Source organism: Danio rerio, chromosome 15 (genome assembly GCF_052040795.2).
Source record: "Danio rerio strain M-AB ecotype USA chromosome 15, GRCz13ab, whole genome shotgun sequence".
NCBI lineage: Eukaryota > Metazoa > Chordata > Actinopteri > Cypriniformes > Danionidae > Danio > Danio rerio.
The window spans coordinates 1,654,601-1,720,000 of NC_141035.1; the positions used below are offsets into that span (position 1 = coordinate 1,654,601).

The 65,400-nt window shown below is 40.5% G+C and overlaps 5 protein-coding genes across 13 annotated transcripts in view; 1 reads left to right on the forward strand and 4 right to left on the reverse strand.

Moving 5' to 3' along the window:
- The first annotated feature begins 1,581 nt into the window (after window positions 1-1,581).
- otol1b (otolin 1b) lies at window positions 1,582-19,882 on the forward strand. 2 transcript variants are annotated; one of them, XM_087283259.1, is made up of 5 exons: window positions 1,582-1,759; window positions 11,985-12,394; window positions 14,976-15,065; window positions 15,156-15,227; window positions 15,323-19,882. In XM_087283259.1, exons 2-5 carry the CDS (start codon window positions 11,992-11,994, stop codon window positions 16,204-16,206), a joined length of 1,449 nt encoding a protein of 482 aa, XP_087139385.1. In that variant the 5' UTR covers window positions 1,582-1,759; window positions 11,985-11,991; the 3' UTR covers window positions 16,207-19,882. The 2 variants fall into 2 exon arrangements, with proteins under 2 accessions (XP_087139385.1, NP_001296385.2); NM_001309456.2 differs by lacking the exon at window positions 1,582-1,759 and having other exon boundaries at window positions 11,951-12,394; window positions 15,323-17,148.
- A 1,147-nt stretch (window positions 19,883-21,029) lies between these two features.
- On the reverse strand, window positions 21,030-26,381 carry LOC147840491 (uncharacterized). Its single transcript, XM_087283426.1, has 3 exons — window positions 26,367-26,381; window positions 22,432-25,940; window positions 21,030-21,544 (listed from the first exon to the last, which is right to left on the reverse strand). Exons 1-2 carry the CDS (start codon window positions 26,379-26,381, stop codon window positions 25,356-25,358), a joined length of 600 nt encoding a protein of 199 aa, XP_087139552.1. The 3' UTR covers window positions 21,030-21,544; window positions 22,432-25,355.
- rabgef1l (RAB guanine nucleotide exchange factor (GEF) 1, like) lies at window positions 21,030-40,529 on the reverse strand. 7 transcript variants are annotated; one of them, XR_015508435.1, is made up of 12 exons: window positions 40,374-40,529; window positions 37,789-37,968; window positions 37,575-37,711; window positions 34,767-34,942; window positions 33,615-33,696; window positions 32,440-32,572; window positions 32,257-32,348; window positions 28,729-28,985; window positions 25,578-27,041; window positions 23,709-25,526; window positions 22,223-23,528; window positions 21,030-21,335 (listed from the first exon to the last, which is right to left on the reverse strand). XR_015508435.1 is itself a non-coding variant. In NM_200941.1 (9 exon segments), coding segments are annotated over 8 exon segments (1,413 nt in total). In that variant the 5' UTR covers window position 37,968; window positions 40,374-40,490; the 3' UTR covers window positions 26,166-26,684.
- Window positions 40,530-40,696: 167 nt separating this feature from the next.
- On the reverse strand, window positions 40,697-54,263 carry stx1a (syntaxin 1A (brain)). Of its 2 annotated transcripts, none has more exons than XM_087283668.1 (10): window positions 54,216-54,263; window positions 52,565-52,651; window positions 51,376-51,475; window positions 51,031-51,105; window positions 49,477-49,550; window positions 48,986-49,094; window positions 46,872-46,945; window positions 46,506-46,643; window positions 44,529-44,639; window positions 40,697-41,801 (listed from the first exon to the last, which is right to left on the reverse strand). In XM_087283668.1, the coding sequence occupies exons 1-10, from the start codon at window positions 54,243-54,245 to the stop codon at window positions 41,724-41,726; spliced, it is 876 nt and encodes a 291-aa protein (XP_087139794.1). In that variant the 5' UTR covers window positions 54,246-54,263; the 3' UTR covers window positions 40,697-41,723. The 2 variants fall into 2 exon arrangements, with proteins under 2 accessions (XP_087139794.1, XP_087139795.1); XM_087283669.1 differs by having other exon boundaries at window positions 49,477-49,732; window positions 49,854-51,105.
- Window positions 54,264-57,124: 2,861 nt separating this feature from the next.
- Window positions 57,125-65,400, reverse strand: part of bud23 (BUD23 rRNA methyltransferase and ribosome maturation factor) — a 15,325-nt gene continuing 7,049 nt past the window's right edge. Inside the window, exons 5-12 of the mRNA NM_001082879.1 lie at window positions 65,282-65,378; window positions 63,423-63,519; window positions 63,285-63,335; window positions 60,736-60,821; window positions 60,593-60,638; window positions 58,757-58,818; window positions 58,351-58,440; window positions 57,125-57,433 (exon numbers count right to left, since the gene is read on the reverse strand). Of these exons, the coding sequence (NP_001076348.1) occupies window positions 57,379-57,433; window positions 58,351-58,440; window positions 58,757-58,818; window positions 60,593-60,638; window positions 60,736-60,821; window positions 63,285-63,335; window positions 63,423-63,519; window positions 65,282-65,378 (584 nt within the window). The 3' untranslated portion in view covers window positions 57,125-57,378. The remainder of the gene's footprint in view (window positions 57,434-58,350; window positions 58,441-58,756; window positions 58,819-60,592; window positions 60,639-60,735; window positions 60,822-63,284; window positions 63,336-63,422; window positions 63,520-65,281; window positions 65,379-65,400) is intronic.

The following is a 65,400-nucleotide window of genomic DNA, read 5'->3' on the forward strand; positions in this document are numbered from 1 at the left end:
TCTGACAGACTGAATCTGTTGGTCTTGATCTGGTAGACTAAATCTGGTGGTCTGGATCTGGCTGTCTGGATCTGGCGGTCTGGATCTGGCGGTCTGGATCTGGCGGTCTGGATCTGGCTGGATCTGGTGGTCTGGATCTGGCGGTCAGGATCTGGCGGTCTGGATCTGGCGTTCTGCATCTAGCGGTCTGGATCTGACGGTCTGGATCTGTCGATCTGGATCTGACAGACTGAATCTGTTGGTCTTGATCTGGTGGTCTGGATCTGGCTGTCTGGATCTGGCTGTCTGGATCTGGCGGTCTGGATCTAGTGGTCTGTATCTGGTGGTCTAGATCAGGCGGTCTGGATCTGCCGGTCAGGATATGGGGGTCTGGATCTTGTGGTCTGGATCTAGTGGTCTGGATCTAAAGGTCTATATCTGGTGGTCTGGATTGGATGGTCTGGATCTGGTGGTCTAGATCGGGTGATCTGGATCTGGTGGTCTGGATCTGGCAGTCTGGATCTGGTGGTGTGGATCTGGTGGTCTGGATCTAATAGTCTAAATTTGGCGTTGTGGATCTGGTGATCTGGATCTGGTGGTCTGGATCTGGTGATCTGGATCTGGTGGTCTGGATCTGGTGGTCTAAATCTGGTGGCCTGGATCTGGTGATCTGGATCTGGTGATCTGGATCTGGTGGTCTGGATCTGGTGATCTGGTGGTCTGGATCTGGCGGTCTGGATAAAGTGAAAAGAGCATCCGCTGCATAAAGCATATGCTAGTTCATTCCACTGTGGTATCCCCTAAAAAATAAGGGACTAAGCCAAAGGAAAATTAATGCATGAAATTTAAAATGTAGGCACAAAACATGTTGTGAACGAGATGTACACACTTACCGGCCACTTTATTAGGTACACCTGTCCAACTGCTTGTTAACGCCACAGCTTACCTAAGTATTGCTGCTGACCATGTCCATCCCTTTATGAGCACAGTGTCTCCATCTTCTGATGGCTTCTTCCAGCAGGATAACGCACCATGTCATTAAGCGCCAATCACCTTAGACGACTTTCTTAAACATGACAATGAGTTCACTGTACTCAAATGGCCTCCACAGTCACCAGAGCTCAATCCAATAGAATGACTCGCATCATGCAATAGGGGCTCCAACCCAGTACTAGTAAGGTGTACCTAATAAAGTGGCCGGTGAGTGTATGTGATTTATTAAAATAAGAGCTTTTGTTAAATAACAAGTGTCCAGACCTACTGTGGCAGTGTTTAAGACATTGAGAAGCAATAAATATTTCTTTAGAAGTCTACAATTGGGTTTAACAGCTGCAGAAATAAGCCTATTCAAGGAGAGTTGGTGCTCTTTTGTGCTGGAGGTGTGAATAAATAATTTCCTATCAGTTAAGCAGGAACTATCTCAAACAAAAGCCTACAAAACTGTTCCACTATTATGGCAGAGGGAATGAAAGAAAGGGGAAAAAAAGGGGGATAAAGTGGGAATGGGAAGGACGAGCAGGTGAATAGAGTGCACAGTGTTCTGTGGGCTTGGGTCAGGTTTCTGGGTCAGTTCTGGTAACACCGCTGCCCAGCACTTTGTTCAAGTTCAGTCTGGGTGACTGCGAATGTGAAGCACTGGGCCAGAACCGTAGTACACACCCCTGCTTTACTCTGAACACGCACACACACACACACACACCTGTCCAGCATCTCCAGAGTTTCGAGCTCAGACAGAATAAAGCAGCCGCTGCCTCAGGACACAAGACAAGCCTGCTGTCTGGTAAACACTTTTACTGATGCTTTCCATTTAATCTCTAGATGTAGTGATTGAAATACTTAAAGTTTGTGATTCAGTTTCTCACAGCTGTGTGTTATGTTACATTAAATCCAATTCTAAATCTCGGATAACTGGATGCATTGGCACGTCTGTTGAATCGAATGTGTAATTTACAACTGCTATAGTACATCTAGGTGTGTTTGTGTTGGAGATTCATTTGTTGGAGATACTTTAGAGTAAATTTCACGATTGTTTAGCTGTGCTGTGCATCATTTATTTACATTAAATGCATTTTTACATCTCTGATAACTGGGTGCATTGGTATGTCTGTTGAATATGATGTGTAATTTACACTACAACAAAAGTCTTGTCACTTATCCAAGTTTTAGGAACAAACAATTCTAACTTGACTTCTAGTTGATCATTTGGTGTCAGAAGTGTCTCTATGAAAGGTGAAGGCCTCTAGATTTTGCTTATTTGAGCTCAATAAAATCTGATCATGCCTTGATTATTAATGATTTGATGAGGACAGTGCGGTCTGACTCTGCTCAGACTAAAGTCTCATCACTGAACAGGAATAATGTCCAGTATAGAATATAAAGTCCTGCTGCAGTGGAGACAGAATGAATATTGTGTCTGACTCCATCATGAGCTTGGAGGACTGCATCCATACATCTCTGACATGACTCACATCACTGATTAATAAAGTCATCTGGAATGAAGAAGAAAGCCTTCTTGCAGGACTCACAGAGTTCATCGAGATCTTTTGGATTCATCTTCAATGCCTCCTCCTTCATCTTATGCTCAATAATGTTCATGTCTGGTGACTGGGCTGGCCAATCCTGGAGCACTCTCTGCTTTCAGGAGCTTTGATTTGGAGGCTGAAGTATGAGAAGGAGCACTATCCTGCTGGAGAATTGTCCCTCTCCTGTGGTTTGTAATGTAATGGGCAGCACAGATGTCTTGATACCTCAGGCTGTTGATGTTGATCATCCACTCTGCAGATCTCTCGCATGATGAACCCCAAACCATGATTTCTCCTTCACCAAACTTGACTGATTTCTGTGAGAATCTTGAGTCCATGTGAGCAGTATTGGTGATGATTGGGATGCAGATCAGCAGATGATTCAGCAGAGAAATCCACCTTCCGACACTTTTCCAAATGATAGAAGTCTAGTAATTACTGTCGCTCCTACAACTGGGATCCACCACAAGACTTTTGTCAGGTAGTGTGCAATTGCTGTGGTACATCTAAGAGTATTTTTGTTGGAGATTCTTTAGGGTTAGGTAAATCTGCGTGTTTAATGTGCTTTTATTTTGTCATGTTCCTAACTGGGGCATTTTAAAAACTCCAAAAGGGGATTTCTACGTTGAATAATGACAGTAAATAAAAACAATTATTACGTGTAATTCATTGGGAGTACATGCAAAAGGCTACTCGTGAATTTATCACTGGATTACTTCAAATGATCTAAGGAAGTTTTGACTATTTTGACCGTTTCTTTAACAGATATTGCAACTACATGCCAACTAATTCCTATTCAATTATCAGTACACTGTAAAAGAAATCTGAAATTTTACTGCTTATTTCCGACAGCTGGGCTGCAGAAAAAAAAAAAAAAAACGACCATTAAATTATAGAAATTGTAAAAAATAAAACATTAACTGTAAAATAATGAACATTAAAATACAGAAATTTCCTTAAATTTAAATTTTGGTAAATTTCTGTAATCCAACCTCTGTTAATTTATGGTAAATTTCTGTAATTTAACGGACGTTATTTTACGATTTTTTTTACGGCACCCCAAAATTACGTTTTTTTTTTTTGTTTGTTTTTGTTTTACAGTGTAGACTTGCAGGGTTAGAGTAAGTCTAAGTTGACATTTACTTTCAAAGTGTCTGTAATCAGGAGAAAGTCTATTGGTGGAGCAGTGTCAATAGATATTAAACAGACAGTCTTGTAGATGGAGTGTAACTCATCAGTGTTTCCTCTAGGATTTTTTCCAGCTGTGGCGGCAGGCCTATTTTACACAGATCTGTCAACTACCTGTGGCGTTATTTCAATGACAAATGTTGTGAGCGCAGTATTAAGAGTCGAGATCGCATTTATGTAATAGCCTACAAGCATGCGAACCTCTTTGCTTGCGCGCCGATTTCCTCTGCTCGTGCACGACCCCTCAAATATACGCTGCTCAAGCGCAGATCTTCTTGTGCGCTCTCTAATAAATGCTGCTAAGGTGCGATTTAGTGCGTTTATGTAGTGAGTATGTCTCCAGAATTTATTAGATTTGCTAGGAATATATATGAATTCCTCTAACAGACCTACAGAGCGGCATTAATGCGTCCTAAAGTAAAGAGAAATGGCTATATGTCGTGTATGCTTGCCTCACGCATCACGGATCTGTCAGTCAGCCAGTCAGCACATCCCCTTAAAGGTTAAAACAACGCACAGCACTACTACAGATAGAGAAAAGTTTGCGCTGTTATAATTCACTTCTCTTTTAATACGTTTGGAGCGATTATCAACCGCTATTAAAATCAACAACACGACTGAATGTTTTAAATGAAAAGTGGCAATGTAGCCATGGTGAGATCAATTTTGGCGTGCCGCCCCGCCATGCATACCATGCATAGTCAACAAAATATGTAAAAGGGACCTTCAAAATAACCCCATTTGTCTACTTTTTTACATAACCGTGATTTTACATAACCCTGTGAATCCAAAACTCTTCCAGTCTGTCTTGGGAATTTGAAGAGAGAGGTAAAAAAACCGTCCAAAAGCCTCTCTATTCCTGACAAGGTCATAGTGATCTCCATTAAAGGCTTACCAGCAGAGCACACAGCCTTAACCGTTACTAGAGACACCTCCAGCTCAGGTGACTCTTCAAATCTCCTTAAACGGGAGCAAACATGCTTTACAGCTAGCATGCATTCATGACACGATGCATTGATAAAGTGAATGTGCGACTCTTTATTTGAAATCGTAAACCTGCGGATCAAAGGATCATTCTAACTCAAAACCATCTATTTCTGTCCGCTCTGTTGCTCCTGATTGTGGAGCAGGGGCTCTGGGGTTGTATTGCGATACCGGCTCTGTGTCCTATGGTTTACCCTGTCTCGCTCCCATAAGGCTTTTCAGGAATTGGGGGGGGGGTCAGTGGCCCAGGCCTGTGTTCAGCAGAGCCTCTCTTTGCATGGGCAGGGGGTAAAGTGAGCACTATAGCTGGGTTTGTGTTGAATAGTGGAGTGACACCAGCAGGTCAAGGTGGAGTATAACCCTCCCTTACTCTCACGTTTCAGATGAATATCACCGCTGTACCTTGCCGAGGTCCATACCTTATTCTATAGGTCCAGTCTGAAATATAGGAGAGACTTTCAGAGTCTTTCAGCCAATGATAAACGTCCGCTGAAAGGTTTATGTGACTATTTTCAGTTCCATAAGGTTCCTTTAACAGCATCAATGCTGTAATGTAATTACAATACAATCAGTGTAATAGACTCAAGCATTTATTTAGTTATTCAAGCGTATATAGCAAAATTTCTCTGGTTTTGCTTGGCCCACATGCCACAGGGAATTACGGTACATGACTGGACCAAATCTGTCTTTCAGACAAGGGCCAAACACAGACCATATCTGGGCCAAGTCTCAGCCAAGTTAACAACTCATAACTGGGCCTGAAGTGGGCTAGATAGGTTGGTGTGTCATGATTGCAATGACATTGATAAACGCATGAAGCAATGCGATTTAGGCACACTATGGGCACGCTTTTCAGTGACCTGATTGGTAGAATATTTTTCTTTACTCAAAAATTATTGTAATTATTAATTATATTGTAATTATTGTATTTTAAATGTGGGTCGAGACTGGCCAAACTCACACAGCCCACATATCAATTTTTAAAATCTGGCCCAAATCTTGTGTGCCGCCTTAAAGACGGTGCCACCTCTGCCAAACCTGGCCCATGTTTGGCCCACATGCTGTATGCCAGTGCCGGATGAACACCTGCTGTGCCAGATTCATGCCAAATCTGGGCCAGAAGTCTTTGCTACTAGGGAGACTTGTCGTTATATTTGCACTATCTGTATTTTGTACTGTCTGGAGTCAGCACCTAAGCGTTTTACTCATTATAGCACACACGTGCTGCTGATGACGTGACAATAAAAGTGATTTGATTTGATTATTTAAACGCCTGGAAACTCTGTTAAAATACTGGAGTAAAATAAATTTCCACTTTTTAAAAACACGGTGTGAACAAATGTAATGTAATGCTGGGCTTCTTGTTTGGTCTGAGACCCACTTTATATCGTATATCAATCAGGTAGTGAAGATCATTGAATTTTAGGGTGCTTTCACACCTGCCTTGTTTAGGTCGATTGAATCACACTAGAGTTTGTTTCCCCTTTTGGTAGGGTTCGTTTGGGCAGGTGAGAATGCAGCAATCGTACTCGAGTGCGCACCAAAAGCGGACCAAACAAGTGTACCGAGACCTGCTTGAAGAGGTGGTCTCGGTACGCTTTTTAAACGAACCCTGGAGCGGTTTGTTTGTGGTGAGAATATGATCCGTACTAAAACAGGTCCAACCGCAAAAAGTACTGCGCGTTTTGGACTAATTCAGCTGCCGTAGGCCGTTGCACTGTGCATTATGGGATATGGAGGACAAATATTTGTTTACAGCGCTTTACCAACAGAGAGAGAGAGAGAGAGAGGGGAAAACATTAGCTGATGGATCGTTGGTAATATTTCCGCAAGATGAGCATGTCGCAGTTTAGCTAAAGTAATTCACGTCTCCTCCTGAAGTGACGAGCGATGCATTAAACACTGTTTTCCAGCCGCGGCCGCGCTTCATTCTCCAAATGTATAGTTTATCTAAAGCAGGGATACAATCAGCCAGCGCTGATTATTGCCCTTGGTCCGGACCAAATGAAGCGAACTACAGATGTGAAAGCACCCTAAAAGAGATCAGATCTTAGTTAAGTTTATTGATAAACTAATTTCGAGAGAATCACGTGATTATGATTGAACACGGCTGGTTCTGCATTAGCATGTATGATCCACCAATCAGGCCATTCCTAACCCAATATAAAGAGCCAGGGTTTCTCACTTCAGTCATCTTCGATTTGAAGAATCCCCCCTTCCACCCCTATCTCTTCACCTTTCCCTCAATAGGGCGGCATAGTGGGCCAGTGGTTAGCACTGTTGCCTCACAGCAAGAACATCACCGGTTCTAGTCCTTTAACAGGCCGGTGGTCGTTTCTGTATGTAGTTTGCATGTTCTTCCCGTGCTCGCATGGGTTTTCCCCAGGTTCTCCGGTTTCCTCCCACATTCCAAAAACATGCACTACAAGTGAATTGATCAATCTTAATTCAGCACTACAGTCAATCTCTCGTCCTGCAGCATATCTCTTCATAGCATTCAATTTTTAGTCATCAGTTTTTATCAAGGGGGAGTTGTCGAGATCTACCTGAGCTCAAGGCTCCCCTCTCGCCCTGCAAACGGAAGGCAGCCCAGGGCTCATGGACTTTTTGAGTTCAGGGCTCTCTCCCGGGACAGCATGCCAAACTTGCTTATAATCAATCATCAGCTAAGTGTCAACTCTTGAAAACAATGGCACAACAGTTCACTAGAAGCGCTTGGCCTGGCTGGCTGAAAATGAAAAGGCTGTGTGCATATATATATATATACCAGACGCTCTTTAAGGCTGTTTTTCAGCATCATTAATTCCAGAGGTCATAGGATGTGATGACAGAGATGTTAAAGAAGAAGATGAACACACATTTGAGCTATGTTTCTTTAAAATATAAATAAGACTGGCACATTCTGTACTATAAAGGCCTGTTCAGATCAGGCAACTGTGAATATAAATATAACAGTACATTTATATTTGCGTCTACATAAACAATTGATACGTGATGATGCCAACCATTGAAGACTTCAAGGAAAACGTAAACACTAACAACCCCAAATCAGAAAAAGTTGGAGCCACAACTTAATAAAAAAGAAAGTAGTGATTTCTAAATTTACTTTGACTTGATTTTTTATGACAAACCTAAAAAACTAAACACGTGTTCCTGTTTTGGTTCGTGCAACACATTTCAAAAACAGTTGTATCAGTAAAGCATTTGCCACTTTGTAATGTCGCCGTTCCTTTTCACAACACTTTAAAGACGTTTAGGGACTGAAGACAGCAAGTGATGAAGTGTTTCAGGTGTAGTTTTGTCCTATTCTTCCTGCAAACAAGTCTTAAGGTGGGCAACAGTATGTGGTCTTCAGTGTCATGTTTTGTGCTTTAGAATGCGCCACACATTCTCTATTGGAGACAGGTCGGGACTGCAGGCAGGCCAGTCAAGTGCCTGTAATCTCTTCCTCCACAGCCAGGACTTTGTAATGTGTGCAGAATGTGCTTATTCTTGTTGGAATATGCCTGGAAAGGAGGGCAGCAAATTGTGCTCCAAATTATCTCTGTACTTTTCAGCATTAATGGTGCACCACAGAAGAGCAAGTTACCCTGGCTTTTGGACTTGCTGGTAACAGTCTTAAGGATCCTTTTCTTCTTTGTTCCAGAGCACACTGCGTCCATTTCTTCCTAAAAATACCTGAAATACTGATTCATCTGACCACAGTACACGTCTCCAGTGTGTGATGGTCCCTCCCTGATGACTCGGAGCCCAGAGAAGTCCACAGCGCTTCTGGACACTGTTAACATAGGGCTTCCTTTTGGCACAGTACAGTTTTAACTGGCATTTGTGAATGTAACTTTGTATTGTGGTACTTGACAAAGGTTTGCCACAGTAGTCCTGAACCCATGTGATGATTTAGCTTCTAATGATGCCTTCTAAACCTTAACCAGCCTGGTTTAGGATAGACATAGTTGGTTTTGGCGGGTCAAGCTGGTTTTAGAGGGGGTTTTGCTATTTCCAAGCTGATTTCAGACATTTCCAGCCTGGTCTAAGCTGGTCAGGCTGGAAAACGACCTGATAAAACCAGCTTGACCAGCCTGGTTTAAGATGGACATAGCTGGTTTTGGCTGGTCAAGTTGGTTTTAGAGGGGTTTTGGCCATTTCCAGGCTGGTTTAAGACATTTCCAGCCAGACATTTACAAGTAAATGACCAGCTAAAACTATCTAAAACCAGATTTACCAGCCTGGTTTAAGATGAACATAGCTGGTTTTGGCTGGTCAAGTTGGTTTTAGAGGGTTTTTTGCCATTTCCAGGCTGGTTTAAGACATTTCCAGCCTGGTCTTAGCTGGTCAGGTTGGAAAAAGACCTGCTAAAACCAGCTTGACCAGCCTGGTTTAAGATAGACATAGTTGGTTTTAGCGGGTCAAACTGGTTTTAGAGGGGGTTTTGCCATTTCCAAGCTGATTTCAGACATTTCCAGCCTGATCTAATCTGGTCAAGCTGGAAAATGACCTGCTAAAACCAGCTTGACCAGCCTGGTTTAAGATGGACATAGCTGGTTTTGGCTGGTCAAGTTGGTTTTAGAGGGGTTTAGGCCATTTCCAGGCTGGTTTAAAACATTTCCAGCCTAGTCTTAGCTGGTCAGGTTGGAAAAAGACCTGCTAAAACCAGCTTGACCAGCCTGGTTTAAGATGGACATAACTGGTTTTTGCTGGTCAAGCTGGTTTTAGAGGGGTTTTGGCCATTTCCAGGCTGGTTTCAAATATTTCCAACCAGACATTTCCAGGTAAATGACCAGCTAAAACTATCTAAAACCAGCTTGACCAGCCTGGTTTAATTAGGAGATATCTGTTTTTTCTGGTTAAGCTGGTTTAAGATGGTCATCTCCCAGCCTGATCAGCTAAAACCAGGACGGCAAAGTCTGAAACCAGCCTGAAAATGGCCAAAACTGGTCTAAAACTAGGCTGGTCAACCAGCTAAAACTAGCTAACCAGCTTAGTTTATGCTGCTTTTTTCAGCAGGGAAAGGTAAACAGTAAATTAATATTTTCTCTTCTTACAGAATTCTAGTAATGACTTGTTTGTAGTGTGATCAACGTTTGAGCTAGCTGTATATGACTTTGGAAGCAGCTCGTAACACTTTAATAATATTTGCAAATTGAATGAAGTAAACAAAATGACTCTATGAATAAAATTCAAAGGTCTGAGTCAGTAAAATGATTCCCTTTAATATCTCTGAAGATGAATGACGGGGGGTTAAAAAGACAAAGGGGGAGTAATTAATAAGAGAATTATACATTTTGAGTGAACTAACCCTTTAAATTCAAAAGGTTGTGTGCGAATGTCTAACGTAAGACACACACACACACACACACTAAGCTGGTCATGGTCGCTGGCTGCCAGTAGCCTTCATTTTACCTCAAAAGCAGCTTCTTTAGATTAGCCATTTCCCTCCAGAAAACAGGCTGAAGTGAGCTCCTGAGATTATCGCTGCTCTTTTGGACAAAAGCTTTTTTGGAGTGACACCAAACAGATTGGAATGAGACTCTGATTTCCTGACTGAGTCCGTTATATTCAGCTGGCAGGTTCTGGACTCACCGAATGCTACAGAAATCCAGAATCGCATATCATATCTTCACAAACTACTCCAGACTGAGAATGAAGTTTCGATAATCAGTCTATAAGGTGTTGTTGTGTGTATGAAGGCTGCGTGTTTGGCACCCGTCCATCCATTAGTGCATCCAGAGAGTTGCTGAAGAAATTCTCCCTGGATCATGTGTCACGTCGCCTCCTGGTCCAGCTGCCAGACTGCTATTTTTTTTTTTCTGTCCCCGTTTGCTACTGGTTGGATGGCTCGATTCATGAGGGTCCAGTATTCTATGTCACAAAAGCGCCACACATTAGACACGTAAAGAAATGTGACCACTGTGCCGAGGTTCTAGATAGTCTGCTATAGAGTCTGCCTGAGAACGCACTTTCGCTCTCTTCTCATGTGCTTCTCACTATGACTCTCTTCTCTTACAGGTGGAGCAGCTTCAGGCTATCACACTTCATATTTATTTCATTATTCCCTAACTTGCCTAATTAACCAAGTTAAGCCTTTTGATTGTCACTTTAAGCAGAATAATAGTGTCTTGAAGAATATCTAGTCTAATATTATGTGCTGTCATCATGACAAAGAGAAAATAATTCAGTTATTAGAAATTAGTTATTAGGCTGGCTTGAGAAACAAGCCAGACTACTGAAATCCTATTTAAACTTATTATTTTTTTTATATATTATTCTTCTTCTTCTGAGACTAAAATTCAAAATCTATCTCCTCCTAGAGCTTTCGAGCTATGACCCCCAAACTCACACCAGACCTCCAAACTATTCTGACTCGGTGTGCCATATCTTTTCCGACTGATCCGACTTACAATTTTCCGAAAAACGTCCCGGGACCGTCTGAAAAATCCCATAGACTTGACATTGGATCAAACTTTGTGACCTCATAACTCTGCATCAGACTGTCACACAGACTTCTAACTGGGCGCATTTAACTCAGACTACCTAACTGCCAATAACTGATGAGGTTTTAACTTTCTGGCCACGCCCTAGCAACCACTTTTGGACCCTAGAAACTGTCCCATAGACTTCCATTCAAAGAACTGTCATTGACTTAACATGGGATCAAACTTTGTGAGCTCATAACTCTGCATCAGACTGTCCACCAGACTAATGGCTGAGCTCATTTAACTTAGACTACTAAACTGCCAATAACTGATGAGCTTTTAACTTTCTAGCCACACCCTAACTACCAGATACTGCACCCTAGCAACAACTGTCCCATAGACTTTTATTGCAAAAGACTGTCATTGACTTAACAATAGATCTAACTTTGTGACCTCAAAACTATCTATCTTTTTTCAAACTGCTTTTATCTATCTATCTATCTATCTATCTATCTATCTATCTATCTATCTATCTATCTATCTATCTATCTATCTATCTATCTATCTATCTATCTATCTATCTATCTATCTATCTTCGTTTCATACTTTTTAAAACTGTTCAAATTAAACAAACTATTTCCAACAGAGTTTCTCAAGCCAGCCTAAAGTTTGTCTCGACGAACTTTAATAATCTAGTTAAAACTATTATGATTAGAAATGAGTAAAAGAAATCTCTATGTTAAACAGAAAATGTAGAGGGGGTGAATAATTCTGACTACAAGTGTACTCCTGTGGCTTCCACCACCTTTACACATTAATGTAAATAAATTGCATTAGTCCAATCAGACTTGACGTATGAGGTTTTATGAATGCTCTCATCTCTCCTCTTTCTCGACAGACAGAAAATGGGGATGTTCTGTCCACGCTCCGTCTTGGTAACTGTTTTGGCACTGACCTTTATAATCCTGTGCGACACATTCAAACCCACTCAGAGGCCAAAGTATCAGTACACCAAGAAACCCCCTAGAGAGGTGGTCCAAACCACCACATATGCAGGAAAGCCTACGGTCACAGCACGGATTGTGGACTACACGAAAACACGAGAGCAGCGCACCCCTGTGTACGTGACAGAGAGCACTACAGTGACTGCTGACAGCTACATAGACTACCCTACAGACACCAGCGCATCTCCCACCGCAGCCAAAGACAACTACACGCTAGACTACAACGAATGCTACTTCAACTTCTGCGAGTGCTGCCCACCGGAGAAAGGCCCACAAGGATTCAAAGGAGACATGGGACTGCCAGGTTAGCCAAGTCAAGTCATCCCTATTTATATAAGTTAATAGAGGGTTTTTTCATGTCTCTCTGGAATACAATGATTTTATTAACACAGGCTCATTCAGGGAGGTCAGAGCCAGCTCTAAATGTGTGGGACTTGGGCTTTAAGTGTTGATTTTTCATTTATTTAATGTCTTGTACATGACAAAGAGTCCAACCCATTGTGTTTTAGAAATGTCCTCACTTGCCACATTAAATGCAACCTCACAGTAACCTGATGTGTTTTATTAGCATCTACTACCCCTACACCAACCCTAAACTCAACTTCACAGTAACCTGATGTGTTTTATTAGCATCTACTACCCCTATACCAACCCTAAACCCGACCTCACAGTAACCTGATGTGTTTTATTAGCATCTACTACCCCTATACCAACCCTAAACTCAACCTCACAGTAACCTGATGTGTTTTATTAGCATCTACGACCCCTACACCAACCCTAAACTCAACCTCACAGTAACCTGATGTGTTTTATTAGCATCTACTACTCCTACACCAACCCTAAACTCAACCTCACAGTAACCTGATGTGTTTTATTAGCATCTACGACCCCTACACCAACCCTAAACTCAACCTCACAGTAACCTGATGTGTTTTATTAGCATCTACGACCCCTACACCAACCCTAAACTCAACCTCACAGTAACCTGATGTGTTTTATTAGCATCTACTACTCCTACACCAACCCTAAACTCAACCTCACAGTAACCTGATGTGTTTTATTAGCATCTACGACCCCTACACCAACCCTAAACTCAACCTCACAGTAACCTGATGTGTTTTATTAGCATCTACTACTCCTACACCAACCCTAAACTCAACCTCACAGTAACCTGATGTGTTTTATTAGCATCTACTACCCCTACACCAACCCTAAACTCAACCTTACAGTAACCTGATGTCTTTTATTAGCTTCTACTACCCCTACACCAACCCTAAACCTGACCTCACAGTAACCTGAAGTGTTTTATTAGCATCTACTACCCCTACACCAACCCTAAGCTCAACCTTAGGATGCTTTCACGTCTAGACTTTTGTTTCGGAACCTGTCTCGTTTGCCCAGGTAGCGCGGTTCGTTTGGCATATGTGAATCCAGCAATTGCGCTTGGATTCGCGCCAAAACAATCGCCTGAATGAGGTGGACTCAACTGATAAAGCGATATGATCAGAGCCTGGCTATATCACAGTGGTTTATGGATATGTAATAGGCATACGGCTATATGAAGATAGATTTATGAGTAGGGCAGGAGGTCATTCCAGACATCCCAAGTCTCCCGGAAGTTCCAGGAGTCTCCCGCAAATGCACAGAGACTCCTCGATGCCCGTAAACGGTAATCTCCCAGAAATCGCGCGTCTCCCTTCTAGTCCTCAAATATGTCGCACACCCTTCTCATCCCTCCCCACCGCATCCCTCCTCGCTCTTCAGACACGTCAGGCACACTCTGTCAAACCACACTACACCTACACCAACCCTAAACCCGACCTCACAGTAACCTGATGTGCTTTATTAGCACCTACTACACCAACCCTAAGCTCAACCTTAGGGTGCTTTCACGCCTAGACTTTTGTTTCAGAACCTGTCTCGTTTGCCCAGGTAGCGCGGTTCGTTTGGCATATGTGAATCCAGCAATTGAGCTCAGATCCGCGCCAAAACAAACAGGCTAAGATCGTCTGAATGGGGTGGTCTTGGCTCAATTGAAACGAACTCTGGAGTGGATCAATTGTTGTGAGAAAGTGATATGATCCGAGCCCGGCTATATGTGTTTTATTAGCACCTACTCCACCAACACCAACCCTAAACCCAACCTCACAGTAACCTGATGTGTTTTATTAGCATCTACTACCCCTACACCAACCCTAAACTCAACCTCACAGTAACCTGATGTGTTTTATTAGCATCTACTACCCCTACACCAACCCTAAGCGCAACCTTAGGGTGCTTTCATGCCTAGATTTTTGTTTAGGAACCTGTCTCGTTTGCCCAGGTAGCGCGATTTGTTTGGCATATGTGAATCCAGCAACTGAGCTCGGCTCTGTGCCAAAACAATCAGGCCGAGATCGCCTGAATGAGGTGTACTCAACTTGATTGAAACGAACTCTGGAGCGGATCGATTGTAGTGAGACAGCGATATGATTCGAGCCGGGCTATATCACAGTGGTTTATGGATATGTAATAGGCATACGGATATATGAAGAGTGAATTATGAGTAGGGCAGGAGGTCATTCCAGACATCCCAAGTTTCCCGGAAGTTCCGGGAGTCTCCCGCAAATGCACAGAGACTCCTGGATGCCAGTAAACGAGTGATAATCTCCCAGAAGTCTCGTGTCTCCCTTCCAGTCCTCAAATACGTCACACACCATTCTCATCCCTTCACACCGCATCCCTCCTCGCTCTTCAGGCACGTCACACACAACCTGTCAAACCACACTACACCTACACCAACCCTAAACTCAGCCTCACAGTAACCTGATGTGTTTTTATTAGCATCTACTACACCTACACCAACCCTAGACCCGACCTCACAGTTGTTTAACGCTATGTTGCAGGACCCCCAGGGGAAAAGGGAGCACCTGGACCAAGTGGTCTACCAGGCCCAATAGGGCCAAAGGGCAACTCAGGATCTAAAGGGGATAAAGGTAAGAGCTTAGGAAGTACATTATATAAATGGCATTATATCATTATATCTATAAAAATGCATGCTTGAGATGTCAAATGTAATGTATCAGGAGAGAAAGGTGATCAAGGAAACACAGGATTCGCTGGAACGCCAGGAAACCAGGGAAAGGCTGGAATGAAAGGTGAACGTAGAGGTCTATTAGATCCCTCTGGAAACACAAGTAAATGTTAAACCGAGTATAACAAATAAATGAAATCTTTATTTTTTACTAAACAGGTGAGATGGGTAATAAAGGTGAGAAGGGTGCTGCTGGCCTGCCAGGATTCAAAGGAGAAAAGGGAGAGAAGGGAGATCCCAACTTTAATGTGTCAAAAGGCGACCAGGGAGAGCCAGGCAAAGATGGACTTCCAGGACCCCAAGGCTCAGCTGGTGAAAAGGGTGAAAAGGGGGAGAGAGGAGAGTGCGGTTTGCTTGGCGACAGGGGCCAGAAAGGTGAGCCTGGGGACCCTGGGTTGCCAGGTGTGCGTGGAGATCCTGGTCCTTCTGGGCAACATGGCATGCATGGAAATCCAGGCATCACTGGAGAACGAGGGGAACCAGGAACTCCAGGACCAAAGGGTGAGCCGGGAATACAAGGGCCACCTGGAACCAAAGGCTTGAGAGGTCTCAGGGGAATCAAGGGTGACCGCGGCCCCCAGGGGAAGCGTGGAGATCGAGGCCTACGGGGAATGAAGGGTGCCATGGGTACAAGCGATTCGAGAATCAGATCCGCTTTCAGTGTTGGACTATATCCCAGCAAGTCTTTTCCTCCTTCAGGATTTCCAGTCCGCTTTGACAAGGTCTTCTACAATGGGGAAAATCATTACGACGTAGTCTCATGCAAATTCAACTGCAGCTACTCTGGAGTTTATGTGTTCTCCTACCAAATCACAGTGAGGAACAAACCACTACGTGCCTCTTTAGTGGTGAACGGGGTGCGCAAGGTACGCTCGAGGGACACTCTTCAACCTCAGGACATTGATCAGGCATCCAATCTAGTGATCCTGAAGCTGGATGTCGGAGACCAGGTATGGGTGGAGACGCTGAGAGACTGGAACGGTGTTTACTCCAGCAGTGAGGATGACAGCACCTTCTCTGGGTTCCTGCTTTACCCTGACTAACACTCTTTCCAAGGCTGAGGCTCTGTCCACACGAACACAGGTACTTTTTTTCTACACGGTTTCGGCTGTTTGTCCACATGACAGCACGGGTCAGGTGACTGAAACTTTCTGAAAACTCTGGTCAGGGTGAAGATTTTTCAAAACTCCGGGTACAGTGTGGACATGCGGATACTACAGCCAGAGTGTTTGCCTCATGACCTAAGCGTGAGCACTGTTTTCTCATTTCTGATTGGCCAACACACTTGGGTTCACACCAAACGCAAAATTCTGCACATTTGTGGCAAAACCATTGCATATTTTGCGACGTTCGCTCGCAGGATGGTTATCCACCTCTGTTCTCATGTTTGCATTGATTTGTATGCTATTTACTCGTGTTAATTCCCCATTTGGTGTGGACCCAGCATAAGTGTCATTATCGCCCCCTGTTGGTTCGGCATGCCCTCACCATGCATCACAGTGCACTTTTGCAGTTTTATGTGGACGGAGATTTTTTTAATAAAACGAAAGTAGGGAAAACCCCGCTTAAAACAATACCCGTGTACGTGTGGACATGAACTCAATCTACAACTGAACTTTACATGAAATTACGACCATTTTATGACCAATTTTGTGTAGTGTTACGACAGAGAGGCAGACGTGTACTGTTTTAATGAGCATCGGCCAACACTACTGATACTATTGTAACTACACCGGATTGTAATTTTACTGGACTTCATTAAGTCTAATTTACAAACGTGACCCTTAACCACAAAACCAGTCATATGTGTCAATTTTTGGAAAATACTTTATCTGAAAGCTGACAATTAAGCTTTCCATAGATGTATGGTTTGTTAGGGTAGAGCATTATTTGGTCAAGATACAACTACACTGCAAAAACAGGATGACTCAACATAAAATTGTAAGGCAACTTGCTTCCATAGACTGTAAAATATATGGACGTAGTCATATCCATAGGTTTCTGAAGAACCCAAAAAAGCTACGAGTAGGCGTGGCCAAACATCACAATTTTGTTCACCTGTCATCACACCAACTTGCAAACACTTCAGATATAGTCTGAGTTAGTAAATGAAAGTCTACTGATGAAATCCAGGCATTGTACTGTATGACAACGCTCCAGATGACTGTTCTAGAGCTAACACCTAATCAATCTGTCAGATTCTGGAGTGCATTACAGCTCTAAAGAACATTATAAATGATGAATTATCCTAAATAAAACAAATGCATTTATAGATATGGCATATAAGTATATAAGAAATGCACTCACGTGGGACATGGAGGCCACTTGAATGGTTTGCGAGCACAATTAAGTGCACACAGCATGCCATATCATCTGATAATTGAAGGAAATAATTGCAAAAGGCAACTGACTGTGTAAAGCCACATAAAACAACAAAAAAATGCCAAGTTCAGCGGCTAATCAGCCGGAATCAGCTGAGGTAAAGTGACGCGACCAGCGAGACCTAGCGGTCACTCAAGTGGCCACGCCCTTAATTATGCAGACTTAATATAACTTAAGTTATAAAAAACTTCACCCTCCTCACAGTTGTCATGAAGGCTAATATTAGCTGTATGCACCAAAGCCATCTTTTCTACCAGGCTGTAAACATGTTTTTATAAGCTGCAAAATTGCACAATTTAGCACTGCAGTCAGTGAACACCTGGATTTAATGGAGCCAGCCCCTAAAGGCGGGAAGATGAATTGCAGTTTCAGTTACTTCCGTATTGGCTTCACGAGGGAGAGCGCGGGGTTGCCCCTTGCTTGCTGCAGAGCTTTTTTGAGTTGACTCAACTTACATTATCAAGTGCAGTACTTGGGTTGAAAGTTGAGTCAACTCAAAAAAAGCTCTGCAGCAAGTTGCCTTACAATTTTGAGTTGAGTCAACTTTTTTTTTTTTTTTTAAGTGTATCTGTATATAAAAATCTGGAATCCGAGGCACAATAAAATCGAAATATTGAGAAAATCATCTTTAAATTTGAGCAAATTCAATTCTTAGCAATGCACATTACGAATGAAACGTAAAGTTTTGATATATTTACAGCAGAACACTTTCAAAATATTGTCATGGCACAAGATATTCACTTAATATTTAAAAGATTTTAAAAAACAATCATTTAGAATGTGTTTTTGGCTATCTTCAAAAATAAACCCATGCATCATAAGGTTTTATAGTCGCAATTTTTTTATTATTATTTAAGGACAGTCATTAAGTTACAATTCCTAAATGCTTCCATTAAAAGCTTAGTCTTCATGCAGTTAATCCGAGTTGTAGTATGCAGACTTTTTGTATACAGTCTTTATTTTACAGTCCCATCATATAATGTGTCTTTAACTACTGCATGCATCATAAATATATATGAATTATGAGTTACAATATATTTATTGTGTTTATGTTGTATTGCAAAACGCAGATGGCGAATGCTATTGCACACTGCAATCATTCAATTTAAGGTTCGGTTAGTCGTAGGTTTTATGGTGTGATTAAGAGTTTATAAGGGGTAGGTGTTGGCTCAACAGTGCAATTACAGATGTAAATACTGGAACTGATAACAGCTGTTATTAACTGTAATGTAGATGTTAATGAATACATTGTAAGTGCATCAACACAATAAGTGCATTGTATCAAATTATTAATTTACTCTGCCTGACAAAAGTCTTGTGGTGGATCCCAGTTGCAAGAGCAACAATAATTACTTGACTTCTATCATTTGGAAAAGTGTCAGAAGGTGGATTTCTCTGCTGAATCATCTGCCGATCTGCATCCCAATCATCACCAATACTGCTCACATGGACTCAAGATTCTCACAGAAATCAGTCAAGTTTGGTGAAGGAGACATCATGGTTTGGGGTTCATCATGCGAGAGATCTGCAGAGTGGATGATCAACATCAACAGCCTGAGGTATCAAGACATCTGTGCTGCCCATTACATTACAAACCACAGGAGAGGGACAATTCTCCAGCAGGATAGCGCTCCTTCTCATACTTCAGCCTCCACATCAAACCTCCTGAAAGCAGAGAAGGTCAAGCTGCTCCAGGATTGGCCACCCCAGTCACCAGATATGAACATTATTGAGCATGTCTGTGGTAAGATGACGGAGGAGGCGTTTAAGATAAACATTATTCCTGTTCAGTGATGAGACTTTAGTCTGAGCAGAGTCAGACCGCACTGTCCTCATCAAATCATTAATAATCAAGGCATGATCAGATTTTATTGAGCTCAAATAAGCAAAATCTAGAGGCCTTTACCTTTCATATTAGCCAGTTCTGACACCAAATCATCCACTAGAAGTCAACTTATTATTTGTTGTTCCTAAAACTTGTATAGGCGACAAGACTTCTGTCAGGTAGTGTATACCTTAGTCGATGATATTTTATACTTTAAATGAAGTGGGTTCTTATGTGCTCAGATTTTCATCATTTTGACCATAAAGGTCTGACTAAAGATCATCATTTCAACTTGTTACTGCCTCAATAAGCCTCTATAATATATATATTTTGAGTATTCCCCATCATATTTGAAGGACGGTATGCTTTGATGAAGAGCTAATCACTCGTAAGGTCAACAAAATATAACGTCAAATTATCTGCAATGTATAAAACACAAATCACAATGTAGGCTTTGGGTTGTTGGGTTTCTTAACACTTGTAATAAAATAAAGCAAGGAATATCACTTTGATTATGACGTATTTTTGTTGTTGTTTTTATTAAATGAAATCTCCCGCACTTTAAATGTGCATTTAGTTCAACACAGACTCATTCTGAAAAATCTGTATACGTTTCCGGAGATCATGAATTGTGTAGCCAGAGGAGCGTACGGCTGCATTTCGTCTTTAAAACGAACGCTACAGGGCGGTATGACGTATGATCCTTTTTTCGCTTATCAGCTGACTGATTTCCTCTTTATGGACGGCTTTCCCACTATTACTAGTTTGCCCAGTTAGCTCGCCATGTCGGCGGAATGAAGGCGCAGTTAGGAGTTGACAGTGACGATGTGGTTACCCAGAAAGTGGGTAAGACAAAAACAGAATAAAAAAAATAAATTAAATTAAATAAACAAGTAAATAACAGGGTGAGAATGTGCTAATAGTCTGAAACGTGGTAAAAATCAGGGCGTTTGTATTTTTGGATTGCTTTTGAAAACACTATCGGTTGGGTTTAGGGAAGAGGGTGGGCGCTGGTCAATCGGTGCTTTTGAAAATACTATTGGTTGGGTTTGGGGAAAAAGGGGGGTGGGTCAGTCGATCGGTCAGTCAGTCAGTCAATAGCGACCTCTTGTGTATTTACATGAGAACAGCAGGCGCAAATAGCACTCACGAGGAAAATTTGAGATCTGAAAAAGCGTACACAGCGCCCTCTGGTGGAGTCGTGAAAACAAAAACTGCAAAAAACGTAGCTCCTGGGACATATTTGGCGCCCTCCAGAAATGTTTATAGGGGTACGTTTTCAGAATGAGCCTGGGTTGATACTTTTATTCAATGTTTGATGTAATCTCAACTGAAAAATGAGGAGAGTGTGGGACAGAGTAGCTCCTCCCCTTTAAAAAAACAGCCAATAACGTTTTGATTAATCACAGCTCTGCCAGTGAGAGTGGTTGAGATCACACTGTGGTGTGTTTGTGTGTATGTGTGGATGAGTGCGTTTCCCAGTACTGGGTTGTGTCTGGAAGGGCATCCGCTGCATAAAACATATGCTGGAATAGTTGGTGGTTCATTCCGCTGTGGCGACCCCTGATTAATAAGGGACTAAGCTGAAGGAAAATGAATGAATGAGTTTGTGTGAACAGCATCCAATAACATCTCGGAGATCAAATTCGAGACGGCAGCTTTTTTCTTTTCCTCCAGGTGATCATTTATTATACTTCTTTAAATAGCATATTTTTGGCTTCATACCATAATCATTTAGATAACAAAAATGAGGTTACAAACTGTTCATAACGGGATACTACAGACCACAGCAAAAGTGCTACTTTGCATGCATATTAAGCAGTATTTTCATGAAACTAACGGACAGAAGGTATGCTTAAAACAAGCAGTTGTTTAAAGAGACAGTTCACCCAGAAATAAAAGTTTACGCAATATTTATTCACCCTCGAGTGGCTGCAAACCTGAGTTTCCTTCTTCTGCTGAACACTAAAGTAGATATTGTTATAAATATGACAACCAGTAACCATTGACTTCCATAGTAGGAAAAATAAATATTATAGAAGTCAATGGTTACCGGTTTTCAGCATTCTTCAAAATATCTACTTTTTTGTTTAACAGAAAAAAGAAGCTCATAAAGGTTTGAAACAGCTAAAGGGTGAGTAAATGATAAGTAGTTTTCATTTTTTTAGGGTGAACTATTACTTTAAGTCTTTAAAAAAATAAAGTTAGTATGTTTTCTTTCATTCTGTAACAGCATTTCCTGGACAATTAAACATTCAGAAAATAAATATATGACTATAAATGTCTGTTTTAAAAATGATACCCATGTGAAAAATTCACTATATTGATTAATTCTATGTTTACGAATGAGCTGGTGTCTATTAAAGCAGTGTTTCTCAACCACGTTCCGGGAGGAGCACCTGCACTGCATGTTTTGGATGCCTCCTTTGTCTATCACACCCATCACAGGTGTTTCAGTCTCTGCAAATGAACTGATGAACTGAATCAGGTGTGTTTGGATAAGGAGACATGGAGAATGTGCAGAGCTGGTGGTCCTCCAGGAACGTGGTTGAGAAACACAGTATTAAACCACACCTGTGATTTCAAGCTCTGTCTGTTTATCACAGCATGCTTTAACAAATCCGAGCATGTCAATGACCATAGCAAATATTAATGCACGTCAGCTTTTGGGTGACTCGGCTATACTAACCAACACTAGTTCTGTCCTCAATTTCAATTTTAATTCAGATGACAACAATAACAACCAGAAGACTTCACTTAAAGGCACAGTTCAACAAAAAAAACAAAACAAAAACGCATTATTTATTCACCCTAAAATGGTTGTAAACCGGAGTTTCTTCCTTCTGCTGAACCCTAAAGTAGATATTGTTATAAATATGACAACCAGTAACCATTGACTTCCATAGTAGGAAAAATAAATACTATAGAAGTCAATGGTTACCGGTTTTCAGCATTCTACAAAATATCTACTTTTGTGTTTAACAGAAAAAAGAAGCTCATAAAGGTTTGAAACAGCTAAAGGGTGAGTAAATGATATGTAGTTTTCATTTTTTGGGTGAACTATTACTTTAAGTCTTTAAAAAAATAAAGTTAGTATGTTTTCTTTCATTCTGTAACAGCATTTCCTGGACAATTAAACATTCAGAAAATAAATATATGACTATAAATGTCTGTTTTAAAAATGATACCCATGTGAAAAATTCACTATATTGATTAATTCTATGTTTACGAATGAGCTGGTGTCTATTAAAGCAGTGTTTCTCAACCACGTTCCGGGAGGAGCACCTGCACTGCATGTTTTGGATGCCTCCTTTGTCTATCACACCCATCACAGGTGTTTCAGTCTCTGCAAATGAACTGATGAACTGAATCAGGTGTGTTTGGATAAGGAGACATGGAGAATGTGCAGAGCTGGTGGTCCTCCAGGAACGTGGTTGAGAAACACAGTATTAAACCACACCTGTGATTTCAAGCTCTGTCTGTTTATCACAGCATGCTTTAACAAATCCGAGCATGTCAATGACCATAGCAAATATTAATGCACGTCAGCTTTTGGGTGACTCGGCTATACTAACCAACACTAGTTCTGTCCTCAATTTCAATTTTAATTCAGATGACAACAATAACAACCAGAAGACTTCACTTAAAGGCACAGTTCAACAAAAAAAACAAAACAAAAACGCATTATTTATTCACCCTAAAATGGTTGTAAACCGGAGTTTCTTCCTTCTGCTGAACCCTAAAGTAGATATTGTTATAAATATGACAACCAGTAACCATTGACTTCCATAGTAGGAAAAATAAATACTATAGAAGTCAATGGTTACCGGTTTTCAGCATTCTACAAAATATCTACTTTTGTGTTTAACAGAAAAAAGAAGCTCATAAAGGTTTGAAACAGCTAAAGGGTGAGTAAATGATATGTAGTTTTCATTTTTTGGGTGAACTATTACTTTAAGTCTTTAAAAAAATTAAGTTAGTATGTTTTCTTTCATTCTGTAACAGCATTTCCTGGACAATTAAACATTCAGAAAATAAATATATGACTATAAATGTCTGTTTTAAAATGATACCCATGTGAAAAATTCACTATATTAATTAATTCTATGTTTACGAATGAGCTGGTGTCTATTAAATCAGTGTTTCTCAACCACGTTCCTGGAGGAGCCCCTGCACTGCATGTTTTGGATGCCTCCTTTGTCCGTCACACTCAGCTCTTTCAGTCTCTGCTTATGAGCTGATGAACTGAATCAGGTGTGTTTGGATAAGGAGACATGGAGAATGTGCAGAGCTGGTGGTCCTCCAAGAACGTGGTTGAGAAACACTGTATTAAACCACACCTGTGATTTCAAGCTCTGTCTGTTTATCACAGCATGCTTTAACAAATCCGAGCATGTCAATGACCATAGCAAATATTAATGCACGTCAGCTTTTGGGTGACTAACCAACACTAGTTCTGTCCTCATTTTCAATTTTAATTCAGATGACAACAACAACCAGAAGACTTCACTTAAAGGCACAGTTCAACAAAAATGAATATTCTGTCATCATTTGTCCACCCTTCACTTATTATGTTAAACACAAAGTAAGATATTTAAATCTGTAACCATTGACGGCCATAGCATTTGTTTCTCCTACTATGGAAGTCAATGGGTTTTCAGCATTCTTCAAAATATCTTCTTTTGCATTCAACAGAAGAAAGAAACATGAAGCTTTCTAAGCGAGTGTAAATAGCGAGTGAACGTTCATTTTTGAGTGAATTATCCCTTTAAGGATTATAAGGGGAGATCTGAAATGAGTTCTATACACTAATAATAAGTTATTAATTCTCACATCTCAGTGAGCTGTAAACCAGTGCAAGAAGCAATAATAATAACTTAAAATTCACACCCATCATTCACATTCCTCAACACATGTCCATATTTCACCCTCAAATCAAAAGAAATGCCAAGCAAATGAAGCTCATATTTGGACAATGGAGATTTTTTTGGCATTATGCACTGCAAAACGTTTACTTACTAAGAGTTTAAGTCTTGATTTTAACCCAAATATCGAAATACTCTTAAATCAAAGCCATTTCTAGACAAGCAAATAAATTATGTCTTGCTGAATTATGTTTTGGGAGGTGTACGATGCCTTTAACGCTCTAAACCAGGGGTGCACAATCCTGTTCCTGAAACTCTACCTTGATCAAACACACCTGTCTTAAATTAACAAGTGCTCCTTCAGGTCCTGCCTAGTTGTGTTTGATCAGGGTTGGAGCTGAACTCTGCAGGAAGGTAGATCTCCAGGACCAGGGTTGAGCACCTCTGCACTAAACTAATCTGCCTGATTATGGTTGGAACCAGACCTTTGCAGAAAGCAGATGTTCTGGAATACAGCCGTGTGTGATTTTAAGTTCTTCAAAGAGGAGCTGTCACAACTAGCAAGGATCTTTCCAGCAATATCCAACTGCAGACCGGCGTGTATCAGGCCACACTAGATCCAGATCAATAGATCCAGGCTTCCAAGTGGGAGAGGCTTTCGCCGTGAGTAGGTTGATTAGTGTTACTGCAGTGCCTAATGAGAATGAGCGCATACATAAAGCAGGGTTCTCAGGTCTCATGCAGAGCAAGAGATACACATTTCAACCAGTTCAGACAGTCACATGCCACTCTTTGTATTTCTCAGTTTAATTTTAGGATGTTAGGATTAATGGACAAGATGCTAAGAATATGGAAGAAACTGGAAATACTGACCTGATTTTAGAATTTAGTACTAGTAACAAAAGCACTCAGCAGCACGACGCTACTGTAGGCAGAATGTAACCCACTAGCATGAGCACTAACAACATAGACATGAATAAACCTCTGCACGTACAGTAACTTACTCAACATTTGAAATGTTACTGTAAGGGGTCGGCTTAGGGTTGGTGTAGATGTTACGCAATCGGTTACTGTAAGGGGTAGGTTTAGGTTGGGAATTCGGCAGTCTGGATATATTGGTCTAGATATAGTGGTCTGAATCTGGCGGTCTGGATCTGGCGATCTGGATATGGGGGGTCTGGATATGGGGGGTCTGGATCTGGCGGTCTGGATCTGGCATTCTGGATCTGGCGGTCTGCATATGGGGGTCTGGATCTGGCGGTCTGGATCTGACGGTCTGGATATGGGCAGTCTGGATCTGGGGGTCTGGATATGGGGGTCTGGATATGGGGGTCTGGATCACGGGGGTCTGGATCTGGCGGTCTGGATATGGGGTTCTGGATATGGGGATCTGGATCTGGCGGTCTGAATCTGGCGGTCTCGATCTAGCGACCGGATATGGAGATCTGGATATGGGGATCTGGATTTTGTGGTCTGGATCTAGGAATCTGGATCTAGGGGTCTGGATCTGGTGTTTGAATTGGATTGGGTCTGGATATGGGGGTCTGGATATGGGGGTCTGGATCAGGCGTTCTGGATCTGGCGGTCTGGATCTGGGGTTCTGGATATGGGGGGTCTGGATATGGGGGGTCTGGATCTGGCGTCCGGATATGGGGATCCGGATATGGGGATCTGGATCTAAGGGTCTGGATCTAGGGGTCTGGATCTAGGGGTCTGGATCTGGTGGTCTGAATTGGATTGGGTACCTCTGCTCTTAATGATCCATTTAAATTGTTTTTTTTAATTCTGCATTTCTTAGACTTTTTAATAATACAAAAAAAGGAAAAATGCCCCAAAAAGAGTAAAAAAAATATTGTTTTGTTTCTAGAAATTATGTCAAAATGAAGTGACTTTTTCCTTAAAACAAGCAAAATAATCTTGTTTTTTTTGCTTTGAAATGACATTATTTGCTGCTTGTGTAAAAAATGCTTCTTGATTTAATTCTTTTTAGATATTTGTACAAGAAATGAGACAATCTCTAAGTAATAAAGGGATATATTTGCAGCGCAATATGATCTTAAAACCACAAATATTTGATTTCTAATGAACGGATTCGCAACACCACACAGACATTTGAAACAACTCTTCTGACATATAAATATTGCATAATGTCAAGTTATTAATCTTTTCACAACACCACACACACACACACATACACACACACACACACAAACACACAAACACACACACACACACACACACACACACGCACAAAACAAAATCTTGATGGTCCTAAAATCAGACATGAATTCTCCTCTTATCTTCTACTCAATTTTGAAAGTGAAGCAGGAACTACGCTGGACTGCTGGTTGTCAGATGTTTAAATTGAGCCCAGCGTTTGTGAGTCCATCACTAACCTCTGGGAAAGAGTCTCCAGCCGATGTCAGTCTATGTCCGGTTGAGATTTGAGCTAACCAGTGAATTTCTGCGGCTGTAACGGCGGAGGCAGACTCTCTCCACCGATGTTTTCTGAGTCGATGGTGAAGTTCGCAGTGTTGGTGTGTGTTTCTCCTTCTAGTAAACCCAGCACTGAGAGCTCCTGGCCATCCCTCCATTCGATGAGGTCTGTTTCCGGAGCTGTTTTCTGGTGGTGGTTCCTCTTCGGGTCCAGCGGTGGGACGTCTGCGCTACTGACCGCCGCACTGAAGCCATTCTGTGTGCTGCAGCCGGATGGAGATGTCGCTCCAGACATGTAGCGCTCGAAGTCTTCAGGACTCAGGTTCAGCGATTGCGCATCAAGCTTCTCGATGAAGGACACAGCGCAACACTGAAACAAGAACAAATGCAAAGATGAACGCCTGATTATAGAGCCAATCAAGACTCTAAGGGTGCTTTTACAGTGGTTATATCTGTGTGTTATGATTATGTAGAAGGCATTTTATACAACAGTTCTGTCTGGTTCTCGAATCTGATTGGCTGATAGCCATGCATTATTCTGTAATATCAGCACTCCTACAGCCTATTCACCCATGTGTATTACTCCGCCCACATGACAAGCAGAGGAATAAACTTGCTACAGTTTGACAAATATTGCAGCTGTTGGACAACATAATGTACTTTTGAGACTTTTTTAAGTCGAGAGTAAACAGGGTGGGCCATTTATATGGATACACCTTAATAAAATGGGAATGGTTGGTGATATTAGCGTCTTGATTGTGGCACATTAGTATATGTGAGGGGGCAAACTTTTCAAGATGGGTGGTGACCATGGTGGCCATTTTAAAGTCGGCCATCTTGGATCTAACTTTTGTTTCTTCAATAGGAAGAGGGTCATGTGACACATCAAACTTATTGGGACTTTCACAAGAAAAGCAATGGTGAGCTTGGTTTTAACGTAACTTTATTCTTTAATGAGTTATTTACAAGTTTCTGACCACTTATAAACGTGTTTGATGTGCTGCCCATTGTGTTGGATTGTCAATGCAACCCTCTTCTCCAACTCTTCACACACTGATAGCAACACCGCAGGAGAAATACCAGCACAGGCTTCCATCTTGTATCTTCACCCCCTAGATAATTGCCTTCAAATGACCTTAAAGATAAAAGTCTAAAGTGGTCATTCAACTGGCCCACGACGACCAATCCACTTTTCAGGAAACTGTTCATCTAGGCATACTCTGACCTGACACACATAATGCCGTGGTGCACCATCTTGCTGGAAAAACTCAGGGAACGTGCCGGCTTCAGTGCATAAAGAGGGAAACACATCATCATGCAGCAATGTCAAATATCCAGTGGCCTTGAGGATTCCATTAATGAAGAATGGCCACACTATCTTTGTTGTCTATGCTGTGAAGATACAAGATGTGCAGCACCTGAAACTACAGATACTGGAAGCCTGTGCTGGCATTTCTCCTGCGGTGTTGCTATCAGTGTGTGAAGAGTGGGAGAAAAGGGTTGCATTGACATTTCAACACAATGGGCAGCACATTGAACACATTTAATAAGTGGTCAGAAATTTGTAAATAACCCATGACAGAATAAAGTTATGTTAAAACCAAGCTCACCATTGCTTTTCTTGTGAAATTCCCATTAAGTATGACGTGTCACATGACCCTCTTCCTATAGAAAAAATAAAAGTTGGATCCAAGATGGCCGAATTCAAAATGGCCACCATCGATCTTGAAAAGTTTGCCACAAACAGGACTTAATATCACCAACCATTCCCATTTTATTAAGGTGTATCGATATAAATGGCCCACCCTGTAGTTGTTGGGATTGCAACTATGCAGTTTATTTATAAGAACTGCGCCACCAAAAATGGCGACAGAGACTGCATATTAAGTCCTTAGAGGAGATAATCTCATAATAAATTTCAAATTACAGCTGAGCAAATTTTTATTAAACATGTAAGTGACGTTATAAGTCGATCTCTATAACTCTATAGGGGACTAAGCCGAAGGAAAATTAATGAATGTTTAACACCACAACAAAAGCCTGAGGTGAACTCTTACTAGATTAGTGAAGTAGTATCCGTCCTCTCCGCTCATGAGGCGGCTGGGGTTGCAGTAGCGGGTGATGTACTGGATGTTGGAGTGTAATCGCGGTGGATTAGCCTTCAGGATGATGTAGACCAGCGCAGGCAGAAAGTCGTCTGCTGAGGCGGCCGCTTTCTTACTCCCCTGGATGGCCGTCAGGATGTGTTTACTGCACCTGGTGACACACGCCAGCTTCTCCTTAGGAACCTTTTTGGAGTCCAAGTTGATCAGGTCTATTTAAACAACACAAAAATAAAAATCACAGGCTCACCAGGGAACTTCTAATCACCACCTATCATGACGTTTACATCCATATACATAAATTTTGACTGTAGGTTAGTGTATGCTCCATTCAGCAGATTTCGTTTCTGTCGGCTTTGTGTTTTTAACTGTTTGGCGCCATCTTATGAATGAACAATACATAGTAGAGCTTTGCGAAGGACAAATTTTTCAGTCCCGCTACCACCAGGTTTTATTCCACACCCGACCGCTCCCGCTGCATATTCAGTCTTTGTTCACCCGCTGCCCGTTTAGAATAATTTTCTACCTGACCCGACCGTTCCCGCTTAATTTAGATCTGGTTTCCAAAATCCCACATTTAAATTGGGTACTAAAAAGAGAGAAATAACTGATAAAACTGTAGGTAGTTTTGTTTGCCCCTTTGTGATGAGACATGAGTATCGCCTTAAGCCTTAGGTTCCAGTCTTGTGAAGCTGGTCACACACAGGATGCGCCGCTCAGCGCTGGGTTGCGGCGCGCATATGACAGTTGGAAGTAACATTCAGCGAACACTCACATTCACAAGTTATTTCAAATAAATTCGGATGGCACTCTATGGTGCGGCAGAAATATGAACAGTGTCCTGAGTCGTAGATGGGCGTTGCAGACAGTTGCTGACTTGCAGCAACGGTGTGCATACCCTGATAGAATTTTATGTTTAGAATACTATAATGCATAGCGCAGCGCCGAGCGGCGCATCCGGTGTGCAACGCCCTTGACTGCTAAAGGGTAAAACTTTGAGGTATTATCATATCGCGCAAAGGGTTTTTTTTTCCATTTGCGTTCATGACGCATGAAAAAGACTCTCATACATCAGACTTGCCTGATGTGGATTTCCTAACAGTAAACTGACCGTTTTCTAATGCAAGCTGAACGTCCTTCAAGGACAGCGCATCTTCAGTTTGCTCTGCAATGGTAAAGCCTGCTCTAAGGACCGTTATGCAGATGATGCACGCACAGACTGTGCAAAAAAATGCATGTGCAGAAATGACTGGTCATGCGTTCATCATGTGTAACAGTCATGACTCATGAGTACTGGCTGTACTGGTGTTCAATAAGAATGAGGAAATCACAGATAGGGATGTAACGGTATTGTAAATACCGTCATACCGCAATATTAATTTTTTTCGATATTACCGTAGTCGCATGACTCGGTAAAACTATATGTCTTCTGAGAAAATTTGCTCAGGCGAATGAAGTGAACGGGAGGTAGCGAAAACTACAATTCCCATCAGCCCAGGCTTGGCCATAATCCCTTGCGGTCTGTTGTCGCTACAGATCCAGTAATGCGGAAATGGAGTGTGCTGCTAGAAGCGGGGATGAAAAAGAGTTGGAAAACCCTAAAGCGGGTGTTGTCGCCGCGCGCGTACTGAATAGCGGTGTTGTCGCGCGAGTTCTTATCAGCTGTGTTGTCGCGCGCGTTCTGATCAGCTGTGTTGTCGCGCGCGTACTGTAAAGCGGGGACGGAGGGTATGTCGCGTCGCGGGGGCATTTTTGATCATTTTGGAAGGGAACTTTCTATCCAAGACTAAAAAGGGCATGTGCACTGCACAGGTTGAGCCCTGTGTGTGCACGTGCCTGCAAGTTGGGGAATACGACTAATAATCAGTCATGGGGACTGCAGAAACACAGCACACTGTTCAGATTGATGCAGACATGAGATCTCTATCTCACTCATGGTTTTTCCTCTCAAGTGGGGGAAAGACAATGCACAACGTTACCCATTGCTAACAACCTGGGCCAAGTCATATCTCTCTTGTCCCAGAAACCTCAGTCCCAAATGAGAGGGTTTTTTTCTGTTGCAGGGGACATTGTAAATACCCAGAGATACCAGCTTTTACCAGATTATATTTATATGATAATTTTCCTTTAAACCCATCTCTGTCTATGTGAGTGAGTGATTAAATGCTGAATGTGATGAGTTTTCAACAATACTAAATTGAAACTTAATTTTTTTACATGGTTTAATATTTTTTTGTTATTAAAATTGAAGTTCCTGTTTCAAAGCTTACAGATAGATGGCTAATTTGTATGTCACTTTTGGCACTTTTTTGGAGTATTTTCATAAGTTTTGTTTTTTCCTGTAAATGATTCAATAAATACCGTACCGTGACATTCATACCGAGGTATTACCGTACCGTGAAATTCTGATACCGTTACATCCCTAATCACAGATATGCTGTTCCGAAATAATGTCGGGACTCAGGAACGCTGTATTGTTAAACCGCCCGCTCCCATTCAAATTACACCAGAGTAACCGACTCCTACCGTGCCTTATTTGGAAATTTATTCCCGCACTGCAAGAAATCTGGTTGGGTCCCGTGGCTTCCACGGTACAGCCGCTGGAATGCAGATCTCTAATACATAGGTTAGCGTATTCTCCATTCAGCCGGTTTTCTTTCTGTCTGCTTTGTTTTTGACTGTTTGGTGCCATCTTGTAAATGAATAATACATAAGTTAGTGTATGCTCCATTCAGCCGATTTCGTTTCTGTCAGCTTTGTGTTTTTGACTGTTTTGTGGCATCTTGTGAATGAATAATATGTAGGTTAGAGATTTATTCTGAGATAACAACCGCCTGGTTGTACTTTATTCCTAACATAACACAGTAACAGTAATAAATCTGGCTTTTTTTACACTGTTGGATTTAAATCATGAGCTAACATATACTAATGAGACTTTATTGTAAAGTGTTACCTATTAAACTTTATAATCTATTTGCAATTTAATTTGGTTGAAACATTTGCTTATTCAGAACATGTACATGCAATAAAGCAATATACTAACGATTATTTAGTTATTATACATATTAAAAGTAACTTTTTTGCCGCTTACTTCAATATCGTTATAATACACCATAAAAATGTCTTAAATTCTGAAATCAAGAAGCATTTTATTTTTTAAACAGTTAAATAGAAATAATAATGCAAAAATTAAGTGATTTTTTTTTTTAAACAAACAAATGATCTGCCAATGAGGTCACTAAAATAACTTTGTATTTCGTTCGCACATAAGATTATTATTATATATTCTAGAAAATGCTGCTTGATTTAACAATTTTTAGATATTTGGATTAGAAACAAGCCAAAAAATCTAAGCAAGAAACACATTTTTTGCAGTGTACTATAAATCACAATAAAAGCTTCAGCAATTGATCGCAACAATAAAATGTGATACCATCATCAGCCTACTCACACACACACACACACACACACACGTGTCTGTACCTGTTATGGCTCTCTCCACGCTGTCTGACACTTTGGGGATCTGCTCGTCTAAAGGAACACACAGCATCGCAATGGACACCCAGTGCAAAGCCCTGAAGACACACACAAACACACACACACAGATTCTTACACTGCTGTTAGCATTTCGTAACTCACATGACTCCAGAAATGCTTCCAGCACACCTGATTCTCTTTTGGACGGTCAGGTCTTTCTTCTCATCATCAGTGTGGTCAGGACAGAAGAGCTGCTCATACAGACGACCCATCACATACCGCTCCACCTCCTCCATCACGGTCTCCACCACTTCAGGAGAGCCTGACAGACATGTACACACAGCCATCAGACATGTTCGTATGTAGTTTAAATGTGAACATATAGAGCAAGTGTTGGAATCTGAAATCCACTGGACACTTCAATAACTAGAGTGAATTTAAAGGTGCTGTATGTCAGTTTTTAACTCTTCAAAATCATAAAAATACCATAATTTGTTGTTAGATATTTAAGACACATGCCAAGTGAGCATACTTGTTGATCTGAAAAACAATGGTGAAGTCAGATATTCTCTAGAATGTGCGTTTATTGTATGATAATTGTATGTGAAATGTCTGTCTTTGTTTTGGCCTCTATATCCAGCCCACTGCCAGTTTAACCGGTCATACAACCCAGGCTCTGAAAACATACCTCTACACTTCTGGAGACCTTGAAATACATCCCAGGGGGCACACTTTTCTGCAGTTTATTTTCGCGAATCCACAAGAGGCCACTGTGTATGCTTTTTGAGATCTCCAATTTCTCTTTCGAGTGCCATTTACACCTGCTGATTGACCCACCCACGCACTTCCCTAAACCCAACCATAATTTTCAAAAGAAATCCAGAAAGTAAAAAGCCCTTGTCTGATTTTTACCACGTTTTCAGATTTGACCACATTCTCACCCTGTTGTTTACTTGTTTATTTCATTTTTTGGATTCTGTTTTTGTATTGCCTGCTTTCCGGAACCGTTCTTCACTAGACTTGAACCCATGTCGTCGTGGTCAACTCCTCTCTGCATCTCAAGTCCGCCAACGTACATGCCGAGCTAATGAGACCAACTGGTTACAGCAGGAAAGCCGTCCAAATGGAGGTAAGCGGTCAGCTGGCAAGACCGAAAAGGAACTGCCTCATACCACAACCAAGCATTCGTTTAAAAAATGAAATTCAGCTGTATGTACCTCAGGCTAGAGTTAATTTTCAAATAAAGCGCAGGAGCAGTTGGTTTAATTTGACAAGAGCAGGCGGTCTAACAATATTGCTCCCGACTCCCGAGCGAGCGAGCACCCGTATGTATGTGTGTGAATCAGACAGCGTTACCAGCGTACCTTTAAAGTTGGTCTGCAGGTATTCAGACATGCTCTGATAAAAGTCCTGCACAGAGTCTGAGAGATCTTCACAGCCAACAACCTACAGAGTAAACCAGGCAGAACCTTTCATTACCATTATTTTATTGCCTATGTGATTTTTTGTAAAGGACACCTCATTAACTGTGTGTTCTCTTCACAGAATTAAATTCAAATTTAAATTAAAAGCTATAAATAAACACCTCTTTGTGTGGTTTATTCATAAACTAATTTCGAGAGGATCACATGCTTATGATCAACACGGCTGGCTCCTTATTACCTCTGTTAGAAGCATTATAAATAATCTGAGTTTTTCACTCCAGTTATCTTCGTCTTGAAGCTCCCCCCACTTTCCACCCCTCCATCCTCCCCCTTTTCTGATAGAGCGACAAGGTGGCCCAGTGGCTAGCACTGTTACCTCACAGCAAAAACATCGCTGGTCATTCCTATCGGGCCGGTTGGTGTTTCTGTGCGGACTTTACACCGTGTTCGTGTGGGTTTCCCCCGGGTTCCCCGGTTTCCTCCCACCGTCCAAAAACATAAACCATAGCCAATCGACAAAAACTAATTATCACCCAATACAACCTTAGTTTACACTTCTCACGGTGACAAGCAGGGGAATCTCAAGACCTACCTGAGCTCGAACTCCCCTCTCGCCCTTTTAACGGGAGGGAGCCACGAGCTCGAGGATATTACGAGCTCAGGGCTCTCTCCTGGGACAGCAAGCCAAATACGCTTTATTGATTATCAGCTAAGTGTGAACTCTTGAATGTCTAGCTACCAATATCATTACCTTTGTATAAGAAAAGTGATTGGTTCACGAGGAGTCGTTTAAAGGGACAGTTCACCCAAACATTTACAATTCTGTCATTTTTTACTCATCCTTAACCGGTTTCAAGCCGTTATGAGTTCTTTCTACAGTACACAGTGCTCAGCTCTTGTAACATGTTTTGTTTTCACATTAATCTGACATCTAAATGAACACTTGGTGAATAAATATGTCTTGTTTTGGTCATAATTATTAAAATACATCAAGTCAAAATCAGAATTTGAACTCGGGATTACTAAAATACGCAATTATGCTATAATTCCACACTCAAAACGGATGCTAGAAGATGTAAGATTGCTTTGTACCTTTTTGTGTGCAATGTTTTCAGCAAAGGCATGGCACTGCTTGAAAATGTCATATCCGGGTCTCTGGAAGGGTTTGAGGAAGTCGATGAAGTGCTGTGTAATGCGGTCACATTCTGCGCTGGGCTGCCGGCTCTGGGACGAGCTCTGGCTCACCGGCGTCTTTGAAGATCCTGCATCTGTGCAAGAACAAGAGCCAACAACATCTCTCTCGAGTAACACCGCATGGACATACTCAAATTTTCACTTTTCAGAAGATGCACAATTTTACCCACGTGTTGACAAGTTAATAGAGACAATTTTACGTCAATCATTGTGAAACCTGATCTTCACCAGGTTGGATTTGTTTGGTTTTGTCAACCCGAAATGGAAGTTCACTGCACACGGTGTTGGAAATGTTCACACGTTAAACAATTAATTCCACCACACACGTTGTCATTTACACACTATCTTTGACTGCCAATCTCTGAAACATATTTCTAAAGGTGCTATTGACTTGAAATTTTACTGAATGTTGGTAACAACCAAATTTATCCATATATCCAGTGCTTAATTTGTGAATTGCGAGGTCCCGGATGACACGCAAGTTGATGGGGGCAAGGGGGGGTTTAATGGAGGGGCGTAGAATGGCAAAGGAGTATCGCGGACAAAAGTGAAGAGGGTTGGAGAGACGCAGAAGAAAGTGAACAGGGGACAGGGAAGAAGGGCGGTTGAGGAGGGGATTAGTAACATGAGGAGCCGGATCAGATTTCAAAAGGTGCCGGATCCTAATCCAGCATCTTCCGGCACAAATTAAGCCCTGCATATATGCAAATAAAACTAAATCAATTAGTTTACAAATGAAGTTCTGTTTAATAAAATTAAATGATGCAGGGAAAGAGTATTGCGTATTGATTGTTTTGCTCAACATGCCCCAGATCTCAATGCCTAAAGCCTAGTTCACACTACAGGATTTTAAACATCAGCAGATCGCTGTGCCGTTCACACTACATGACTTGACTTTGTGTCTTTTAATCTCTGTGGTGTTCACACTACGCAACACTCCGTGAACGATCCACAAGAGGGGGGTCACACACTACATAATCTGACAACATCTCATTCCCCATCAGCTCATTCAAGCTACCAAACCACAGCCAATGAAATTTTGAGGGAGGAGTCGTCAGACAAAGCTGAACACTATTGGCTGCTTGTGTGCTGATGACATCACTGACAGCGTTTCAAGCTTTGGAGAAAGCATTTAAAAACATCGTCAAATCAGCTGATTAATCACTCATCTGCAGGTTCCAGTGGATAGATACACAGAGAGTTTTACATTTTTGTAATTGTATAACTCTTTGAAATAAAACTAACAAATAACACCCTGCCGTTTATCAGTGTATCACTATCAGTGTATTTCTTTCTGACATTGTTATTTTTTTTTATTACAAAACAGTAAAGAACTGAGCATTTCTGCCTTAAAATACCATATTGGTCAAATGACTGCATGCATGTCTGATACTTTTCGCTGTGACTTTAAATATGTGTGCATTTTCTTGCCTAGCAACTTTCTGCTAACATAAACAAAACTTTCTGATGGCAAAAACATCAATTTACTTCAGATATCTTTAAAAACAGCATATTCTGTGCTGTGATATAGCTCCTGTTTGAAAGTGAAAATGAAAGCCAAGACCTTTGCGTGTTCTAGTATCTTAACTACATATTTATAGGCTGTATTACCAAAAAAAGATGATATTTTTAGGGTAATGGTGTCATTAAATATGATGCCAGACATTCAAAGCTTAATTTTAATATCTCAATAATAGCTTTGAATGTAAATATGTTGTGACAATATGGCGTTTTATATGAGAACGGTCAGAATGAGCAGTATGGTAATTCTAATAGTTACAGAATTCTAGTTCCACTGTTAATATAGTCTACTCTCATGTCTGTGCTAACGCAGAATGAAGCGAGTGCACCGATGCCCATTCTGACCAATCACAGATGTTTCTGTTGAGCTCCATATCAGCTCATGCTGATATGCTCTCTCATTGGCTGCAGCTCGTCACTACATCTGACCGCACGTGTGGTCAGATGTAGTGACGAGCGATTTCACAGCACAGAATATGCTGTTTTGAAAGATATCTGAAGTAAATTGATGTTTTTGCCATCAGAAAGTTTTGTTTATGTTAGCAGGAAGTTGCTAGGCAAGAAAATGCACACATATTTAAAGTCACAGTGAAAAGTATCAGACATGCATGCAGTCATTTTGACCAATATGGTAATTTAAGGCAGAAATGCTCTGTTTTGTAATAAAAAAATAACAATGTCAGAAAGAAATACACTGATAGTTAGAAAACGGCAGTGTGTTATTTGTTAGTTTTATTTCAAAGAGTTACACAATTACAAAAATGTAAAACTCTCTGTGTATCTCCACTGGAGCCTTGCAGATGAGTGATTAATGCGCTGATGAATCAGCTGATTTGACGATGTTTTTAAATGCTTTCTCCAAAGCTTGAAACGCTGTCAGTGATGTCATCAGCACACAAGCAGCCAATAGTGTTCAGCTTTGTCTGACGACTCCTCCCTCAAAATTTCATTGGCTGTGGTTTGGTAGCTTGAATGAGCTGATGGGGAATGAGTTGTTGTCAGATCATGTAGTGTGTGACCCCCCTCTTGTGGATCGTTCACGGAGTGTTGCGTAGTGTGAACACCACAGAGATTAAAAGACACAAAGTCAAGTCATGTAGTGTGAACGGCACAGCGATCTGCTGATGTTTAAAATCCTGTAGTGTGAACTAGGCTTAATGAACCGTGCTGAAACTCAGGGCGCACCTCTCCTTCCAGGTGTTTTGGGAGCAGAGGTGAAGAGCCTCTTGACCATGGGCACACTGTTTGTTTTGGAGGATGCGGGCTGAGAGCGAGCCCCCTCACTGCTGCTAGCATACGCCGCTTCCTCCTCTCGCTGTAACCTGGAAGAAACACACACACAGCAGCTGAGCACGGGAGACTGACACACATTCAGAAGATCGATCCTCCAGAGTCTGACCTCTCGGCTAGTGCTCGGTCCTCCTGTATCTGCTTGGATCTGGTGCACTGGTTCTCCTCTCGCCAGCATTTCGAGCACAGGCCCTGCCAGACGGCGTTCCCATAGAAACCGCATCCTCTCTTACACATGAGGTCAGACTGCTGGACGCTGATGCCGCTGCGCGCCACCTGAGAGTCCATCCTTCAGTGAAGAACACACAACATTTACAGATCATCTGATACAAACAGCTGAAGGGGAAATTATTATTATCAATAATTAATTTGTTTCATATATTTTTTCAAGTACTGTTTAACGTTGAGAGGTCACATTTTAAACATAATGCAGAAATTATGCAGAAATCACTTTTATCAGGGGTTTAAACTCAGTTGTGTGTCAGCAGTGCGTGAATATAGCCAGCTACTAATGATAAAATGTATTAATTGTAATTGTTTATGATCACTAATAATAAAAACAGTCTGCAGAAACACTTTGATTGGCATTCTTCCTTTGTACGTGTCATCGAAGGGGGAAATGATCTACTAGTTTTCCATTTATGATGACTGGCTTATAAAATCTAGTATCTGCCACTCTTGTTTATTGGGGTAAATTTAGTTTTTATATTCACACATTTTGACTTTCTCCGTAAAAATACCATTTTGCAAAAGTATTCTTCGCAAATTCCTAATATTGGAATCATATTATGAACTAACAGCTATCAAAGTACAACATTGTTAAAAGTTAAATAAACAGTTGTAAGGCTGTTTTGAAGTCATATCTACAGTTGAAAGCAGAAGAGTACATGAACTCTAAAAAAAGGAACATGACCATTTTTAAAAAACTGTCTGATGGTAAATCAAACTAAATGTTTACTATTTTAGGTCCGTTAGGATTACCTAAATCATTTACATTCGCCAAATGCCAGAATCATGGGATAATCTTTTTGGGATTTTTTTTATTAATTTCTAGACAGTCAAAAGTTTACACACATTTCCTTGGTATTTTTTTAGCTTTGCTCGTAAACTGTATAACTTTATGGTCAAATGTTTTGGCTCTCCTTCCACAAGCTTCTCACAATAGTTTGCAGGAATTTTGGCCCATTCCTCCTGACAGAATTGCTGTAACTGAGTCAGATTTTTCTTGCTCGCACAAGCTTTTTTAGCTCTGCCCACAAATTATCTATAGGATTGAGATCAGGGCTTTGTGATGGCCACTCCAAAACATTCACTCTGTTGTCCTTAAAGCACATTTGAACTAATTTGGCAGTATGCTTAGGGTCATGGTCTGTCTGGAAGACCCATTTGTGGCCAAGTTTTAATTCCCTGGCTGATGTGTTGAGATGTTGCTTCAGTATTTCTCCATAATGTTCTTTCCTCATGATGTCATCTATGCTGTGAAGTGGACCAGTCCCTCCTGCAGCAAAACAGCCCCACAACATGATGCTGCCGCCCCCATACTTCACAGTCGGGATGGTGTTTCTAGGCGTGTGTGCTTTCCCCTTTGTCCTCCAAATGTAACACTGGTCATTATGGCCAAACAGTTCAATCTTAGTTCCATCAGAGCACAGGACATGTCTCCAAACATTACTCTTTTCCCAGTGTGATTGAGCTAATTGTAATCTGGCTTTGTTGTTGATTCTGGCTTGTTGATTGTCCCATGTTTTCACACAAGGAAGCAGTGTGTTTGAGCTTTTCCTTCAATACTATTCTACAGTTGAGCCTACATTAACTCAAATGTTGTCAATTAGCCAATCAGAAACTTCCAAAACCTTGACATCATCATCTGAGCTTTTTCAGAGGCAGAAAAATCTTATTGTGTGTAAACTTGACTTTCAAGAAAAGTTATAACAATTTCTCAATAAATCTCTCTCTCATTATTCTGCTATTAAGCAGAACAGAAACACATTTGATCATCCTAACTTACCAAAAGGATAAAAAGGTTGTCACATTAACATCTGACTATTTTAAAATGGTTATGTGCCTTTTTATACAGTGTATGTACACTTCTGCTTTCAACAGTACCTGAATCTCTTGTTTGACTCCCCAGACATAGCTCTTGTGTTTTTCCAGTATTAAGATGTAATGAACGTTTGCCAAACCAATCTGCGATACTGTTAATATATTCAGACTTTCTCCTTAATAATATCATTTCAGAAATGTATTATTTGCTTATTTTAATAGGGAAATCATATGATCGGGTATCAAACTACAACACTTCTGACAGTCAGTAAATGATGCTAATGTTGTTTTGAAGTCATACTTGCATCAGATTTCAGCCCAATATTCAAAGCAACGTGATCAACAATGTAGGGAGGGTTAAAATGAACGAATGTGCGAATATAAAACCAACTTTACCACAATAATTACAATCATGGTAACGAAAAACTCACTTAACGGTATAATATTATGATCTTACTAATGTCTTCAGTGCACCGTGACATCAACACAGCATGTTTGCGCTTTTACAGATAAACTAATGTCAGTGATTCACCAGACAGATCTAATGTAATAAGTATAAACGCTTCTCAGATGACAGCGCTCAGGGGCGATCTTTAGTTAGGATGTCAAGTGTTATTCAAGCGTTACAAGAACAACAATAGCACGTCTTACCTGTCAGACGTGTTGAACAGATGTGAATACTGAACACAGACCTGGCTAGATATATGTCACACACCACAGAGACCTTAATATATCCCGAATAACCGATTTCTGCTCGTCATTGATAGTAAGATCGAGTGTATTTGTGTTGACGGAAATCCTTTCACCGCCGGAAGCGATGTCAACGGCTTTTCCTTTGCACCAGTCGTCAAAATAAAAGTTCGAAATAAAACAAAATTCATTATTTAGCTATAAATAAATAACGCTAGTTTTCGGGTGTTTCTGCTTCATAGTAACGTTAAAGTTGTGATGCAAGAAACTATTTTTTAACCAAATCAAAGGAAACAATATTCACGGTTTTATTTATATAACGTTATAAACATTTGCTAGACACTTGCTACATGCTAGCAAGAGCCGGCATGTACAGTTTCATTATACAACAAATCACTTCATGATTAACTATAAAAATTAAATGAGAAAAGAAAAACAATAAAATAAAATAAAAAATAATTAAAAAGAGGAGAAGATTATCACAAAATCGTCACGTTTAATGTCTGATTTCTTTAAAAAATCCGTGATCTTCAATGCCTGTTAGAAATACAATACGAAGTGGGTCTCAGATCGGACAAGAACCACTACATTAAGTTCTAGTTGATCCTTTGTTATCAGAAGTGGCGTATATGAAAGGTAAAGGCCTCTAGATTTTGCTTATTTGAGCTCAATAAAATCTGATCATGCCTTGATTATTAATGATTTGATGAGGACAGTGCGGTCTGACTCTGCTCAGACTAAAGTCTCATCACTGAACAGAAATAATGTCCAGTATAGAATATAAAGTCCTGCTGCAGTGGAGACAGAATGAATATTGTGTCTGACTCCATCATGAGCTTGGAGGACTGCATCCATACATCTCTGACATGACTCACATCACTGATTAATAAAGTCATCTGGAATGAAGAAGAAAGCCTTCTTGCAGGACTCACAGAGCTCATCATTGTGTTCATCTTCAATGCCTCCTCCTTCGTTTTACCCCAGAAATGCTCAATAATGTTCACTTCTGGGGACAGGGCTGGCCAATCCTGGAGCAGCTTGACCTTCTCTGCTTTCAGGAGCTTTGATGTGGAGGCTGAAGTTTGAGAAGAAATCCACCTTCTGACACTTTTACACACGGTCAACTAGAAGTCAAGTTATTATTGTTGCTCTTACAACTGGGATCCACGACAAGACTTTTGTCAGGCAGTGTAGATCACAAATCTATAACTGTATCACAAATAACAAAAGATGTGCTGAGTTTCTTCTTGACAGAAGTTGCTGTGTCTGTGATTGAGCATCACACAGACTGCTGCCGAAGAGTCTTTTTTTTTATGTCAGTCCAAAGATGAGGGCGATGATGAGTATGAGAACACAGACGGACACACAGCCGCCGATCAGGATCAACTTCTGTGGGGGATACAGATTCGCTTGGTTATAACATTTTTAAAAGCAAAGATGACATTGTTTGTTATGACAACTTGACATAAATAAACACATCACAGCTTGTTTTTGTCTTTGTCAAGACAACTTGACGTTACCAAGACAACAAAACACATTTTCGTATGACTAAACTCGTACAAATTCGTACGAATTAGCTGCTAAACTGACGAAACGTAGTTACATTTCCTCATGAGATCAAACAGGGTTTACAGTGGTCAAGTTTAAATTAAACTAAAATTTGTGTTGAAGACAAAAGGTTCAAATATTTATCTAACCCTGCTGAAAAATCCAGCTTAAACCAGCCTAGGCTGGTTGGCTGGTTTTAGCTGATCAACCAGGCTGGTTTTAGAGGGGTTTTGGCCACTTCCAGGCTGGTTTCCAGCCATTTCCAGCCTGGTCTTAGCTGGTTAGGCTGGGAGATGACCAGCTAAAACCAGCTTGACCAGCCTAGCAGGCTTGGAGCCCAGCCTAAACCAGCTATGTCCAGCTTAAACCAGGCTTGTCAAGATGGTTTTAGCTGGATTTAGCTGGTCATTTTCCAGCCTGACCAGCTAAGACCAGGCTGGAAATGGCTGGAAACCAGCCTGGAAGTGGCCAAAACCCCTTTAAAACCAGCCTGGTTGACCAGCTAAAACCAGCCAACCAGCCTAGGCTGGTTTAAGCTGGATTTTTTTAGCAGGGAAGATATATATTGATATAATGTTCTTAATGTTTTGTGATTGGAGTCAGACAAAACGAAAGATAAATATCTGAATATTCTCATATTAAAATTGGAGTCAGATATAGAGGTAAATTTAAAGTAAATCAACATTGTGCACTGGAAAGACCGAGCAGGCATTGTACCTTCATCCACCAGTGGACACCTCCATTGGACCAACTGGGTGGACCCTACAAAGCTAACCCATGGTTAGATTATTAAATAGCCACTATTCGTAGAACCGGTAAATAAATATAGTGAAATCAGCTTAAACACAGTTAATAACCACAGTTAGAACCGTGAAAATTGGTTCAATTTTGGCATGGATAACACGCAACTCAATAGGCTATATATATATATATATATATATATATATATATATATATATATATATATATATATATATATATATATATATATATATATATATATATAGTAAGGATAAAAATAAAAATTTCTGTTGATCTGTCATAAGTGAGTTTTTTCCGTGATATTATTCGGTTGGCATTTGTAAAACAGCCATTATAAACCATTAGGTCACAAGGCCTACCCGCCAGTTTATTTATTTATTAAGCCTATTTTAATAACTTGTTTTCAGGTTATTTTCATTGAGCCATGAGCTACAAGTCAAAACAAAATCGATATGCTAACTGTAATTTAGCTCTTAAAATAGGTTTAGTGTATATTTTCTGGTGTTTAATTTTGCATGAGCAAATAGCAGTACAGGCAAGGCAAGTTTATTTCTATAGCACATTTCATACACAGTGGCAATTCAAAGTGCTTTACATAAACAGGAATAAAAAAGACGAGTGTAAGAAGATAAAAACAAATAATAAGAAATATAAATATAAGAATAAAAAATAGATAAAAATGTGTTAAAATAGGTTATAAGATAATGAAAAAGAAAAGAAAGACATGATAGTGCGATCTGTCGGACGCAGCACAGTGATCATTCAGTAAAGGCACAGCTAAACAGATGTGTGTTCAGCCTTGATTTGAATGTGCCTAATGTTGGAGCACATCTGATCATTTCTGGAAGCTGATTCCAGCAGCGGGGGGCGCTGTAGCTGAGGCTGATTCACCCTGCTCTGACTGAACTCTTGGAACTTCTAGTTTATATGATCCTAAAGATCTGAGTGATCTGTTTGTATTCAGTCAGCATATCTGATATGTATTGAGCTCCTTGGCCATTTAGTGATTTAGAGAAGTAATAATACTTTAAAGTATATTCTGAATGTAACTGGAGCCAGTGTAGAGACCTGAGGACAGGTGTGATGTGCTCTGATTTCCTGGTTCTGGTCAGAATCCTGGCCGCAGCGTTCTGGATGTCTTTTTGGGAAGACCAGTGAGAAGGCCATTACAGTAATCCACCCTGCTGCTGATTAAACCATGAACAAGTTTCTCTAAGTCTTCACTGAAAACAAAGCATCTGATTCTTGCAATGTTTCTAAGATGATAGTATGCTGATTTACTGACTGCTTTGACATGACTATTGAAACTCAGATCTGACTCCCCAAGATTCTTGACCTTATTTTTTCTAGCCTAAATTGCATATTTTTAAAGATTATCATTCAGCCTGCAGCGCATGTAAGAGGTGGATCCACTTACGCACTATACTGGACCTATTTCATTTATAACTGTAAACTCGTCTTCGTAGGCCGATCAGCTTTAAACTCAAAAGGCATTTTTTGAGCTGCATAATGGGATATTTCTTTACACAACTGTAAAAGTGCGCTTTAGCGATGTCAAAATGAAAGCAAACATTTAAAAGGGTTCTGCGTTTTATCAATGTTAGCCTAATTTTAATACTATTATTAATAATATTGAATATAATAAATGAATGCCCCCCTTTCCCCGCTGTAGCGCCGGGCCTGGCTCTGCATGTTCCACATTAAACTCAATCCTCCTACCTGACCACAACAGGAGATGGATGGCACCATAGAAAGAGGAAAGACAAGATAAAAGTTAAATTCAGAAAACTGGTTGCTATATCTCACCGTTCTGCTAGTCTTCTGGATTTTAATAGCCGCTTTGGTTTCCTCTTTAGCCTTCTCCACATATTCCTGAGCACTGGAGACGTTTGTCTCTATATTGTTAATTAACTCTCCCTAAAAGAAGAGAGAGAAATACAGCTCATTTCTATTGCTCTTAATTAAATAGATTAGAACAATGGAAAAAAAAGATAATTATAAACCGTATAAGTCTAATATCTGTTAATGTTTTCTGCAACCCAGGCTCATTCTGAAAACGTAGTCCTGTGATTGTTTCTGGAGACCGCGAAATACGTCCCAGGAGGTATGCAGTTTTTGTTTTCGCGAATCCGCGAGAGCCCGCTGTGTACGCTTTTTCGTATCTCGAATGTCTCTTGTGAGTGCCGTTCGCGCCCGCGCTGTTCTTGCGTGAACCCACCAGAGGCCGCTGTCTGACTGACCGAATGATTGACTGTGCAACCGGCCAATCGGCTGACCCACCCTCCTCCTTCCCTGAACCCAACCAGGTTTACGGATTGACCCGCCCGCCGGCTCCCTTCCCCTTAACCTGAGCAACAATTTAGAAAAGCCGTCTAGAAAAAGAAAAGCCCTCATCTGTATTTTTTTTACCACGTTTTCAGATTTCACCACGTTCTCGCCCTGTTATGAACTCGTTCACTTTATTTTTTGGATTCTGTTTTGTCTTACCTGATTTCTGGAAATCGCTCTTCCCCGGACTCGAACCCGGTCGCCATGGTCAACTCCTCCTCTCTGCATCTGAAGTCTGCCAACGTACACGATGAGCTGACCGGACCAACTGGTTGCAGCGGGAAAGCACTCCACACGGAGGTAAGCGGTCAGCCGGTAAGCGCGAAAGGGAACGGCGTCACACCACCCCGTAGCGTTCGCTTAAAAAAAATGAAATGCAGCCATACGTACCTCCCGGGAACGTCCAGAAACGTCCACAGGACTACCTTTTTACAATGAGCCTGGGTTGGTTTTCTTTATCTAAAATGCTCTCATTCTCCCACAGTTGTCCACATGGCTCTGGCTCCTGCAGCTCATAATACTCACACAGCGTGATCATACTGAATGCTAAAATATCAACCAAGGCTCATTATAGAAACCTACCTCTGTATACATTTCTGGAGAGCGCCAAACTAAAGTCAGATATGTTTGAAATTGAGTCAAAACAACTTTCGCAAGGATCTTGGTCGATTAGAAATAGGCCGGAAATTGGAGAAAGAGGCTGAATTGAGGTTTGGTTTTTTGAGATATGGTGTCACTACACCACATTTAGGATAGTTAGGGAAGGAGCCAGTGGACAAGCACAGTAGCAGACCAGGAGCAAATGTATCCATAACTTGCCTAAAGGAAAGAGGTGGGAGAATATCCTAAGGATGGATTGAAGGTTTTGAATGACAATCAGTCTCATTATATGAGATCAAATCAATGTGCTGAAGCCCAGACTGTAACCAGGGGAAGTGACACTGTGAGGTGCGAATCCACATGCAGGTTTATTAGCGAGGTCAGGCCAGCAATGGTCAACACATGGGGAAAAAGGAGTGAACAGGCAATCCAGAATCATAGTCAATAGGCAGGCAGATGGTCAAAGGCATGCAGCAAACAGGATTAAACAAATAAACAAGGCAAGGATCAAAAACACAGTAAAGCAAGACAAAGGAAACGCGTTGTAATGTCGCTAGAACAGATAACAAGACCCTAAAGTGAGTGTACGTGCTGCTTAAATAGTGTGTGTATTCAGTGCTTGACAATCCTCTGGTGGTGCGTCTGTCATCAGTCAGAATGAGGAACGTGTGTGTGAGCAGAGTGCATGTATGTAGTTGTAGTCCATGAAGTGGTGGTTGTGTAGTCCATAAGCGATTGTGTGTGAATTCCAGCGATCTATAGACTTCCAATCGCTGGTGATCGTGACACAGACCAAGTGGAAGAGCATAGAGGAACATCATGAAAAATGTATCGTACTCTACTCTTAGCTCATACCTGGTTCTCCACCAGCACGGCCAAATCCACAAACATATCCTGAAGCTCTCGGATGCAGCTCTCCAACTGGATGATTTCATTGTGTCGTGTCTCGATCTCATTCATGGCCTGTTTAGTGATGCTGCAGTCCATGAAGACCTTGAGCAAAAAAAAAAAAAGAAGTGGGATACACTGTAAAAATGCTTTAATTTTGACGTATTATTTCCCAAAACAAGACAATATGTTTTATTTGTCAAGAAAATACTTCTTGATTTAAAGGTTTTTAGATATTTGGACTAGAAACACGACTAAAACTCTAGGTAAGAAAAGCATTTTTTTTGTTGCAATGTACGCTGGCTGTTAATGACGATGTAAACATCCACTCACCCCTGTTGTGAAGATGGATGGGTTGTCACTTTCCAATATGGTCTCCAACTCCTCTTTTGTTGTCTTTCTACCTGCTACAAAAATAGTTGAACAATATTAGTTTGCTGGTATTACATAAGATAATTCATTCATTCATTCATTCATTTTCTGCTACTTTTCTGGGGCCGGGTCGCGGGGGCAGCAGTCTTAGGAGAGAGCCTCAGACTTCCCTCTAACCAGACACTTCCTCCAGCTCCTCCAGGGGGATCCCGAGGCGTTCCCAGGCCAGAGAGACATAGTCCCTCCAGCGTGTCCTGGGTCTTCCAAGAGGCCTTTTCCCGGTGGGACATGCCTGGAACACCTTCCGAGGTAGGCATCCAGGAGGCATCCGAAACAGATGCCTGAGCCACCTCAGCTGACTTCTCTCGATGTGGAGGAGCAGTGGCTCTTGGGTAATATTGAGCAATCTTCTGTTTGCTTACAAAGCGACTTCTGTTTTAGGTTTTCGTATTTTAGGTATTCGTATTTTTGTCTTTATGTCACATCCTAGAGGTTTATTATTACCCCATTCTGTCAGATGCCTACAAACGGGCATTAGATGATTACTAAATTATGAAGTGCACATCGTTTATAACAAGCACTCAACATTATTTACCTTCCTGTGAGTTTTTTTCTTCTTCCATTTATTTCAGATTCAGATTCAGGAATTTTTCACAGTATTTCCTATAATATTTGTTCTTCTGGAGAAAGTCTTATTTGTTTTATTTTGGCTAGAATAAAAGCGGTTTTTAATTGTTTTAAACTCATTTTAAGGTCAATACTATTAGCTCCCCTTAAGCAATATTAGTTTTGGATTGTCTCCAGAACAAACCACTGTTATACAATGACTTGCCTAATTACCCTAACCTTACCCTAGTTAAGCCTTTAAACGTCACTTTGGGGACAATGGGGTTCGAATCCAGTGAGGAACGGTTCCAAAAAGCAGACAAAAACAAAACAATAAAATAAACAACTAAATAACAGGGTGAGAATGTGGCTGTGGGTGCTGGTCAATTGGTGCTTTTGAAAACACTTTTGGTTGAGTTTAGGGGAAGGAGAGGGTAGGGGGATCAGTCAGTAGGTTAGTCAGGGAGTCAGTCAGTCGACAGCAGCCTTTGGTGGATTTGCAGGAGCGAATGAACAGCAGGTGCGAACGGCACTCATGAGAGAAATTTGATATCTAAAAACAGTAACCCAAGCTCATTCTGAAAACGTAGCCCCGCGGACGTTTCTGGAGACCGCGATTTCCGCTGCATTTTGTTTTTTTAAGCGAACACTATGGAGCAGTGTGACGCCACTCCTCTTTGCGTTTGTGAGCTGGACTGACGGTTCACTTCCTCCGTGTGGAGGGCTTTCCCGCCGCAACCAGTTTGTCCGGTTAGCTCGTCGTGTTACGTCAGCGGAGCGGAGGCCTGGAGGAGGATGAGCCGGCTGCGTTCGTCGACCGGGTCCGAGTCAGAAGAAGAGCGGTTCCAGAAATCAGGTAAGACAAAAAACAGAATCCAAAAAATAAAAGCGGACGAGTTCGAAAAGGGGCGGTGAAATGCGGTGAAATGCGAAAACGAGTCAAAATCAGATGAGGGCTTTTCTTTTTCTGCTCGGCTTTTGTAAATGGTCGCTTGGGTTTCAGAAAGAAAGAGGAGAAGGAGGAGGGTGGCCGGGTTGGCCGATTGGCCGGTCGCCCAGTCAGTCATTCAGTCATTCAGTAAGTCGGTCAGTCGGACAGACGGTCGATCGACAGAGGCGTCAGGTGGCTTTTTATGCAAGAACAGCGCGCTTGCGAGAGGCGTTTGAGACAAGAAAAAGTACCTCCCAGGACATATTTCGCAGTCTCAAGAAACTTCCGCGGGGCTAAGTTTCCAGAATAAGCCTGGGTTGAAAAAAAGTCTGCACAGCGACCTCTGTTGGATTCACGAAAACAAAACTGCAAATAAACGTAGCTCCTGGCACATATTAGGCGCTCTCCAGAAATGTGTACGGGGGTACGTAATCAGTATGAGCCTGGATTGAATAATTCTGACTAAATCTGCACAAATAAATATAAAATTACACTTTGATTTCATGCTGACTTTAAGTTTTAGATGTGTGCAACTCACTGATCTCAAGCTGTCTCTGTATCCGTCCTTTGCATCGTTCCCTGTATTCTGATTGTGCTGCATTATACTCCGACATCACCTCTACAAATTTACGTGACAGGGTGGAGTGCTGCAATACAGAGAACACGGTCACACTTTACAATAACAGTGCATGAATGTTTGATCGTTATCCTTCATCAGGGACCGCCACAGCAGAATCAACCGCCAAGTTGTCCAGCATATGTTTTACACAGCAAAAAAAATAAAAAATTTAGCTGTATCCCAGCACTGGGAAACACCCATACACACTCACATTTGCAAACACACTCATACACTACGGCCAATTTAGTACATCGATTCCCCTATAGCGCATGTGTTTGGACTGTGGGGGAAACTTGCACTTGGTAATGTAAGTGTAGTTACTGTAAACATTTATATTAATGTTTGCTACACATTTAGCACATCTGCCAGTAATCAGTAAGTCACAGAGTGGTGTGTCTGACCGCTCTCACCTGTGTTTTTCGTATCCTCACATCAGCTGATTGACCATTAAATGCCTCCTCATGCTCTATGCTCTGCTGGATATCTGTAAAAAGAGAAATAAAGAGACAACATCTATATGTTTTTAACAGCAGACGGCGCTCTAGGCTAGTGTTTAACAGCAGACGGCGCTCTAGGCTAGCGTTCAACAGCAGATGGCGCTCTAGGCTAGTGTTTAACAGCAGACGGCGCTCTAGGCTAGTGTTTAAAAGCAGACGGCGCTCTAGACTAGTGTTTAACAGCAAATGGCGCTCTAGACTAGTGTTTAACAGCAGACGGCGCTCTAGACTAGTGTTTAAGAGCAGACAGTGTTCTAGGTTAGTGTTTAACAGCAGACGGCGCTCTAGACTAGTGTTTAAGAGCAGACAGTGTTCTAGGTTAGTGTTTAACAGCAGATGGCTCTCTAGACTAGTGTTTAACAGCAAATGGTGCTCTAGGCTAGTGTTTAACAGCAAATGGTGCTCTAGGCTAGTGTTTATCAGCAAATGGTGCTCTAGGCTAGTGTTTAACAGCAAATGGCGCTCTAGGCTAGTGTTTAACAGCAAATGGCGCTCTAGGCTAGTGTTTAACAGCAAATGGCGCTCTAGGCTAATGTTTAACAGCAAATGGCGATCTAGGCTAACAGCAGACGGCGCTCTAGGCTAGTGTTTAACAGCAGACGGGGCTCTAGGCTAGTGTTTAACAGCTGACAGCACTCTAGGCTAGTGTTTAACAGCCGACAGTGCTCTAGGCTAGTGTTTAACAGCAGACGGTGCTCTAGGCTAGTGTTTAACAGCAGATGGCGCTCTAGGCTAATGTTTAACAGAAAATGGCGATCTAGGCTAACAGCAGACGGTGCTCTATGCTAGTGTTTAACAGCAGACGGTGCTCTAGGCTAGTGTTTAACAGCCGACAGTGCTCTAGGCTAATGTTTAACAGCAGATGGCGCTCTAGGCTAGTGTTTAACAGCAAATGGCGATCTAGGCTAACAGCAGACGGCGCTCTAGGCTAGTGTTTAACAGCAGACGGGGCTCTAGGCTAGTGTTTAACAGCAGACGGTGCTCTAGGCTAGTGTTTAACAGCAGACGGTGCTCTAGGCTAGTGTTTAACAGCCGACGGTGCTCTAGACTAGTGTTTAACAGCAGACGGTGCTCTAGGCTAGTGTTTAACAGCAGACGGTGCTCTAGGCTAGTGTTTAACAGCCGACGGTGCTCTAGACTAGTGTTTAACAGCAGACGGCGCTCTAGGCTAGTGTTTAACAGCAGACAGTGCTCTAGACTAGTGTTTAACAGCAGACGGCGCTCTAGGCTAGTGTTTAACAGCAGACGGTGCTCTAGGCTAGTGTTTAACAGCTGACGGTGCTCTAGGTTAGTGTTTAACAGCAGATGGCGCTCTAGGCTACTGTTTAACATCACTGGTGTTTTGGCTCTGTTATATGAATCTCAGTAATTTATTATTTTAAGAGGTAATCAGTTTTCTAATGTGTTATTATATAACATAGCTTGATCCAGTTTAAGCTTGTGTGCTATTAAAGATGACAAACTCACGCTGTAACCTGGAGCGCACTTTATTAGCCAACGTCTTGATATCGTTCATCAGTTCCTCAAACTCTGTTTTTGTTTCTGTTCAAAAAAAAGAAAGAAAGATGCAGAATATGTTTGCATATGCACAATAAAAATGTCCAACGCTGTACTTAAAGTAGCATAAATGATGATGCATCGTGACAACAGTCTTTTTGGTGTGTGGTTGGGAACAAGATTATAAATGTAAATCACCAAAAATATAATCTCAATCGGTGGGGTCAGAGAACTGGATTTTAGTGTCATCATCAGACTGTAAAAGCTGATTGACAAACATTGTGAATCTATAAAGGATGCTGCTGAAAGACATACTCTCATCTGGGTTTGGGGAGGCCAGTGTGGCGCTATGGTTTCTCTTCACTTCTCCTACTTTCTCTGCCAAAGAGTCGATGAACTCCCGAATCTCTTCAACCTGAGAAAGACGAAGATAGCAAGCTTAAAACACCAAAGTGGATGAAAACATGAATAAAATGAGCGATTGCTCCATAATAAAGCCAATGACACACAGAGTGTGAGCATGCAAAATTATGTGGGATGTTGCTGAGAGAAAAAGTTATATGTTATAAATATATATAAATAAATAAATACATTTAACATGTTTTTATTATTTAGTTATTTAGGGTAACAGCATCTCCACATCAAAAGCTACTGTTCAGCCCACCATTCAGCAAACATCTGAAAAACAAATCACCTATAAACTTACATCCAAGCATGCTATAGACTTGTGCTATATAAAAAAATGGCTTTTTTGTTGAAAATACTATGAAGACAGAATGAAGACAGCAGAAGGCAATGATTTATTTGAATTATTTAGCCTGACATGTTCATTGCCCTAAAATATTTTAAATGTAAAATATATTGTGTTCAATGGTGGAAAAAAATTTTTAACTCAGACTTTTAAAAAGAGCATAGTTTCGGGCAGTAATCACAATACCGCAACATTTTTATCCAAGGTTATACTGGTGGGTGACCCATACCCTGCTCAAAAAAAACAGTTTAAATCAGCCTAGGCTGGATGGCTGGTTTAAGCTGATCAACCAGCCTGGTTTTAAACGGATTTTGGCAATTTCCAGGCTGGTTCCAGCCATGTCCAGCCTAGTCTTAACTAGTCAGGCTGAGAAATGACCAGCTAAAACCATCTAAAACCAGGCTGGTTTAAGCTGGTCAAGATGATTTTAGCTGGTCATCTCCCAGCCTGAACAGCTAAGACGAGGCGGCTATGATTTCCTTTAATGCAAAAGAAAGGTTACATAAAAAATAGTGTTACATATAACCAATTCAGAGACAGTAATATTATAGTGTAACTATTAACTTTTAAAGGACAAAACTTTCACAAAAATTTCACAAACTGCACTAATCACAAATGAATAAAGACCAATATGTTCTAGCATCTTTATGTGGCTGATCAGTGAACAGAACTATAAGATAACAGCTAAATTCAAGACGTTGCTCTGAATTTGAGGATTATACTGGTGAAAAGCAATTAATGATAATATCAAACCTGCTCAAAGAACTCATCCATAAAGCCATCTTCAATCACCATTTTATTGTTCATAGTCACCTCATTCTGCTCTTCCAGCTCTTTTCCCTGATGAATAGAAATACAGAAAGTCGTGAGGAGATTCATATTCATTTAAAGGTTTAGATTACCCAAACTTGTAGAGTCTGAGATGATAGTAATATAGTTTTTTGCATTTTCCTTTGAATTAAATATGCTGTTTAGCATTTCAATGAAATGCATTTAATAAACAAGGATTTATTCTGTAACAAAATACTTTTGGATGTGTTTGTGCCCTAAAAAGCCAATCGCACAACAGACAGAACCCCCCTGATGTTCTGTTTATTCAATGATAGTGAGTAGGCTAAATACAGGTTAATGATTGCTGTGCTCGGATCAGATCACTACATATACAGAAAACTCTCAGTTTCAGTTGCAATGAAAATATCCAGCCTAATCACCACAGCTCTCTGACTTCAGATGATCTTTTTTATCATGCTTTATCATCAAACATTAGCGTGATCACGTGCGTACATGTACAAAAAATTGTCCACGCTCATTCACGTTTACCAATTCTTCTCTTACAGTGACTCAATTATACTATAGGTTAGGTTAGTTTAATCATTCCTTAGGGAATTTGATTTGAGACAAGCGACACATGATCGTTTTAAAAACATACAAAACAAATTATAGGACGAGTACTAAAAAAACAGATGCTGAGGTCAATTAAAATTCATGTCCATCCTTCAAATTCATTTACATTCCAGCATATTTACAAGTGATTTAAAGTAGAAGTAGCAGTTGGTATCTATTAGTGTACTATAGCAACAGCACTACCCTGCTGAAAAAAAAAACTGTTAAAACCAGCTAAGACGAGCTAAGACCAGCTTAACCAGCTAAAACCAACCTGACCAACTAAGACCTAAAAAGTGGCCAAAACCCCACTAAAACCAGCCTGACCAGCTAAAACCAGCTAAAACCAGCTTGACCAACATGACTAAGACCAGCTAAAAAGTAGCCAAAACCCCTCTAAAACCAGCCTGTCCAGCTTGACTAGCTAAAACCAGCTAAGACCAACCTGACCTGAGGCTGTTTTAAGCTGTTTTTTTTCCCCCAGTAGGTTAGTTGGCTAGTAATTGGTAGCCTACTGTACTATAAACTAGCTAGTAGTTGACTAATAGTTGGTAGCCTAATGTTGGTATACTAGCCTATACTATACACTAGCGAGTATTTGGTAGACAAGTCATTGGTATAAATTAGCCTAATATACTAGCAACACCAGTTGGTTGGTAATTGGTACATAGCCTACTATACTATAAACTAGTTAGTAGTTGGCTAATAGTTGGTAAGCTAATTGTTGGTATACAATAGCCTACTATACTATAAACTAGCAAGTAGTTGGCAGACACGTAGCTGGTATACTGTATAATAGCCTAATATACTATACACTAGCTAGTACTTGGCTAATATTTGTTATGCTAGTAGTTGGTATACTCGCCTACTATACAATAGACTAGCTAATAGTTGCAGGCTAGCAGTTGGTATATACTAGCCCACTATGTTAGATACTCTAGCATCAAACAAATCACAAGATACTAAGTGATCAGTATGAAGTTGTGTCTGTTCGACTGCAGTAAACTCAACACATACTCACATGTCTGAGCTCCTGTGTGCGGTCCTTCATGTTTCATTCAGTCAGTCTGTCAGGTGTTATTGATCGCAGCCAAACTCCACATTTCCAGCGAACAGGCGACCTTCCCAGAACTCTGGCTGACATTCCATACAAGCTAGCTAATGTTTTTTTTAAAAGCACAATGTTTGATAAAGGGTTTTATTAAATGTTTAATAAATGTTCCAAGGATTTATTTAATTACAAATAATGTTCATATGATGTTAAATGTTACTAAACTTCAGTGCAAAATGCAGCTGCCAGAGGTCTTACCAGGAAATATGATCATATTACTCCATTTTATCCTCCTTACACTGGCTGCCTGTTGAGTTTCATATATTGCTTTTTTACCTATAAAGCTTTAAATAATCTAGCTCCATTTATCTAACCAACCTCCTGCCTTGCTACAATCCAACCCGCTCTGTATATATCTAAACTGGTAGCCAGAATAACAAAGTCCACTAAAGGAGGTCGAGCCCTCTCGTTTATGGCTCCTAAACTCTGCAATAGCCTTCCTGATAATGTCCGCGGCTCAGACACACTTTCTCAGTTTAAAACTAGATTTAAGACCCATCTTTTTAGTAAAGCATACACTCAATGCATCGCATAACAGTATGATGCATGAGTGTGCTCCACGCAGGTGAGTGGGCTTGACAAACCACCTGTAGTAGACACTCCTCCTGTCTTAATACACCAAGCACTTTGTTAGGAATACTTTTATGGGTTATGTTTGTTTCTATTTTCACTTATATTACTTCATTTTTGTATTGATATTTAATAGCTCTTGTTTATTTTCTTTGTTCTCCATTTCCACCTGAAGATACTCATCCCAAGGCCTCTAGAAAATGTGCAGTGCTATTGATGCGATTTAAGACCTGTCAAGAGATGATGCCAACCATCAAGGACTACGAGGACAACACATACACTTAATACTATTCATTGAACATGTACACATAGACATCATCTATACAACACTCACCGGCCACTTTATTAGGTACACCTTACTACCACCGGTTTGGAACTTTGGACCCACTTTTGCCTTTAGAACTGCCTTAATCCTTCGTGTCAGAGATTCAACAAGCTACTGGAAATATTCCTCAGAGATTTTGCTCCATATTGTCATGATAGCATCACACAGTTGCTGCAGATTTGTCGGCTGCACATCCATGATGCCAATCTCCCGTTCCACCACATCCCAAAGCTGCTCTGTTGGATTGAGCTCTGGTGACTGTGGAGGCCATTTGAGTACAGTGAACTCAATGTCATGTTCAAGAAACCAGTCTGAGATGATTGAGCTTTATGACATGGTGTGTTATCCTGTTGCCAATAAAATCTCCCCCACACCATTACACCACCACCAGCCTGAACCGCTGATACAAGGCAGGATGGATCCATGCTTTCATGTTGTTGAGGCCAAATTGTGAGCCAAGCATCCGAATGTGTCAGCAGAAATGGAAACTCATCAGAGCAGGCAACGTTTCTCCAATCTTCTATTGTGCAGTTTTGGTGAGCCTGTGTGAATTGTAGCCTCAGTTTCCTGTTCTTAGCTGACAGGAGCGGCACCCGGTGTGGTCTGCTGCTGTCCACCTAAAAGGTTGGACGTGTTGTGTGTTCAGAGATGCTCTTCTGCAGACCTCGGTTGTCGCTCACTGGATATTTCCTCTGTGTCGGAGCATTCTCTGTAAACCCTAGAGATGGTTGTGCGTGAAAATCCAAGTAGATCAGCAGTTTCTGAAATACTCAGAGCAGCCTTTCTGGCACCAACAACCATGCCATGTTTGAAGTCACTTAAATCCCCTTTCTTCCCCATTCTGATGCTCGCTTTGAACAGCAGCAGATTATCTTGACCATGTCTACATGCCTAAATGCATTGAATTGCTGCCCTTTGATTGGCTGATTAGAAATTTGTGTTAACAAGCATTTGGACAGGGGTACCTAATAAAGTGGCCAGTTAGTGTTTATAACTGCAGGTGACCAACTATGTTTAACTTGAACTGTTAAAAGCTACTAGTTAAAGTTATGAGTAACTAATCACCTTAACTTTTCTGATATTATTGATAATACAATCGTGTGCACATTTTGTAAAGCTGTTTTAAAACAAAAATTATTGTGAAAGATGCGATACAAATAAACTTGAACTGAATTGATTTTTGAAACTTGGCTAGAAGACAGTGGTAGAACCAACCAGTGATGAGGAAACCCCTTTACTTATAAGTGTTTTGCAATTGCTAAGGATATTAATATTTATATTGATAATGCAGATTACTCTATAGCTGTTTTGTCCTGACTCAAAACCTACTGATTAAAATGCTTTAAATAATAATATTTAAAGAGTTCTGTTAAAGGACACCACCAATTGTCCTGATAACTACAAAAGTGGAGAAATTATAAATGCATTTATAAGCACATGTCAGGCCAAAACTTCTCCAAGACCCTAAATCTGTCAGCTGTATAGGATCCACGAGTACTTTTGGGAAGGTGAATCAAGAGGCTTTACATGCCTTGATTTCACCATCACTGACCGGCTGTACGGCGACATGATGGCTCAGTGGTTAGCACTCCGGCCTTTCCCACAGTCCAAACACATGCGCTTTAGGTCAATTGAATAAAGTATACTGTAGCGTATACTGTGCGAATGTGAGACTGTATGGGTGTTTCCCAGTACTGGGTTGTGGCTGGAAGGACATCTGCGTCGTAAAACTTATGCTATAATAGTCCAAATACATGCGCTATAGGTGAATTGGGCTAAATTGTCCAAAGTGCATGTTTGTGAATGAGTGTGTATGGGTTTTTTCCAGTGATGGGTTGCAGCTGAAAGGGCATCTACTGTGTAAAACATATGCTGGAATAGTTGGCGGTGTGGTGACTCCTGATAAATAAGGGACGAAGGAAAATTACATTAATATAGTTTATTAAGGATTCAGCTAATTCAGAGATAATCCATATATTGATCCCACTGCACAAAAAGTCCATTCATTGTTTGTTTGTTAATAAATCTCTCTCCATTTGTGTCTCTATTGTGTTGAGATCCTCATAAAGGTCATAGTTCTCACTGATCAGCACAGGTATGAGTGGTAACTGGATCCAGTAAATTGGATATCAGACAACTCTGCTGTATGTTCAGTGGATGTACGATGCACTTGAAGAGTTAAAATTTAGGTTTCCGGTGTCGGCCGGTGTACTTGGTGTCAGCCCTTACGTCCCTGAAAACAGAAGAAGAAACTGCTCAAAACAATGACCACTTTCCAAAGAAAATATAATACAGAGCAATAGATTTATTGGAAAAAGTATTTCCTTGTATTGAATGTTTTAAATGTTGTTACAGACATACAGTGCCATCCTGTAACTGTTTTGCAGCATATGAAATGCCCCAAACACTATTTTTTATAGTCCAAAATGGGAAAAAATTTAGTTTTTACTCTCAAAACAAGTTCAAAAAAATGTTCTACATTATATATGCATTAACAAACAGTCAGGAAATTTTTTTATATAAATTCGGACCACGAGTCCACATACATGGACATAATTTTTTCTCTAAAAGTACATCATATCAAAAGATGATCCTTAGGTTTTTATTCTAATTAGGTTCCAATAAGCCCAAATATTAAAGAGAAATCAAAAATGCATGTAAAAAACACCTTGGGCCTTACAAATTGTTAACTACTGTATGTGTCTTGGTCAGTGAATAAACAGGTTATGACACGTCATTATAATGCTGAATACAGTACACAAGTGCTCTTACTGTACATAACTAAATAAATAATAGGGGCATCACATTGGCACAATCGCCTCACAGAAAGAAGGTCACTGATTTGAGCCCCGGCTGGGTCAGTTTGCCTGTTCTTTCTGTGTTGGCGTGGGTTTCCTCCAGGGGCTCCAGTTTCCCCCACAGTCCAAACACATGAGCTATAGGGGAATTGATGAACTAAATCGGCCGCAGTGTGTGAATGTAAGAGTGTATGGGTGTTTCCCAGTGCTGGGTTGCAGATGGAAGGGCATCCGCAGCGTAAAACATATGCTGGATAAGTTGGCGGTTCATTCCGCTGTGGCGACCCCAGATTAATAAAGGGACTAAGCCAAAAAGAAAATGAATGAATGAATAACAGAAGCTAAAACATACTTTCCCTGTCGGCGGCGTCTTTCCTTCTTATCCAAGATCCAGTCCTTACTTTTCTTCGCAGACTTCCCTTTCATATTTTTGAAACGAGACCTTTAAAAATAAAGAAAATAGATGGTGATGGAGAAATATAAAACACTCACTCTTATCTTTACTGAAATAAAGAGTTCAGTTGAACTAATATTGCTGAAGGGGGCTAATAACATTGACCCTAAAGTGTTTTAAAACAATTAAAAACTGCATTTATTCTAGCCGAAATGAAACAATTTCACCAGAAGAACAAATATTGGAGGAAATACTGTGAAAAATTCCAGAATCTGCTCAACATCATTTGAGAAATAATTGAAAATAAGTCACAGAACGGCGAATAATTCTGACTTTAACTGTACATTCAGAAACATAAGCTTACCTCTGTGCAGTGAACTGAGCCTGATTTACAACGCCTCTGACTGCCGTTTCTGAATCCAAACCCTGATCAGAAAGAAGATTATAAACAAGATGTGCTCACATGTGTGTGTGTACGTGTGTGTGTTTTATATCATGGTGGGGACTTAAACCTGAATGCACACAGACTCATGGGGACCAAATTTGAGATCCTCATGGAAAAACACGCTTGTATATGAATCACACAGAATGAAGTATTTTGTGAATATAAAAGTGCGGGTTCCAGTGAGGTCTGGTTTATGCCGAGTTCAGACTGCAGGATATTGAAAGTAGTGGCGTCACGGATGTTTTCGTCGAGTCAAAATCATGCAGGGTGAACTCGACATAAGTGGTAAGGGGAGGGAATGTATGGTTTGTATAGTAGAAATGTGAATTTCTGAGAGACCCCACTGGGATATAACAAGTGTGTGTGTGTGTTAGGGTTGTAACAATATACCGGTATGACGGTCTACCACGATTTGAACGTGCACGATTATCATACCATGAACAATTGCATATCAACGGTTTTAACCTTTAAAGACCGAGACAGCCGCCCGCGGCTAAAAATAAGTATTGCTCTTAAATGTTTAATAACTTTTGATCCGCTGATCCGATTCATACAATTCAAAGATTGACATAAAGAAGAGAATCTCAGCTTTCCAGTGCTGTATCACGTAACATTCGCGGACTTTCAGAGGCTCCGGAATCAGTGCGGTTACGTCATCAAAATTTGACAACGCTGATTTGACAAAGAAACGCTCGTCACTGTGTCTCCGGACAAACCAGACATGATACATTGATGCATTGTCCCTCCTCCATGCCCAGATTGGTTCAAACTCGCTATATCACAACCAATAAGCATAGGTTTCGCTTTTGTTTGTGGACCAACAACGAGCTTTTTGAACAACACGGAATGAGAGATAGGCATACATTTATGCACGGCTAAATAAAACGCAAAAAAAAAAAGTTTTGCATGAAATAATTCTCATACTAAGTACTTTTGCATGCACAGCAGCACAGAAACATGACAAAACAGTGACACAGCAAAGACGAACTGCTGCTCTTGCTGTTTTCAAAAGACGCAAATGAAGGTGCAGCTGTTTGTCTGCATTGTAGACAACCATATCCAAATCCATATCCACAGACAACCATATCCATGCTGGCACATAAAACCTAAGGATGTGCCATATTGAATCTAGTTTCGTTATGTAACTATTTATAGTATAGTAAATATTTATATCTATTTTTTTACTGAGGATTTGCACCATGTTTATTTGGACTTTATTTGGACTTTGACACATTATTTATTATTTTCTTATTTTTTTTATTTGTTCATTGTAAGTGGTGTTGTTTATAGTAACTGAAAATATATTATTTGGAAAAAGTCAAATTTGCTTCACTGTTCTATTATTTTGTAACATACCGTATACCGCGAAACCGTCAAACCGTGGTATTGTTTTAGACGATTATCATACCGTAAAAAATTCATACCGTTACAACCCTAGTGTGTGTACATGTTTTTTTGACATATCAGGAGACAAATCTGTATAATGACATGGGTATGACACAGGTATTACAAAAAGGAGGAAATATGAGGACATTGGTGACATCCTCATTTCTCAAAAAGCTTATAAATCCTACAGAACGGGTTTAATCAGAGTAAAGCTGCACACAGTCACCTGTGATGGTTGGGTTTAGGGGTTGGGGCAATACAATGTACGATTTGGACAGTATAAAATGAATGGAAACCTATGTAATGTCCCCACTTTTCACAAAAACAAACGTGTGTGTGTGTGTCTGTCCACAATGAGGATGTGCATACCTTGGGTAAAACACCTGAAACACCAGCAAACAAACACAGGAAAAACCTATGGAGAGACATAAATGCAGTGCCATACATTACAATAATCCCGATCATTAAACATAATGATCCTGACATTAACTAGCTGTTATGAGATGAGTTACTTTTTGGCTTTGCTGCTGTTGGGATAGTCTACCACCATCCCGCCTGTAAATCCAGCTTTCATGGCCTGAGCCGTTATCAGCTCCAACTGAGAGGAAAAAAACACAAAACACACAAAAAGTAAAGCCTACAGTCTTCTGAGGTGAAGCAAATAACTAAGCATGAATGATTGGGAATTTATTGGGAAGAGTACAGGGTTATTCTGGATTATTATTGGGAAGATGGAAGTGTTTTAGATGGTATAGAAAAGGAATAATCAACACTGTGAGTGGCGCAGTAGGTAGTGCTGTCGCCTCACAGCACAAAGGTCGCTGAATTGAGCATCGGCTGGGTTAGTTGGCATTTCTGTGTGGAGTTTGCATGTTCTCCCTGCATTCAAGTGGGTTTCCTCCGGGTGCTCGGTTTCCCCCATAGTTCAAAGACATGCGGTACAGGTGAATTGGGTAGGCTAAATTGTCTGTAGTGTATGAGTGTCTGTGTGAATGAGTGTGTGTGGATGTTTCCCAGAGATGGGTTGCAGCTAGAAGGGCATCCGCTGTGTAAAAACGTGCTGGATGAGTTGGCGGTTCATTCTGCTGTGGCGACCCCGGATTAATAAAAGGACTAAGCCGAAAAGAAAATGAATGAATGGATGAAAACAACAATGCATTGTATAGATAATAAAAAAATACATCTTTAAATTCTCCTGCCTGAACACTTACAATCACTGACCATAAAAACACATGCAAAACTAATAAACTTTCACTCCATTATGCTTAAAACTCTTCAGTGAATCCAACGATATTCTGGTTGTGAACTTGAATGCAAACATATAGTCAACATTGCACTTCTTCCTGCGATGCGACTATTGTGGATGTACACATTGCGACATCAATGCTGAAAACATATATTGTGTAGCACTAAACGATAGCAAACTTCATATCTCATTTGTAAGGATTCACCAAACTAAAATAGCTGATATTAAATATTTGATGACTATTTATGTTTTATTAATAAATCAGTACAAAATAATGGTTTTGATTGCTGGACTGGGGAAAAAAAGCCTTTGTGCAACAGCTTCGAATACTGCTTCTTGATTTGATCATTAAACTGAGAGATGTATTTGGATGAAACATAATTTTGTGGCAATTATTGATGATATTTGATCTAATATTTTTTCGAGAGTTGTCACTTTGAGCATAAAATGACTTTTGGACAAAATTTTAAAATGGTGCCATGCTTTCAGATTAATTTATATTCCTTTTTTTAGACAACATACACTGCAAAAAACGGTTATTTTCTTACTTTTTGCACTTGTTTTTAGTCCAAATATCTAAAAATACTTCAATCAAGAAGTATTTTCTAGACAATCAACAAATAATGACTTGTTTTCAGAAATAATGAGTTAAAATTAAGTGAGTTTTTCCTTAAAACAAGCAAATTACACTACCTGACAAGAGTCTCGTCATTGATCGTAGTTGTAAGACAAACAATAATAGCTTGACGTCTAGTTGATGATGTGTTAAAGTATCAGAAGGTGGATTTCTCTGCTGAATCATCTGCTGATCTGCATCCCAATCATCACCAATACTGCTGAAGACCTACTGGAACCAGCATGGACTCAAGATTCTCACAGAAATCAGTCAAGTTTAGTGAAGGAGAAATCATGGTTTGGGGTTCATCATGCTAGAGATCTGCAGAGTGGATGATCAACATCAACAGCCTGAGGTATCAAGACATTTGTGCTGCCCATTACATTACAAACCACAGGAGAGGGACAATTCTCCAGCAGGATAGCGCTCCTTCTCATACTTCAGCCTCCACATCAAAGCTCCTGAAAGCAGAGAAGGTCAAGCTGCTCCAGGATTGGCCAGCCCAGTCACCAGACATAAACATTATTGAGCTAATGATGAAGGAGGAGGCATTGAAGATGAAAAACAAAGACTCTTGATGAGGTCTGTGAGTCCTGCTGAACGCTTTCTTCTTCATCCCAGATGACTTTATTAATCAGTGATGTGAGTCATGTCAGAGATGTATGGATGCAGTCCTCCAAGCTCATGATGGAGTCAGACACAATATTCATTCTGTCTCCACTGCAGCAGGACTTTATATTCTATACTGGACATTATTTCTGTTCAGTGATGAGACTTTAGTCTGAGCAGAGTCAGACCGCACTGTCCTCATCAAATCATTAATCAAGGCATGATCAGATTTAATTGAGCTCAAATAAGCAAAATCAAGAGGCCTTTACCTTTCATAGAGACACTTCTGACACCAAATGATCAACTAGAAGTCAAGTTATTATTTGCTGTTCCTAAAATTTGAATAGGAGACAAGAATTCTGTCAGGTAGTGTAATCTGCCAACGGGATAAGCAAAGTAATCTTGTCTTTGCTTTAAAATCACATTAATCTGCAGGCCTCACTTGCTTGTTTTCAGGAAAAACTCACTTAATTTTGACTAATTAGTTCTGAAAACCAAACCATAATTAGTGTTTGTCTAGAAAAAGCTTCTTGATTTAAGTATTTTGAGATTTCTGGACAAGAAACCAGACAAAAACTGGATGTACTGACCTGCTCGGAGTTTTCAGGGTATATCTGGAAAACAGCACGCGCTCCTCTCGCCTACAAAGACACAAACAATATGCTGAGTTAGTCGGTGTGAGATGAAAATCAGTGTGTGAAAAACACAAACAAAAAAAACAAACTCACCAGCGATGAGTATAATGTGCTGAAGAAGCGGTACAGTCTCTTTGGTGGACTGTGTGTTTTCTTGTCTGCGTTACACAACCACTGCAGCGCTGAAATACTGACAGCAAATAAACTCAATTACACCAAACAAACTTGTAAAATTAGCCAATATATTTATCCATAACATACATACATACATACATACATACATATATATATATATATATATATATATATATATATATATATATATATATATATATATATATATATATATATATATATATATATATATATATATATACACACACACACACACACACACACATACATACATACATATATATATATATATATATATATATATATATATATATATATATATATATATATATATATATACACACACACACACACACACACACACACACACACACACACACACACACACACACACACACACACATACATACATTCATACATACATACATACACACATACATACACACATACATACACACATATATATATATATATACAATATATCCAAAAACAAAAGATGTCACACTTTGATTATTGGTTACAAATCTTGATGTGAGACAAATGTCCAGGTCAGATTTTATGAAATTTAAACCAATAATTTTACAGTCTGAAATACTGACAGCAAAATAAAGTCATTTTGATATACAGAATATACGAGTGCACTCCTCGAAAATCTCTCATTTTAAATATGAAGCTCTACCATATTATATTTGTGCTTCTACATTAGATTAGTCAATACTGAAGCCAAATCTGAAGCGTATCTAACGAAATACCTCATGATAACAGTCCAAGTTTAGCACACCTAAATTTATAAAAACAGAGAGAAAAATTTTAAACGAAACATTTAGAAAGAGCAAAGTTCAAGAGAATAAAAAAATAATAAAACTTTGTTGAATTAAAATATTTTGCATAATTTTAAATGTATTATCTTTATATTTCTAAAGATATTAAGTAAATAAAATATTATTTGAATACATATATCTGTTTAATAAATCTGTTTTGTTCAAATGCACCCAAGTATATAACCTATATTCACTGAGAAATGGAGAAATATATTCAGTTTCAAAATGGGCTGTCTTCATTTATGTAGAGCAGTGGTTCTCAAACTTTTTTCACCAAGTACCACCTCAAAAACAATCGTCTCTCCAAGTACCACCAAAATGACTAGTATTGAAATAAAGTAGCGTAGTTGGCCAAATTAAGCAGCTACAGCACTGCACAGTTCAAAAACGAGGCATATTCATATTGATAAACTTTGACAACTTGACCATGTGACTCGCGGAGCGTGATTCTGAAAAGTTACGATGTTTTCAACTGGGCACGCCTGGAATACCCAAGTGCATCGTGCTGCAGTTCCAACTCATCTTGCTAGCCTGTGGGTTAAATTTTAATGCTCAAGTGACTGAGATGTAACAGGAGAATACGTTCATTTTTCAAAATAAAAGATTTTTCAAAATAAAGGATCGTTCAGACTCAGATAATAATAATTTATTTGTGCGGATTGTACTAATTGATCTATGACCGGTGCTGGTCTGTGGCCTGTTCTGCCTCATTTAGATTGATTTTTAGCAGCTAATGACTCGATGCACTAAAGTAAACATTCTAAGCACAGCGCTTTAAGAAAACAGCCATGTCTGATCACATCGGTGTTATCGTACGCATCAAATTATTAAAATTGAATATATTTTTTCTTTCATTACTCAGTGATTCCTCTGCGTACCACTATAAGTAAGCCTGCGTACCTCTAGTGGTACACGCATCACAGTTTGAGAACCACTGATGCAGAGAAATAAACAAACTGAATTCTGATTTTACATCAAGTCATGAAGAGATTATACCTTATACACCCGTCAAACATGCCCGGTCTGAAGGGCATTCCCTCACCCATATCGCCCAGCAGGAGATCTCCCTCCACCTCTCGCTCCAAGGCCACATCTGAACAAAAACAACGACGCCA

Coding starts and splice junctions, on each gene's coding strand:
- stx1a (XM_087283668.1), bottom strand. CDS start 54,245: ATGAAGGACCGCACACAGGAGCTCAGACAT. Junction 49,095..49,476: donor TGAGGATACGAAAAACACAG/GTGAGAGCGGTC, acceptor TCTGTATTGCAG/CACTCCACCCTGTCACGTAA. Junction 46,644..46,871: donor CATCCATCTTCACAACAGGG/GTGAGTGGATGT, acceptor TTTTTGCTCAAG/GTCTTCATGGACTGCAGCAT.
- otol1b (NM_001309456.2), top strand. CDS start 11,956: ATGCTCTCATCTCTCCTCTTTCTCGACAGACAGAAAATGGGGATGTTC. Junction 15,066..15,155: donor AGGATCTAAAGGGGATAAAG/GTAAGAGCTTAG, acceptor GTAATGTATCAG/GAGAGAAAGGTGATCAAGGA. Junction 15,228..15,322: donor GGGAAAGGCTGGAATGAAAG/GTGAACGTAGAG, acceptor TTTACTAAACAG/GTGAGATGGGTAATAAAGGT.